This window comes from Cavia porcellus, unplaced genomic scaffold, assembly GCF_034190915.1.
Source record: "Cavia porcellus strain 051 isolate PalLab524CR breed Dunkin Hartley unplaced genomic scaffold, mCavPor4.1 scaffold_5, whole genome shotgun sequence".
NCBI lineage: Eukaryota > Metazoa > Chordata > Mammalia > Rodentia > Caviidae > Cavia > Cavia porcellus.
In genome coordinates, this window is record NW_026947488.1 from 6,512,677 (window position 1) to 6,582,933 (window position 70,257).

The 70,257-nt window shown below is 54.3% G+C and overlaps 1 protein-coding gene across 1 annotated transcript; it reads left to right on the top strand.

The window, feature by feature from the left end:
- The first annotated feature begins 18,269 nt into the window (after positions 1–18,269).
- Ctcfl (CCCTC-binding factor like) lies at positions 18,270–39,291 on the top strand. Its single transcript, XM_013145637.3, has 10 exons — positions 18,270–18,797; positions 19,181–19,409; positions 24,036–24,206; positions 24,918–25,051; positions 27,561–27,681; positions 28,315–28,464; positions 29,406–29,566; positions 31,594–31,776; positions 35,545–35,668; positions 38,274–39,291. Exons 1-10 carry the CDS (start codon positions 18,270–18,272, stop codon positions 38,399–38,401), a joined length of 1,929 nt encoding a protein of 642 aa, XP_013001091.1. The 3' UTR covers positions 38,402–39,291.
- Positions 39,292–70,257: the final 30,966 nt, after the last annotated feature.

Sequence of the window (70,257 nt, forward strand, 5' to 3'; positions counted from 1 at the left end):
AATCTCTAAGTTCTTTGTTTCTTCTTTTTGTTATGCAATAATGACACCTATTTATGGCCTGGGTTTTTTTCTTGCAGGTGAAAATCCTAGGTGTCCTGTGTGGGCTTTACCACCTCCGCTGGGAAAGAGAAAGACAGAGAGAGAACAAAACTAAATAATTGCTTGCAAAAGTCGACCACATATCAGGCGCTTCTGTGAATATTTAATGGTAAAATTCTTTGGGAAAAAACTTCTTGGACTTTCTTTGTTGTACTTTTAACAATTGAGTGTGATGCTCACCAGACAGCTTCTCGCAAGTTGTCAAATTGCTTAAATGACAGATGAATACGCCAGGTACATACTGAAAAAAGAGGGCTCTTGCTGCTGCTTTGATGGGCACCATTCGGGCTTCTCAAAATAAAGGTTCTGAGTGCTTTAATTTCACAGCGACTTGTCATCGTTCAGGAGAATTAAAATGCTCTCAACTACTTTGGAGAAGAAGAGAGAAAAAGTTTTGTGCTCCTCTACAAACAGACGAACACTCCACAAGTGACATTTGAAAGGCTCTGCCAGTGGGTGATCACCGCTCAAAATACACTCAGAGAAGCTGTGCTCCCCATTGTTCTTTATGTATCTCATTCCAGGTATTGTCATGTCAGAAAAAAGTTTCATGTGACATGTTGTTCCTAAGAAAATAAAAAGTCGAAGTCAGAGGCGAAGCCTAACTTTGCAGGGCAATGGAGGCCTGCCCGGCTTAGCTCAAAATAAAGGTGGAGGGTGAAGATGGAGACCCAGTCCTCCAGCTGCTGACACTCCAATTCCAGCAAAGAGCTTTGACGTGTGGGGTTCCCCTACTCCCTCGTCCTGCAGTCTCGGCCTCGTGGTAGAAGCCACAGCCCTGAGCTGACCGTGAAGTGCATGCAAGAGCCAGAAACACAGCATTTTAGCTCCCCTGTTTAAACCCCTTGTGCCACGCTTTCACTGGGTTACAGTCTGCCCTTGGGGAGTACGAGGATCCCCCAGAACTTCAGAGGCAGCTTCCCTTCTGTGAGCCCGTTTGATCACATCCTTGAGCCGGCCTGGTCCCCCATCGGGACCCTCTGCCTGGAGAACCCTCCTAGCTTTTGCATGGTTGAGCCTTTCTGTTATTCAGGCCTTTGTAGTTCCCAGCACCCTCCAACACGGTCCCTTCCGTGGTCCCCACCTGGCATTCATTGCTTACGTTGCCGCTTGTGTGTGTGTTAAATCTCAGCATCCGTGTCCAGGACATGAAGCCCATGCCAGGCAAAGACCTTGTCTGTCTCAGTCACAACTAGCGCCCAGGTCCTGGGACACCCCTGGGACCACGGCGAGCCTCACTGACACTGACTGGTTGAGTGATTTCTGTGTCTCTAACCAACATCTTTGCTAGGTTGTTTGGTCTTGTGACCAAACCCTGAGAGAGCTGACTTGGTTAGGGAAGGAGCTCTGATCTCTGTGCGATCAACAAGGTGCTTTCTGGGTTAGACATCAGGGAGTCATCCCTGGGAGCCGCCCCCTGCCGGGTTCCCTCTCAGGGTACTCTGGGATGTGAAGAGTTGCATCACGACAGGGCCCCGTAGGAAACAGCGTGGCCCTGGCTGCGTAGAGGGGCCGGCTGCAGAGCCTTGCCCAGCGCTCAGCCTCCAGGATCCACCAGGCTCCTTCCTTTGCACGGAGAACTTACCTCCTTTTCCGCAACCCCAGAACCCATTTTTGCAATAATCCTTCTCTTAGAAAATAAAAATTAGGAGACCAACTGGCCGGGTAGGACCCCGGCACAAACCAGTTACTATTGAGTCAGCCAAGCACTCGGTACAGGGAGATGAGGAGGAGGCTTTCGGGGCCTAAATGCAAAGTGTCTCCTAGGGTGCAGCCGGGCTGACTCTGTGATCTCCTCCTGCCTGCCTCCAGGCTATCTTCGGACACCCATGGGAGCACTTGGGGCTGTCACAGACGCAGGAGATTGGGACTGATGTTCCGTGGACATCAGTCAGGGTGCTCTGCATTTTGCAGAGGCCGGGCCTGGCCACACGAAGTCCCATCCCAAGTGCCCTGGTGTAAGCCTGTACCTCAGAGGTTTTGTGGGGGCACTGAGGGCGGGCCCTGCCTGCCCACGTGGGCACCCTGCACATACCTGGCATTCGGAAGAGGCCCAGCAACCTCTATCCGGCCTGAAAAGTCGCTCTAATGCCCCTCTTTCAAATGCAGCACCAGGGTGAGTCACCCGAGCAAAATATCGGCGATTCATTTATGTTTTTGAAATTAAACAATAACTCCCCTCATGCTCTGCTCGTTTACATAACCAAGCCAGCAAAAACTCCAGTCAGGAGGGAGCGAGCCTGGGAGGCTGAAGAGCAGCTTTTACCACAGATAATCAGTCGCCATTCAGCAAGTGCCAGCTGGGCTCCCCAAACAGGAGCTGCTTTAATGAGACCCTTCTCTGGTCATTATTAATGAATTTATTCATTTATTCATTAAACCTTTCAGGGTAATTTGCCATCTGAAAAGACAGATGATGGTAGAAATGTAAGCTTGTTGCAGAAAGTCTACAATTTAAGCCTGAATGAGCCACTTTAGAAAATATTGAAAAGTTTTTCAATATTGAAAGTGCGGAAATTAACGAGCAGAAAAAGCAACAATTGTGGTAAATTACAATATGCTAATATATAAGAAAGGCAATTACGTATTCATCACTTGCAGTGCAATGGTTATTATAATAGTATGGTATTATAAAATTGATACAGTTATTATAAAATAATAGGGAATTTATCTTACCTTTTTTTGGCACTGAGATAATAACATTTCACTCTGAAAACAAATTATCCTTTCTATGGTCATCACAAAACATTAGCTAAGCCTGGACAGTACTCTGAAAACTTCTTTTGTTTGACTGGGCATCTCTGTAGGTGGGGACCAGCCCAGGGGTCCCCAGGCACTTCCCAAGGCTGGGCCTCGTTGCTCACAGTGAGTGCAGGGGTCTGGGGGTTCTCACCACTGGAAGCACAGAAGCCCACACTGTGCCTCAGAAGCTCAACCTGATTCCAAAGGCAACCTTCCCTTGGTTTGATGGTGACACCTGAGAATTGGAGAGAACTTTCCAGAAGGACATCGGGTCTCTCTCCTCGTCCTGCAGAAGTCAGTGTGGCTGACACAGTCACGTGATTGGCACAGGCCGGATGGCAGCTATGGAGGGGAGCCCCTCCCGGAAGATGCAGCCTCAGTCACCTTGGTCACACTGCCCCAGCGCTGAGCTACGGTGCCAGTGCCAGGGGGCACTTTGTTCCCGTGACACTTGGAAGCCGGGCTGTGCTTGAGTAATGCGTTATTTTGACGAGAAGCCCTGATGCAGACGTTGCCAGTGGAGAGGGAAGAAGCCAACCCTCTCCCGTTTGGGATGCAAGACAAATAAAACCCATGTCACCCAACTCCAAGTGGTCCCTAAAAACCCCCTCCTTTGGATGGGACACCACCTTCTGGCCCTCAAGGGGAGAGACCTGAGGAAGGAGAGGCCGGAGTCCTCGGCAAGAGTCCTGGCTGTGCGGATGACCTGGGGCAGAGTGCTTGCCTCAGTTTCCTTGTCTGAGACAGCAAGCTAAGAATCCACCTAATTCAGAGAGCGTCCAAGGCAGCCCGGGTCCTGGGTAACATCACCCGTCTCCTCTGCTTGTTCTCATCCCGACAGGAGACCCAGCAACATCCCAGATGTCACCTTGGCGATGCACCTGAAGTCCCCTGCACACATTAGCCAGTCCTGACTGCTCTCAAGCCTTCCAGTCAGCGGGCACCGTCACCCCACGTCCCAGCGCCCACCCCAGACTGTCTGATCATGTTTCCAAGTGAAAATAGACTTATAATTTGTCTGGCTTCTTAATTTCTCAGAAGACAGAGTGACAGACTCCTCTGCTCCCCTCCGTCTTAGCTGTTATTATTGCTCTCTCTATTTCTCCAGCTCACCCACCCCTCTCGCCCGCTCAGCCTCCCAGCCGCATTCAGGTGTCACTTAAGCACTAGCCCACCGTCTGCTGGCAGCCCACTATTATTACTTGGTTTCCTACCCCGATCTTGTGATTCATCCTTAACCTTTCCTGACGGTAACAGAACTCCCGCCTCTGCTTTCCTCTCCCCAGGCCTCCTCAGCTCTTAACTTTCCCGTGTTCCATGGCTTCGCAACTCTCTGCACAACCACGGGAGAGATAAACAGGGACCAAGGGGAGAAATAAGGTGATAAACTTCCAGACCCAGCTCCTGGACCCGGACCACGACAAAAGTCAAGGGACCTCTCATGTGACTGTGTCTCTGATGACACCAAGGAAGGCTGATAGTCACAGTCCAGACACCGTGCAGGGGTGTCTGGGTATTTTCAGAGCTGGACAGGGCAGTTTTAAGAAGAGCTAGACACACCTTGTTTGAAGGACACCTGACTCAAAGAAGCTCAGTACAAGAAACATTCAAAGTACTACAACAAAATAGGCTCTCCTCGCGAAAGTACTGTCAGGGTGGCGTCTTCCGGGGGGACACTGGGAAGAGGGAGACTGGGAGAGAATCTTGCACTCAGCGGGTATTAAGAGCAGGAAAAGGTCCCACGCATCCCCTCAGATTCCTCAGTGTTTAGATAAGGAAACTGAGGGCCCGGGAGGTCAGGACCCGCACAAAACCCAACCCTTTTCCAGCATCCACGTCTCCTTATGACGTGACCCGCAGGCTGAGAGCTTACATCAGGTGAAGGGTTCTGCATGTGCACGCGCGTGTTCAGGGGAGCTGACATCTGGACTAAGTGGCCACGCTCGAGGCTGGTTTCTCCTACAGCAATCAGGCACGAAATGCCGAACCCAGGGCTGGAACAGATCTTCTGTTTCTAAAAATATTGACTTAAAGATATTTGGTCTCTTGGTTTTATGACCCTAACCTGCCAGCATGATTACTCTCTCCTGTTTCCTTTATGTCTTTACCTTAGCCTCGGGGTCTCCTCCCTCCATCCCTTTCTCTCTCTCCCTGGTAAAAATTTGGTTGAGCTGCAATGCACAGACCCTAAACTCACGCTCTAAATGTGTAGGATTCGACAGTGTTTAGTGCCTTTGCACAAATGTGCAGCCATCACCTCCGTTCTTCTAGAACATTCCATCCCCACCCCCAATCACATATACATCTATGTCACACTCCAGGTTCAACTTCCCTCTAGCCCCTTGGCAACTATCAATTTTCTATCTTTATCGATGTGCCTATTACGGGCATTCTGTGTCCATGAAATCATACGATTGGTGGTCTTCTGGTATTTTGTGACTGGCATTTGGGGTAATGTTTTCAAGGTTCATCTTTGTTGATGCACATGTAAACATCACCCTTTTCGTGGCTGCATAACATTCCATTGTGTGGATATTCTACATCTTGCCTATTCATCAATTTGAGGGCTGTTTCCATTTCTGGCCATTGTGAACAACTTTTCTGGCCTCTTTCTGGTAATTCTATCTAAATCCTACCTACTTGACCGCTCCTGTCCACTCGTCCTTCTCCTAATCTTGTCTGTCTGGCCCTAAGTTTTGCATGTGGTAACTACAGACCAAAACTTCTGAGCAATACATCTTCCTTAGCAGACGCAGGGCATCCTGCTAAAACCTGACATGATCTCCAAATGGTGGTGTGCTGTGTGAACGTCCCTCTGACCTTCCCGCCTTCCTCTGGGCCTCCTCCCTGTACCCTTTCTTCAAGATCCTTTGGAACCCTAATGTGACAACCCATCAGTTCCCATCTTCACATCTGGGAAAAGTTACCAACAAGTTTCTTTAGGAAACATTGCTGGCTTTGGCCCTCCAAGCTTCCCCAAATTAATGTTTACCGCTCTGGGGAGGGAGGAGAGTTGAGCATTCCTCAAAAACAGTGAAACCGAGTATCAAAGAAATTAACATAGCTTATCAGAGACAAACCCAGCATCAAGACCAGGCCTGTTGGTATCTAGTCCGCGTGCTTTTTAGTCAAGCACCTGGACAGGAAAATGAGTTGAAATTTCCTTTTAAATCATTTCTTTGCCAGTGATAAAGAAAACACAATTACAATTAGGTATTTCCAACTAAATAGTGTGAAGCATATATAAAAACTGTGTCATGCTATGAAATATATATATATATATATACATATATATATATACATATATATATATATATATCAGCAAGCAGACTGTTCTCAGTCTTGTTTTTGTCAGTGAAACAGAACAGAGTTGAGTAGACTAAGTAACTCTTATCAACTCCGAATGACTCAAATGTATAGTAATTCTGATAGAGGCCAGGTTAAAGATTACTTTATAAGAGTCTTAAGAAACGCTTTGCTAAGCAATTTAACCCCATCAGCAGGATTTCTAGAGACCATTGACACCTCCCGACAACACCAGCTGATCTTAAACACCACAAACAGGGCAGGGATTACAGATACGGATCTCTGGTGAGTATCGTCTCTGGCCATAAAACAAGTAATCAATACACAGCTTGCAAAATAGCGTTCTGAATCATTCAACTCTGTTTACTTACTATCTTCCCAAAGAATTTTATTAAATCATAGTCTCCCAGTTTACTTCTTTGCTGGCTTTCAAAGTGAACAAAAATATCTTTTTTTTAAATTGAGAAATAATTTGAAGTTTTACTGAGCTAGGCCTTTGCAGACATCGGTCCAAATTATTATGGGACAGACCTCCCTATTCATGATACAGAGATTTCCAGACCACTGTGTTTCGCTGGGAAAGGACTTAACATTTAAATCAGACCGTAAGGCAGACAAACTAGAGCGGAGCACTTAAGTCTAGATGCATAGCATGAGGTGTGGCACTGCCCTTAAGATGCTCTCGGGGTAAATACCAAGAAGCCGTAACAAAATGCCTCTGCAATTTGGGGTGAGGTTACCATTCAGAGGCGACAGCCAGAGCCTGCACCCTCTGAGGCAATCCTTCTGCACAGCAAGCTGCGGCCCGGGGTGATAAGTTCTTTCATCCAACACATGACATAAGGCCAGCAAACACACAGGCTCCGAAGGAGGGAGGAGAGGCCACAGAGAAACAGCGCCCTGCAGAGAAGCCCCCCACCCCGGGGCCAAGCGATGTCCTGCCACACAGGGCGGGCACTTGGTCTGCGGCACTGCGCCCCACAGAAGGAGGGGAATGGCTGTCCCTGGAGACAGAGGCTGAGGCTCGCCCCCCATGGATTTGCCCCAGATATTGGGTTCATAGCAGCCACTCAGCGGTTGTCACCAAATGAACCAAAGAAGGGGGATTAGGACTGGAGGAGGGACGGTCAGGGCGGACGGCAGGCAGGCAGGAGGCGGTGTGGGCCTGTGTGGTGGGGAAACGCTGTGGGAGACCTCAGGTCCCCACTGTGGTCCGGGCAGCCTTAGAAAGGCCTAGCTTGTCCACGGTCACAGTGGAGCTGGGCCTTTCTAAGGCTGGCCTCTCTGTCTATCTACCACAGCTGTCCCTAAGCTATCTGGGCTCTCTAACCATGGCTGCAAGGCACACAGCATCCCAGAGGCCGATTTGGAATCTGTTTCCCTGGAAAGGAGGTCTTTTGTTGACAACTAAGAAACGGGCCACCTGGTTGATGCCCCCGGTGCCAGCTGAGTCTGGCCAGTGCTCCATGGAGTCCTGAAAGAGTCAGCTTTTTGGACCTTCAAACTGAAAACCCAGGACCTGAGCCCAAGGAAGGGCACCACGTTGACCTCTAGGCCTTTCGCAACTTTGGTTGCCTGTGACATCAGCCCACGACCAGAAGCAACAATTAGCAGAGCAAAGTGCCACGCCAACAATCACAGGAAAAATATGAAAGCCATTTAAAAAAAGTGTGGCCTGGTATGAGTTTGACATTTTTGCAGATACCAACCATACAGAAAGACTTCCACCTGCGGATCACAGTTCCTGGGAGAAACGCCCTGTGATAGCTGTAGATACTATTATCTAGAATAGGCGTCGATAGCTATCCCAGCTCCAGAGTTTGTCCTGACAGCCAGGCTCAGAAGCGTTCCATCAAAGGAAGATGAGCTTGCTGGGGCTGCCGGGAATGCAGGTGTCCTTGAGGAGTGTTCCTTCTGTCTAGCTTAACTTTCACGGCTGGCCCCGTTTGAACCCCATTCCGGAGCAGCCCGACTCGGCCTGCGCTGTCCCTGCATTAGCTAAAGCAGCAGCAAGCTAATTGGTTTACGAGCTGCTGGAACCTCGCATTCATCACCAATCCAGGCGAGTCACATCATGCCTGCTGCAACACAGGCTCCTTGGTGTCAAAGCTAAGCTCCTGCAGTCCTGGGTCCCCATTTACTTGACAACTGCTGGTAATTAGAAAATCGCCTCTAAATTTGTCTTTAGAAAACAGCGAAAGTCCAGTCTAATTGCTGAAGGGCACCTCCGTCTATAACTTCCTGACGGATGGCTGGAAAGAGGCCAGGGAACATTCCTAGGAAGAAAGCAGGCCAGCAGTGCTAAAGTCAGCTGTGGGTCAGAGGTGCACAGGTGCACATTAACCCGGAGGGCACGGAGCTCTCCACCTCTGTGTCTGCACCGCGCAGGTTCTGGAGCTCTCGATGTCAGAGGAGACTGGACTCTTCAGTCCATGCAGCAGATGAATGCATCGAGGCACTGGTCAACCTTCTGGGCAGTCGGCAGGGACCAGGACAGACTGAGCTCTGCCTGCTGAGTCTGAACCTCACAGGACATTATCATGTGAACAGGATGTTGGACCAGAAACCCCGGAGCACGGAGCACGGTGGAGATCATGCTGGGGAAGGGATCGTGCTGGAAGGCAATTCCACCAGAGAAGGTGCAGCCTGAAGGGAAGCAGGACGTAACCTCTCCACCAGAACTGGGCCTGCGTTTGGCATCTGTGATGTGACGTCCAAGGCAGCTGGATTGTGGGGACAGAGAAGGAAGGGTGGAAGGAGAAAGCCACAGAAGTACCAGCTGGAATCCGGGCATGGTGGCGCATTCCTGTAATCCCAGCATTTGGGAGGCTGAGGCAGGAGGATCGTTGCAAGTTCAAGACCAGCCTGGGCTACAAAGTGAGCCCAAGGCCAGCCTGAACTGCATAGTGAGACCCCGTCTCAAAAAGACAAAAGAAGAAAAGGAGGAGGAGGAGCTGGGTCACACAGACATTGTGGCATCAAAATTTTGGCCTCCTTATAGACAATTTTAAAGGTCAGCAAACCCAAGACTGCTTTCCTTTCATGTTAGTCCAGACCCCAGGTTCACCATCTCCACTAGGAAGACGCCAGGCAGAGCACCCTGTAAGAGTTCCAGCTGCAGTGACATTCATGTCACTGTCAGTCAGAGCAGCGTGGTCACTGGCGACCTTCCTGGCGGGAGGACACCAAGGCGGCCCCTTAGACATCGGGAGTGGACAGTGCGTGCCTCGCTCTGTGGAATCCTGGACTCGATCGCGGACGGAGCTCAGGCCAGCCCTGGCCGTCATGCCACGCAGCTTGGTCACACAGCCTGCCCCCACAGAAGCATCAGCACGTTCAGTCCGAAGTGCCACCCCGTGCTCCCCGGAGGGTACAGCACGCCTGAAGAAAAGAGAAAATAATGCATTCTCTGAAATGTGGGTGCCCAAACTTTTGGCTTTGCCTGGGCCACCCTGAGCGAAGAGGAACTGTCTTGGGCTCCATATAAAAACAACATACAGTTAATGTGTATAAGTAACAAAATTCCTTTTTTAATATACTTTATTATAACATTAAAAAAAAAAAAAAACACCAGTGGCTGCTGGCCTGCAGGTGCTGGCTGGACGCGCCCTCTATAAAACATAAACCGTGCCGTGCCGCCCTGGTGTGCCCCTCCACACCTTTCAACAGCTTCCCACCGAGCCCAAACACCCATCAATGCCTCATTGTGGTCTCTACCCGGTGCCCAGGACCAGCCCCGGGTCTCCAAGCTCACGAGGGCTCAGAACAGGAAAGGGGTGGAGCAGAGGTGGGGCCCAGCCGCATGCAGGAGGAGGAGACCTGAGGGGGCTTTGGAGTTGCGCGCGTGCGCGGAAGGAGGCACGTGAGAAAACACTAGTGAATAATTGTGTGTGCATCTGCGTGCTCCTGCGTGTGTAAGGGCCAGGCAGCTAGTCAAGTGGACTCAAGGTGGAAATAAAAAAGCTCCTGTGGTGGGAGATGGGAAGCAGACTCTGAGCACAATTAGTTACACAGAATCCAGATTCCAGCGCAGCTGCCCGGGAGGTTGCAGCAACCGCTGTGTTTCAACACAGAAGCTTTTCCCCCTGTTGGGAAAGGTCACCGTGGGCTCTGGCAGGAGTCCCGGGAGCCCCCTCCCTCCGTGACCTCACGTGTCCCCATGGTGACAGCTGGGGGTGTGCTCAGGCTGCCCAGGCCCCGGGCAGGGAGCTCAGAGTGTCCTCCACTGCCCCCAGGGCCTCCCTCCAAGCCGGGCAACACTGTCAGGCGGTAGGGGAGACCCCAGCACGCCCACCCGGTGAGGCACGGGCTGGTGAGCAGGCCCCGCCCACCGCCTGGGGTGAAGTCTTTGAGACAAAGCCACTGAGGTCCCCAAGAAGAGCTTTGCACATGCAGGGCCTCGGCCATCCCCTCCTGTCCCGCCTGTCCCCTCTTCCCTGTGTCACTCTCTGATTCCTTCATGTCTTTCTGAAGTGGAGCAAAGCAATCTGGCCAAACCCTCAGCTCTGCTTCTGGAGGATCCACACCAACAGAGGGGCCACAGCCCTGGCCGGTCCCCACAGCAGTGCCCGAGCTGCTCAGATTCATGCCCCCCAACCCAGGGAGTGGGGGGGGCTGAGTCTGACAGCTGCCCCACAGCCCTGTTGCCGTGGGCATGGTTCATAAGGGATGTTCAGAATCCTCCAGAATGGGGCCCACTGCGGAGTCCAAAGTGCAGAGAAAATCAGTCTCCACAGATGTACACTGGCCTCGAGATGGGCAGCCAAAGGGCTGGCTCTCGGGGCTGCGCCTGAGCTCGTGGATGGAACGTGGCACCCGGGGTCGAAGTCCTGGTTACACGGCCCGCTCCCCAGGCTCCAAACCTTGCCGAGCTATCCTGGCCCCTGTCTCTCCGGGAGGTAAACTGAGGAAATCTGTATACCAGCATCCCCTTGCTAAGCCTCAGAGCATGACACAGATGTTAATTATTAGCGTTCCCAGAGCTCTTGTCTGAGAAAAGTAATGACTTAAAAAGTTTGAGAAGCATCAAGTATTACTGTCCGATTTCTACCCTCAGTGTTTTCTTGTTTTATAACCACAGAAAGAAGAAAACAAAAGAACAAAGACAAAGGAGCCCGTGAAGAAATATTTAGAGCAGATTATCAGCTGGCTTAGGCCAAAGTCAGCCCCTGCATCTATCCCGATTGCTTGCAGAGAACTGGACATTTCTTTAACTCCCCTGATTACAACTCGGGGGATCCATGTACGCATTCAGACCTGGCCTCTCCATCAGAATCAGGTGAGCATGTTTTGTCATGGTTGCACCTGGCTGGACTGCAGAGTCACTCGAGTCACTGACCCCCGGGGACAAGACGCCTGTGCCTCTCCAGCCATCAAAGCCAGTGCCTTGTGCGGTCACTACGGCAAGTCACTTTACAACCTCTGCTCTGGACCCAGGAGTCTGGATTTAGTCATGAACTGGGCTTGCTCAGCTATCACTGCCATGGTGCCCTGAGCAGAACTGGGGCTGGGCAGGAAAGTGACTCCAGGGCGAGGGTCCCCCGTGTTTCCCACTTGCTTGTCCCTCAAACTCCACACCAGGGCCTGCTGACTTTGGGCAGCAAGTGGACTGGGAAGCAGGAGCTCTTTGGGATTGAAATGGATGCCACTTCCAGCAGCACTGGCACAGTTCCTGGACCTCAGAGGCCTGCAGTACCAGAGTGAGTGAGCTCAGTCCTCCCCTGCAGGTGCTGGAGAAACATCCGATGCTCTCTCCAAGGGATCACACCGATGGGGCTGGGGAGCAGGGAGAAGGTGGCTCTCAAGGGGTAGCACAAGGCATTCTTGTGGCGGGCTGCTCTGTACCCTGTGCTGTTTACGTGAATCTATACACGTAAGATACGCATCTATGCATGCACACACACACACACACACAGAGGAGTAAGTTAAAATGCAGACAATCCACACAAACCTTAGAGCTTGCACTAACATGGACTCCCTGGTTTTAATGTTCTGTAGTCATAAGATGTACCCAAAGGGAACGCGGACCGCCCTGCACATTTTGCTCGCCATCCTGTGAATCTATCATTATCTTCAAAACAAAGAGCTTCATAATAAAAACAAAGAAAACCCTAACCCTTCTGTGTCTGCATCCTTTGAAAACAAACACATAAGCCACAAAAAGCAAAGCAAACCAAAGGTGAACTCTCCATTTGCAACTCGGGCAGTGTAGCTACACTGAAGGGGTCTCCTTCACCCCTCTCAGGATGTCACGGAGACTCCCTAAACCAGGACAGCTCGGCTGCCAAGAAAATGGCAGAAGCAGCCGCACAGTCTCCCCAGAGGCGGGCCCGGTTCACAGCCTGGCTCTGGCCTGAGCGCCACCCTCTAGGCAGCTGGTTCCGGAGCTCCGCCAGTCTCCTCCCGCTCGTCCTGGGCTTCCTGGCTACTGTCACCTGCCCTCTTTTCTTTTCCCTTTTCTTTCTTTCTTTCTTTCTTTCTTTCTTTCTTTCTTTCTTTCTTTTTCTTTCTTTATTCCTAGCCCCTTCATTTTACAATATTTGGGCACACACAAGACAGCCTCGAGAAGGCCATTGAAGACAAGTGCATTTGCTCCCCAAGAGGCCACTGTCCCTTGGGCCACTTCTCCTGGCCAATGTCCCCCGACACAGAAGGCTCAGTGCTCTCTCCCTGCCTCCTCCCAGCCCCCTAAATGGACCCTGATCCACACTAAGCCTCTCTTCCCTTTCCGGAGTCACGGCTTTGAATTGACATTCATTTGGGAATATGCATCTAGCAATAAAAAGCCAGGGACACTTTCAGTAAGAGAGGTCGACCAGAACTGTATGCCCAGCTTCAGGTTGGAGATCCTACTTTATATTGCTTTATTGTACTATCTGGCCTCATATTTTTATGAGAAGTTAAAGTTTAAATTCTGAAATGCATATTATGGTGAAGCTAAATAAACTAAGCTTCGAGAGAAACCAGGCCCACTTTGAACACCCAGCTCTTAAACCCAGGGAAAATCATCACATAAAATGATTGCACGTTGAAGCGCTAGGTTGGCACCCTCAGCAGCCGTTTGTTGATCACCCCACATGTGCAGGGCCTTGATCTGGTAGATCAATGGGGAAGGAGCGTCCAAAGAGCCTGGCCGTCAGGCACACAAGTCTGAGTCACATTCACTGCCAGTGGACCTGGAACATTCTATCTTTTTGCAAGAGATGCCAACAACTTTTAAATTCTGAGAGAAATTGCGCAGACAAGGAAAACTGGAATCTGATTTTAAGTAGGGTGGATTAGGAAGATCTCAGAGAAGCAAGAGGGGAGCAAAGACTCACAAGGCTTGCAAGAATGAGGCTCACTGCTCTGGGACAAAACTGTGCCATGCAGAGGGAAGATCAAGGTCCCTGAGGCCACAGCTGGCGTGCACATCTGGGGAGCACAAAGGGGCCAGGTGCTGGTGCAGGCAGGAAAGGTGGCCGGCTGTAGAGTCCCAGGGGAAAGGAGGTGGGCCCAGTGCCATGGACCTGAGAGCACATGTGAGGGCTCTGTCTGGGCTGTGTGGCCTGTGAGTGGACGTGTGACGTGGAGGTGGCCCAGACGGGCAGAAGCAGGAGAGGAGCTGGGATGCTGGAGAGAGTTTTGAGGTAGATCTATTTGCTGATGGAATGGATACTTCCGAGACAGAAAGGAGCTCTAAGGAGTTTTCTAGGAGTCTCTAGAATGATCTCCATTAACTAAGATGGGCAGACAGGATGAGGCAGGATTCCGGGGGATCAAGAATTCTGCTTTGGACAAGTTGCATTTCCATATTAGATCTCAGGGGTCCTTAGGACCTGGAGTCAAGACAGCTGTCCTGAAGGGGGCCATCACACACACAAAAGTATCAAGCTGGGGTGAGATCCCGAAAGGGGTGTCAGGGTGCAGAGAGATGAAAGGTCATGACTATTCCCTGGGAACATCGCCTCTTGTTGAGAGCCTAGTGGGGGAGCAGGGAGCCACTGCACCCCCGAGAATGAGGAGAACCAGGGCGCCAGGCACCACCTGCAAGCTGTGAGTGTGTTTCCTCCTCGACAGAGCAAAGCCCCAAAGGCAGAACTTGAGGCCACGCGGATTTCCTCTCTTCCGGCTCTGAGGCTCAGAAGTGTCCCTCGCGCCAGCAGAGATGGTCCCTCCTGCAGGGTGGAGCAGAATCGCTTTCTTCACCCTTTCTGGCTCCTCTTCTCCTTGATTTTGGTCTCTTACTCCATCTTCAAAGGCAGAAACTCACGATCTTCTCACCTCCGGCTCTCTGCTCCCTTGGTCACATCTCCTTCTGATTCGGACCCTCCCGTGTCCCTCTGACAGGTGTTCTGATGACATCGGGCTCCCTGGAGAGTTCAGGATAATCTCCCAGCTCGGGACTCTTCTCCTGCCCGCAACACCACTTCTGGCTGCTCTGGAAAATAGAGAAATGAGGAAAAGCCTCCTTGGCCCTTGCGCAGCTCACCGTCCAAATCACTAAGCACAGCTCTAAGCCACCCTTCCGGACTTTTCCTGAAACTTCTTTCCAGACTCCATTGTTTATTTGTTCACAAATGCTTGTTTCTTATGTAATCAGGACAAGTAAAGGTCACGCTGACAAAGTTCTGGGGAGGCCCAGGGTGCCCGGTGACGCCCTTCATTAACTTTCTTGTGATCTGTGTCTTCCCCACCTAAATTTCCCAGTTTTCAGAACCCTCTTCGTCTCCTTTGTCCCACACCCCTCAACCCGCTGGCCAAGGCCAAGAACAAGGCAGTGTTGCTGGCTGAACCTCAGAGCAGTCTCTCCTCGTTCACCGAAAAGTTCAAAGAGTAATGATCCGCAGGAAAGCGGTGTTTGCTCAGCAGGCTGAGGACAGGCGTGTTCTAAACCGGGCCACCAGCACCGCCCACGACGGAAATCAGAGGAAGGAGCCGGCCTTGCACGGCCACCACAAACCCCCCAGGGTGACAAGCACCAAACCTCACACGGGCGTCTCTACAAAATCAGAGGCACTCTTCAGTCACAGGAGGGAAGCAGGAAATGGGAGTGGCTGAGGGCCTGTGAACCCCTACACCCAGCGTCCCACACACAGCTGCAAAGGCCCTGCCCAGCCGTGGACAGCAGGGCCTCTGGAGAACGTCACAGCACCAACAAAGGTCCCTGATCGTGGACAGCCTTCTTACCCCACATGGCACACGTGCCAGCGAGAAAGATCCATATGCATGTCATCTGTGATTTATTTCCACATTTTATCATGATACAGTACAATTATACATTAAAATACAAACACATACAAATATGTGGGTATTAAACAAAATGCATGTCACAAGGGTATCCAGCATTTAAGACGAGGATGTTCTGAATTCTAGCTCTCTCCACCTGAACAACTTCCCCAGCCTGCCCATCTCCCCCTGTAGAACTTTCTGGAAGATCTGAGAAGGTTACTAATCTCAGGTGCTTTCCACGCCGGGCCCAGAGTCCCCTTGCTGCTCATATTTATGATAATTCCAGCCTTTGCTCATTATTTCATTATTGGTTTCCTTTTTCATTTGGGAGATGATCTCAAGGACTTAAGTGCTTACCGAGTGCCCTGTAAAGATTTTACACTCCAGGTAGGCAGCCGGGGGAGAATTAAGTGCTAAGCCTCTTGACATTTACTCTGGAAGCAGGGAGCGGGAGAGGAATATTTTTTAAAGACATCTCACCAGCCTGTTGCATTTACCACTGCCCTATATAACATTTTGTTCCAAAAGGGTTTTGCATTTATCACTTCCATTCTGCCACTGAAGTCACTGGGGAGGTCCTGCAGAGGGGCCTGGACGGGGACATGGCATGGGAGGAGACACAGAAGCAACGGCACACCGGGCGGAGCGAGGAGAGCCCGGCCTCAGCACGAGAGTTCAGACCTTGGCACAGAGGGCACAGGCCTGCGGGTTCATGGCCCTCTTCATCTGTCCCTGGTTGTTGGAACATACCCTTTGCTAAAGAAAGGTCAAGAGGCCATTTCTTAATGGAGGTCACTTGTTGCTAGGGCATTCTAGAAGCTTCTTCCCCAAAACTCTGCTCTTTCCTTTTGAATTGTTTTTCACCCAGCATTCACGTAGGTCTAACAAAAGTTCCATTGCATGTTTGAAATGGTGCCAGTCTAGAATGTTATAAGCCATACTTTCAAAAACCTCAGTGAACTGGGAATAATATTATTCACTGGATGGATCCAAACTTTATATATATATATATATATATATATATATATATATATTTAAAATCTAGTTATCTAGTTGGAGATTTTTTTCTGGAAACCACCAAAATGATTAATTTCTCTTTACTGAAGTATACAAAAAATGCACTATTTTTCAGCCTGGGCTTTGAGCAAGCTGACCACGCCCTCCACTGGATGAACGCCCCCCCCCCAGTTCCCCTCCTATTCCCTGAGGCCCCTCCTTCTCCCTCCTGCACATGACCACCCGCTGCCTAACAGAGGTTTCTGGCCAGGGACATAGCTCAGTGCCACAGCGCCTGCAAGTGCGAGGCCATGAGTTTGATTCTCGGTGCAATCAATCAACCAATCAATCAATCAATAGGAGGTTTCTGGAAAGAGTTTCCCAGAGTTCAAAGTGTCAGAGAGACTTGCAGGAGGTTCGGCCCTGCCCTGGCCCTGCCTCAGGCCTCCTGGGTCCTGCTCCCCTCCTCAGGGACTCCAGCACCCCGGCCCCCATCACCCCCACACCAATCTATGTGCTCCCCTAAGGACCCCTCCCCCAGCTCCCATGCACTTCCGTTTCCCACCTGCACCCTGTAAGTCCCCATGGGCTCACCATCCCACACCTCACCCCTGCACCCGCATTCACACACCGCCGGCCAGCTCTGCTCAGAGCTCTGGCCTCCCGCAGTGGTCCTCCCTGCCCCATCCCAGCGCGCCGCCTGCCTCGAAGATCCCCTAGCCGCCCCCCACGCCCACCTCTGGTCCTTCAGGAGCGCTGTCTCCCCGAGGCCCCTACTGGATCCCTGCACTCCCCCCACTCCCCCGGCCCCCCCCCCAAGTTACTCCCCAGGGATTCAGCGCCTCCTACAGGCCCCTCCCCTCCCTGCTTATATGGACCCCGAGACTCAGCGCCCCCTGCAGGGCTCCTCTGCTCCCCTGCCTGTCAGTCACGGCCCCAGGATTCTGAGCGCCCCCTGCAGGGCCCCTCTACTCCCCTCCCTGTCGCCTGCCCCAAGATTCTCAGCGCCCCCTGCAGGGCCTCTCCTCTTCTGAGCTCAACATCCCCCCAGGACTCTGTTTCCCCTCCAAAACCCCTCTAGGACTTCCCTTCCACCTCCCCCTACTCTTCCTCACTCCCACTTCCACTGTCCTCCCCCTCCCTCTCCCCGTCCCCAACTCCCACTCTTGTGCCCCACCCCCACTCTCGTCCCTCCCCCCGCCCCCACTTTCCCGCCTCATCTCCCAGCCCCGCCCTTTTTCTCGCCCTGCGCCTGCGCACTGTGCTCACCCTTGCAGAGGCAGCAGCAGCCGCAGCGACTGCAGCACGAGGTGCGGAGGCGGAGGCCACAGGGGACGCGGGGGTGGGAGTCAGGTGGGAGTCAGGCCTCGCCTCCCACAGTGAAGGAGCCCTGGGAGGTGGACTCTGTGTTTCCCCACCTGCTCAGGGTATTCCTGCGCGTAGGCAGAGAGGGGAGCAGCCGAGGTACGGGGAGGCAGCAACAGTGCAAAAGCGCGCGGGGGGCCTCAGCAGGTCCGCGTGAGGCCTCCGCAGGGCGGCATCTGGGTGTGCTGCCGGCCCCCAGGCCCGAGTGCACCTGCTCTCACAGTGCTAGGTCTGGACTCGTGTACTGTAGAACCCTTCCAGGCCGTGGGCTCCAAAAGTAACCAGGTTCAGCTCTGCTAGCGTGCAGCGTGCACAGGGCCTACCCAGCGCTGCGTGGGCCAAACCTGTGCCTTCTAGAATCTTGGGGAGTGGGTTGCTGCAGCCTCAGTCTGCAGAGCTCGGACCGGGGGCCTCAGAGTCTGACCTTTTAGGGCCCGGAAACTTTCGAGGCCAGAAACTTGTCCAAACATGGGTGGCCCCTGAAGCCCAGCAGCCCCCTGCCCCACAGAGCCCTGCAAGGCTGCATGGTTCTCTCTCCAGGCTACATCACCATGGCGGCCCCCGAGCTCTCTGACCCCTCTGAGCAGTTCACCAGCATCAAAGAGCTGAGTGTGACCCTGGAGAAAGAGCTGGAGGAGGTAGACAGAGTCCCGAGAGTACAGGCCCTGCAGAGCGCCGGGGAGCCTGAGCCCACAGGCAACCATGAGCTGCTGCAGGCCCTGCTGTTGGAAGGGAGGCTGGAGCTGGTAGCGACCCCGGCGGAGGATGACAAGCACATTCTGTCCCTGCGAGCCGTGCCCTCGCCCTCCGGAGACCCGGGGCTGCTGAGCACAGGCTGGCTGGACACAGAGCACGTGCAGGAGCTGCAGGTGGCCGAGGGTGTGCTCCCGCTGTTGTGGCTGGGCGAGGAGCCCCAGCAGAGCTTGCAGCCGTGCGTGGCCCTAGGTCTCCAGGAGGAGCTGTCTCCGCTGCAGGAGCTGGAGGTGATGAAGGTCCGCGTGCTGGAGGAGAGCCAGGCGGTGGTCAGGGGAGACCCTGAGCCAGCGCCAAACCTTTCTGAAAACTCAGGATTGACAAAGGTGCTGCTGTTACACACGCGCGCATACACACGCAGGCACGAAATAAAAGTTTTAAAATTCTGCCTTTGTGCAATATATTTGGAAAAGCAGTTTTGCAGTTTAAAATTAAACACTGGAAAAAGAAAACTTCCCAGGAAAACCCTGAGATGTTATTTTTTAAAACAGTTTTAAAAGCTATGGGAACATGAATACTCTAAAGTGCATCATGTTTATTTAAAAAGTTTCATCATCAAAACCCTAAATAATTATGCCTTAAGCATTTTGATTGCAATGCAAGATCTTTAATTTTAGCTTTTATTTATGCATTGGAAGGTTCAAGGCAAAGAGCTTAATCGCATGGTAATTAACACTGTTGTGTCTGCTTGAATGTTTTTGCTTTTCAGATTGAGAAAGTTCCGGAGGAGGACCAGCCAGCGGCGGCTGAAGGAGGCGGAGCTCAGAGAGCCGGGGAGCAGTTTTTGCTCCTGGCGGTGAGGCCCGGAGATGAAGGAAGTGATGGAATTGTTCTGGCCGTTTGCACCTTAAACGAGGAAGAACAGGAAGAAAAACCTGCAGTAGGTCAAGCAAATAGGGAAACAACCAGCTCCACAAAAAGTCCAAGAAAAGCAAAGGGTAGGCCAGGCCACATGACCCGAGAGTTTGCAAAACGCAGGGGCTGCTGTTTCTCTCCGTGGGCAGGCGGTGCTAATTGAAATTTCTAGTTGCTTTCAGAAAGTCAGGAAATGGAAAAAAAATTAACTGCTTCTCTGTGTGGTGAATCGCATGCAGAGGGATTTTGCATTCTGCACACAATTTTTTTTTTTTTAATCTCATCGCAATGTACCACGAGGTGCTCTGCACATACATGAACAGCAAGCGGAGTCTGGTCTCGGTCGTCCGGGATTTCTTCCCAGGGTAGCATTTGGGAAGGGACAGTGATTGTAGCAGGGGGGATGAGTCCCACTGCACAGAGGAACAGGCCAGGCGACACACACCTGGAATGCCATGGCTTAGGAGGCCGAGGCAGGAGGATGGGTGAGTTCAGGTCAACCTAGATTACAGAGTGAGTTCAAGTCCAGTTTAAAAACTACACAGCGAGGCCCTATATCAAAACACAAACGAAAAAAGTTGTTTCTCACTTACTTAGAAATTGTACCTCCCTTATCTCAATTTTGGGCGCATTGTTTAAAAGTCCTGTCTGGCAACAGGTGCATGATGCCCTTACGGTGAAGGGTGGCCTGGGTCGGGAGGCGACTCCATTTAAGAGGGGCAGTGCCGTCCCACACCCTCTCTTTCACGTGTGTCCAGAGTCAAGAATTTTGATTTCTGGGCTTGAACGGGAGGTGAGCTGTGCCGCCATGCCTTAGAGATGCCACGCAGCAGTGCAGTTGCATTTTTGTAAGAACCTCAGTCAAATCAAATTAGGACTTTTTGTTTCTGTTTATTCTATTCTCTATCTCCATCCCAATCTTTATTCTTTCCTTCTACCAGTTTTAGGTTTAATTTTATTTTCCCTTTCTGTGTCACTAAAGTGTAAAATTAGATTATTAATCCTACATGTTACTTTTTTTTTTTTGGTACCAGGATCAAACTCATGACATTGTGCTTGCCAGGCTGGTGCTTATGCCGCTGAGCTAAATCTCCCGTCCAAATGTTACTTTTTAACTTAGGTGTTTACAGCTGAAAAGGCCCTCTGCATACTGCTTTAGGTCATTACATAACTGTTCTTGTTCCATGTTTTCTTTTCCATTCCTCTTTGATTATTTTGTAGTTTTCTTGTGATTTTTTTCATCTGAGAGTGTGTGCTCAACTTCCACGTGTTTTCCAAGTTTGCTTTGATACTGATTTCTAATTTCATTCTGTTATGATCGGAGAAGAGACTGCCTGTGATTTCTAGTATTTTTTATGTTTTGAGACTTGTTTTGTGGCCTAACACATGTTCTGTCCCAGAGAATGCACCTGTGAAGAATGGTCGTTGTGTGTTCTGTAGATATTTGTCATATCTGCTTGGCTTGTATGATGGTGACGTTTTCTGTTTCCTTCTTGATCTTGTGCTGGTCTTCTGAAATGTTTAAAGTGCAATATCAAAGTCTCCAGCCTATCACTGACTTACCTTTTTCCGTCTTCAATTGTGTCAGTTTTTGCTTTATGTATTTTGGAGCTCTGTTATTAAGGGCATACATGTTTATGATTGTTTTAGCTATGACAGATCAAACACACAATATGCTTTCTGTCCCTTGCATCAGTCTGTGTCTTGAAGACTGACTGCATTGTCTGATACTAGGACAGAATGCCTCAGTTCACAAACCTCGCTCATCCACGATTCCGGTCTCAAAAAAAATTGGACAAGAACTAGGGAGATTTGATTCAATCCTCATCCAGTTTGATTTGCAACCAGAATTGTAGAAATAGTGACGATCACGGCTGAGGTACCACTTTGAAACCTTTTTTAATTACTGTTTATATCTACTTAGGTTCCTCCCACTTGTGTCTGGGAATTTAAAATGGATCGTGGAGAAGGCAAAAGATGGATCATGGGTTTTTGTTTTTGTTTTTTTTTTTTTTTTGTCTTTTCTGAAAATCTCTGCCTTTTAATTGGAGAGCTTAATCTATTTCTGGTAAAGAAAGATTCCCTGCTTTTCTGTTTTATTAAGAGCCATGCCATTTTTATTCTTTAGTTTTTCCATTAGTTCTTTACTTCATGTTGAGTGACTTTTCTGTAGTGTGCTGTTCATTTTAATATGTGCTTTTGAGTTATATATTTGGTTGCCCTCGGAATCGTAACTAACATCTCGGTGTATAACACACTAATTTAGATTAGTGCAAATTTACTTTGAATAATGTATTTAAATTTTTTGGCTGCTGTGTAATTTCACTCCTTACTGCCTTTCTGGTGTTTCTGTCAGAGTAATCCTTATACACTGTGTCCCCTTCGGCATAAATGTATAAGTATTACTTTACGATGTAAAGTATATTTTTAAATTAAATAAGAAGCGACTTACAGATATATTCGTGCATGCTGGCTTTTACCTTTACTCCTGCAGTTACCTTTATCATTCTTTATTTTTTCACGTGGGTTCGGGTTACTAACCGGAGTCCCCTCGCTTTAACCTGTGTGAGTCTCTAGCGTTTTGCATGCCGAGGTCTGCCGATGGTAGATTTGCTCCCCACACTCCCCTCTGGCACTCTCGTGGCATCGCTTGGTGATGCTGGACAGGTGTCTTAGACTGTGCCTGTTTTCCTTTATTATTTTTTCTTTGCATTCTGTAACCACATAATCTTCGTTGATCTGTCTTCAAATTGACTGACTTTCCAACAGCCCTCCACTGAGCCCTGTTAGTGAATTTCAGTCACTGTACCTTTTCACTCCACAATTTCCACTTTTAAGTGGTAAAGCATCGTTTTCATGGCTCTCGACATACAGTTTACTTGGGCATTTGGTACTTGAAATTTAAAACTCCTGAACTTTTTGGGTACGATTTCTTTGAATTTTCTTCAGTGTAGGGGTCGCCATATTTTCTTGTTTCTGGGAATGCCTTTCAACGTGGACTGAAAACCGCACACTTGGAGCCCTGTACTAGGGCCACTCTGTAAATCAGATTTTTCTTCTCCCTTCGCTTGGTTGTTGCTGCTTGTTGGGTTTGGTGTTTGGGTGGTAACCTTCTGAACTAGCTGTGTAAAATCTGTTTCCTTTGCTTTGTGTGGCCACTGAAATCCCTCCTGGTGACTGGACAGAGATACTCGTCGGCACCCCAAACCGAAACAGCGTCCTTGGTGCCGGCTGAGGAGCTCTGTGTGCTTGCTGGGCCTGACCTCCCCAGTGCTGCCCAGGCAGTGGACAGCTCTGCCTTAGCCCTCCCTTCCTGCTTCCTGAGAGCCATGAAGTCAGCAGGACCTGAGCATTAACACTTCCTGTTCAGTTCTTAAGCCCTGTATTCCTTCTGTATTCCTGGGGCGTGCTGGAGCTCTCTGAAGCACGCACCCTGCTGCTCAGCCTTTCCTTCAAAGCCTTCTGTGATCTGTTTCCCTTGGTAGCCATTGCCTAGAAATGTTTTCCTTAAAAACTGCCCCCTTCATCCCAAGCAGCCTCATTTGCACTGGGTGAGAGCAAGGCCTTGCAGTGAATCAGCGCTCGGGTCACAAAACACAATTGCAATTTTTGTGCATGAGTTTCACTCCGTTCTCTCTGGTACTGGTACTGTGCCTTTGAACCGTTACTTTTAAGGATACCACTGAGCTGGAAATGGGGAATGGGGCCAAAATACATTAAAACTCCACAAAGCTCTCTGTTCCCTGAGAAGTAGCCAGATATTTTTAAGTGCTCCTCGGGTTCCTGCAAGCATTTGATGAGTCTCCAGTGTCCCCCTAAAACTGACGCTGGCAGTTTTTCCCGTTTTCTTCGTTGCTCTTATGGAGGGACGGATTTTTAGAGTTTCTCCCTGTACTATTTTAACTAACTTCACAGCTGTATGCTGCCTTTAATAATTCTGACATTTGAAGTTTGTGGTTGTGAGTCCTTTGTTGTTGTTGTTGTTGTTTTTTTTCCTGGCTTTTGCCTTAACATCTTGCTTATTCGCTCTGAGCTCATTTTGAATGGTATCCGTGCAGATGCTTTGAAGTCTGGAATGAAGCTGAGTTCTGTGAGGGTGGAGAATTTAATTTCTGTGGTCAGTGACCGGAGCCCCGTGGATTTCACTAGGACACGTGCACGGAGGCCACATTCCCTCCTCGCGGTCATTGCTGTAAGGTGCATGCTGTTCCCTCTGCACTTGCTGGCCTGGCACTGTCCCATGAGGAAATGTTCGCCCTTCACAGTGGCCCGGACAGTGACTCCCAGCCAGATGTGGCTTTCGGGGAGTGCAACCGTGGCTTCCAACAAAGAAACTGTATTTTTAATACTTTAGAAAAAATGTTCATTATTTCCAACCCAAATTTTTTAGTCTCACATGGCTGTCAATGACTTTTTTCCCCAAGAGGCGGAAATCGAACAGACAATATTGAGGGTGCTGAGCCCTGCTGCGGCGCGGAGCCCCATCCGGGCCTGGCCCTGGCTTTGGGGAGCACCGCTCTGGCTGGTGGTTTGCCTCTCAGGCCCGGAGGTGGAGGGTGCTTTCTCCCCGCAGAAAGGGGGAGCCGAGCACCCTGGCTCACTCCAGAGCACCATGAGGGTTCACACCTCCTGGTGCCCCAAGAGTTACTCTACATGCTGAAACAGGGTGAGTCTTTTACTCGTGCGGATTCTGCGTCCTCTTCCCGCAGGAGCGAAGCCGACCTTCCGCTGCAGCGTCTGCACGTTCACGGCTTCTAGAGTCTCCAGCTTTAACCGCCACATGAGGATCCACAGCAGCGAGAAGCCCCACATGTGCCACATCTGCCTGAAGACGTTCCGCACCGTCACGCTCCTCCGGAACCACATCAACACCCACACAGGTGAGGGCCCGCGGGGTGGCCCCGGGGTGCGGGGCAGGGCACCCCACGGGAGAAGACGAATCCACCTGCTTCTCATCTGCAGGGCGGCTTTTGTGACTTGGGTCGCCTGTGTTTCTCCGCGGTCAGGAAGGGTTGCACGGGGGATTCTGGAGATGAACAGCTCTTGAGGCTTTAATCAGCTTCTAGGACAGCACTTTGTTAGTACTGTGCTGTTTCATTTTTAGTTGCTGTTAATCTCTTAATTTTTGTCATTCTGATCAATCGCAATTGTCAGTTGTTGTTACTCTCTAATTTGTAAATTAAACCTTAGCACAGGCCACAGATACAGGGAAAAGCAAGCCTCTCACGTGCTCCTTGCTCTGATCCTCCAGCTGGAAGGGGGGTGGGTTGTTTTATACTTTTAATTTTTTCTTTTATTTCTAGAATTTCAATTAAAAGCATTGAATGTCCCCAACATTTCTCTCATAGATGTTCATAGTACTTACAGCATAATGAGCTTTGGAATTTTAAAGCATTTGGAGACTGAGTGTAAATTAAAAGATATAAAACCCTTGGAAATGGTTCAGTCTTGTCTTAGAAGTTTAAATCAGGCTGGGTGTGTAGGTGAATGGTATAGAACTTAACCAGAACTTAACCAGCACTTAACCAGTGAGGCCCTGGGATTTCTCTCCAGCACCACCAAAACTGTGTATTTGTATGGTGACTTTATAGGAACCAGGCCTTACAAGTGTGTGGACTGTGATATGGCATTTGTCACCAGTGGAGAACTCGTCCGGCACAGGCGTTACAAACACACTCACGAGAAGCCATTTAAATGCTCCATGTGCACGTACGCAAGTGTGGAAGTAAGTGAGCCGAACCCCGGGGGTCCTGGCAGTGGTGTAAGACGTTACTCTGGGAGTTACGCTGCCAGCAGGGCACACACAAGCAGGGTTTGCTTCCAAATTTCAAATAGAAAAGCAGTTTCCTCTTTTTCCTTCGATGACTAATTAGTGAAAATAATATTTAAAGGTGTGTGAGTTATAAATAAAATTACTTATGGTCAAGAGGTAATTCTAGGATTTGTTGAGATCTGTGCCTTAGGCACTTTCTGAGACAAAATGCTCACCACCCACAAGTGAAGGGAGCAAAGGTTTATTTATCTCACAGTTTGTAGAGGTTTCAGTCCATAATTGGTTGGCGCCAAGGCAGGGTGGGGTGGCATAGGGACCCTGCAGAGGAGAGACAGTCCACGGTGGGCAGAGGCAGCAAGAGCAGGCAAGCAAGGGAAGGACAAGCCGCCTCCTGCCCCTAAGACCGTGCTCAGGGCACCGGGAGGAGGGCAGTGCCCGTCCAGCCCTATTCCCATGGCACTGGAATCGGTCACACGCTCTAGGTCCAGCCACCTCTGAGCGAACCCCACCTCTGGCCACACGAGGCTTTGGATGGACGTGTAGACACTAGTCCCTGTAGTATTTTATGTCATACTCAGTGCAACAAAATCAAAAGGGATCTCGGACACAGATCACCCAGGAGTTTTGAGCCTGTCTCAGTGGCCTTGGTCAGACGCAAAGCGTCCCGGTAGCCATCTCTGGCTGCTGTTCTTCGTTCAGTGCTGGGGATCGAACAGTCACCCTGCTAGGCACTGTGCCTCAGCCCTCGCCCCCCTTTCTACCCTTAACTGCAGAGAGGTCGTTCTGTGCACACTTCGGTCCCGTGCCAGGGCCTTTCCTGCTCAGTTGCCCGCTGTGTGCCGTCCAGCAGGTTTAGCAGAGCCCTGCACGTGCCAAAGGCAGCACCTGGTGTTCACTGTCCGATGCTGGCTCGGTTGGAGGGGTTCTGCTCGGTGTCGGGAGGGCAGCCGGGTCCTGGGTGTAACCGCTGCCCTCCAGTGGGATTGAGTTAAAGGGCACAGCAACTGAGGTTTAAATATAGCAATGCCATGCCACAGCCACATTGATAAAGTAGAGAGTTTCACAGACAGAGTCACAGTGTGATTCTGAGGACACTTTCCCCCTATGATTGCTATATTGAAAAGTTTGTTTCAGGCTGGGGATTCAGCTCAGTGGCATAAGCGCCTGCCTTGCAAGTGCGTGGTCGTGAGTTCAATCCCCCGCGCAAAAAAAGTCTGTCTCTCCTCTGAGTTAAAGGTTGTTTTGCTAGTACCAGGACACAAGATGGCAGTGTTAGAACACAGAGGTGTCCCCGGACCCTGAGCCAGGAGCAGACCTCTTGCAGGCAGCCGGCCTGCTCTGAGGATCTGCTTGCCGGCTCGCCGAGGGCCTGTCGTGGCCGGGTGCTGTCCAGGTTGGTGTGCTGGCCCCAGGTCCCCTCCCATTGCCATCTCCCCACATTGGCACAACTTCCGGTTTGCACGTGCTGGTCTGCACTAACACAGGGCGTGCCAAACCTGCCTTCCTGGTGCCAGACCTCACCAGGAATCTGAGTGCGGGGAGCTCCTTGTCCCCAGTCCAGAGACACTCTGCAGGCTTCCATGACCAATCAGGCCACCTGTCCTACTCAGACCTTTTATGCTGTCTGAAAAGGCTTGTTGCTTTCATGCCTAAAACCTCAAAGACGTCCGCCTTTTCTCTAAAAATCCGCCCTCCATTCTGAGGGTCCGGTCCTGAGTGTCCTTTCAGTGCGTGCGTGCCTGCTGTGTGATCCCGGGGAAGCAGCGCAAGCGAGCGTGGCCTTCCCGAGATCACAGCAGAGCCACCTGCAGCTCCAGGGCAGCGGCCTGTGCTTCCTGCCTCCCACAGATGGGGCTCAGGGCGAGCAGATACGGCCTGTTTGCAGAAGGCGTTTGCTATTTAACTAATTGCCTACAATACACAATTGGTCAAATTAGAATGATTTTTTTCTGCTTAAAGCTTAACTTTTCTAAAACTTCTGACATGGTGTCCAAGCTCAGAGCAAGGACAGCCTGTGCCGCCCACTTGTCCTTGCAGCTCGAGGTCCTCGGGGCTTGTGATGGTGAAGTGCACTTCACGCTTCCCGGCTCGAGGCTTTCGCTCGATGTGAAAACTGTCCTCACACAGCATAGGTGGCCTTGGACATAAATATGAAACCGCACGGTGGCCTTGGCCAACGAGGTTGCAGTCTTTCCTCTCTGAAGCCAGGCTGAGTGTCAGAAACTCTTCAAACTGCACTCACGCTCCCCAGAAGAGTGTGTGCACGTCGAATGGATAAAAGATCACCCAGCCCAGGATATAAAGAGTAACTGTGTTTGCATGGTTTTCAGCCAGGGCTGCGTGCATGCGATGTTAAAGCCTGATTAACTTAAGTCTCTCCTGCAGAGCTGACTACCGAAGCCCCCACCCCCGTCCCGCTCTGAGGTTCCTGTGGGGTAACTGTGCCCTCTGTCCGTCCCAGGCCAGCAAGCTGAAGCGCCACGTCCGCTCGCACACGGGCGAGCGGCCCTTCCAGTGCCTGCTCTGCAGCTACGCCAGCAAGGACACCTACAAACTCAAGCGTCACATGCGCACCCACTCAGGTGAGTGCTATCGCCCAGAGGAGGCCAGGGAGGATGCTGGGCTTTTGGAAGGATCCTGAAGCTTTCATGAAGGTCGCTCTTCTTCGGTGGCAGAAGTGAAGTCCAGTGTCAAGTGCCCCTGTGCCTTTTCACACGCAGCCTTGGCTCTGTACTTTTTCTTTATGGGCACTCAGGAAGGTGTAACTACCATGCCGTGCCCGCTGTGGCAGGTGGGGCCGTCACTGTAAAGTTTTAGCTCCCCAGGGGTCTCGACATTGAGAAGTCCACTTCTTAATTCACCCCTCAGCTTTAAAGCTGAGCACGTGGCCTGGTGCCGATTCCGTAACAGGTGTGCAGCAGTTGTGTAAAGAGAACTCCTATGCATACGCACATCTCCAAGCCTCCCGGATCCCAGGGCTAAGAGGGGTGCACGGCCAGAACCAGGGAACACCAGGAGTGGGGAAGCTGCATGTCTGGGTCACTGCACCCAGCCACGCAGGGCGTCTGCTGTCCGGCCAGACTCGGGTGCTCCTTTCGAATTGGGGCCCTAAGCCTGTGAGAACGGGGTGGGCTAGGGCAAAGCCCCCAGCTCCAGGCATCAGGGCTTGAGCAGGGAGCCAAGCTCCAGAGGGTCATTCTGTCCTTCGTGTGCAGGGGAGAAGCCATATGAGTGCCAGGTCTGCCACGCCCGCTTCACCCAGCGCGGGACCATGAAGATACACATCCTCCAGAAGCACAGCGAGAACGTGCCCAAGTACGAGTGTCCCCACTGTGCCGCCGTCATCGCGAGGAAGAGCGACCTGCGTGAGTGTCAGTCTCCGCCTGGCTTCTTTCCATGTTGGTCCTGCTGGGCACAGTGGCGAGGCTGCTCTCAGGTCCCTGTCGGTTGGGAGACGAGTTTTCTTGCAGCGGTCCTGGGGCGCCATCTGGTGGCCGTCATGTATAAGTGCAGCCTCCCAGCCGTTCTGACCTGGTCTGAGGTCTCTAACCCTACCGCTTTCAGGAGGTTACCTTAGCGCACCTGGGGCCTGTTCTTACAGGTATGTGTGGGAGGCGGGGAGTGGTTAGAAACCTAGTGACTTGCCTGAGAGGTGCGCAATTGGGTGCTAGGAGGCCGCTGGGTCTTGTGCTCCCCCTTTATTGATGTCCCCTGCTCCCAGGCACTGGCATCCTGGCTAGCATATCTTGCACCCTGCTGGGGGCTGAGAGGCCAAGTGGGCACTGAGACCTGGTCCCACTGAAGAAGGGGACAGGAGAGGACTCACTCCTGTGTGGAGAGGAGAGGAGGGCACCAGGGACCTCACGGATTTGTTTCTGGACCCCTAGGTCCCTCTTTCTGGTAGTCTTTTTTTGTTTTGTTTTTTAATTCTTTCCGGAAATGTGTGATGAGGTACTTAAACTACACTAACAGAGGTAAAAACTCCCCAGTTGGCCCTAGAAGGTCCAGAGATGTGACGAATCATTTCCCAATTATGTCTGAAAGGGTAAAGGCGTTTGAAAACAGTTTCTCTCTGTCCGTGTTGTCACGGTTACCAGCAGACCACAGAACACTGCCCAAAGGGACGTGTGGAGGCACACAGGTCACAAGCCAGCCGCCTTGAGAGGCTGTGAGACCCGTGAGGCCCCCGCAGAGGAACGCAGTGCGTCACACGCGCCTCCACGCCTCCGTCGTGGCCCCGATGGGTTGCCTGCCCCTTTCCTCTTACTGGGGAGGACCGTGATCTTGAGACTCTGCTCCTTCTCAGGTGTGCACGTGCGCAACCTGCACACCTACCGCGCCACGGAGATGCAGTGCCGCTACTGCCCGGCCACCTTCCACGAGCGCTACACCCTCGTGCAGCACCAGAAGACCCACAAGAACGAGAAGCGGTTCAAGTGCCCGCACTGCAGCTACGCCTGCAAGCAGGTGCGTGCCCTGGCCGCTCCGGGGGCTGAGAGCTGGGGCTCGGGAGGGGAGAGGAAGGGCAGGGTGGGCACAGGTGTTACGGTGTGTGCTTAGATGTCCCCCCAAAGCCTCCTGTGCTCATGGGTGAGGCTTTGGAGGGGGCGACTGGATCATGTACATCCTGTGTACACCCCGGAACCCCCTCCCCAGGGCCCACAGGCTATCAGGAGGAAAAGTCCCCCACCCCGCCATCCTCTCCACACAAAGCAGGGGACAGAGCAGCCCTGCCCACACCCTTCAGGGGCATCTGGCAGGTGCTTTCATGACAGGGAGCAATGAACCCTGCCCCATGGGAAACGTGTTACTAGTGACAGACTGGTGTCTCTCAAGGGAAAAATCAGACTTTGGGAAAATTTGTGCCTGCCACTCTGAGCCTTAGAGCTCTGTGACCCTTAATGACATTTCTGATGAGACTGGGGTTTTTAATATGGTAAGATGAAGTGTGTCCACATCTGCAGAATCTCCATAGCCCAGGGTACATGCTGTCCACACCACCAGTCCACAATGCTACAGAATCGTGCCTGAGCAAAAATCCACCCAAAGTACAAGACAGACGAATGCATTTCCACGTAATAGAATGAAAAAGTCGAATGACCTAGTTTCAGATTCCATAGTGCAACTAAATTTTAAGAAATTACACCTGTGGTTCGGTGTCATATAAAGAACAGTGACCATAACTATCTGGGGAGAAGACTGTTGAAGTCTGTGTGATTTTAAAGGGCATGTCTGTCCGTGATCTTCCTCGGACACTTCAGTATCCCCCAGCAGAAGGAGGGCAGAAGCAGAGACAGGATTCCATCCAGAATCTCGTGATTTGTTGTTTGTTTTGAAACAGATCATACATCTTTCAGAAGTCTGTTAACATGTCATTTGGCTTATTTTTCGATGTATTGATACATTTTTTAACTTTAAAAATAGTTTTAGCTTTCTCAGTTGGAATCGCTTAACACATTCAGTACAAACACAGGTCGCCACGTAGGCAGGCGCTCTCCGGAGGTGAGGGCGGGGTCCCCGGGGCCCTGAAACGCTCTGTGCCGGGTGATTCCTTCGTCCCGGGTCCCCAGAGGTGGGCACCGCAGCGTGCTGTGTCTCACAGAGGAGGCTGCGGACAGCAATGTGGGTGAGGAGTCTCTGGGTAGATTCAGAGCATCAGAATGAAGCCCCGGCCGGACGGGTGGAACCACCAGAGCTTCCCAGAACGGAGAAAGACCCGGAGAGGAGAGGGCTCTCCCGAGGGGACAGAGGGCAGGCAGCGCCCGGCCCTCCCAGTGGGGACAGCGGAGGGGAGTGGACGTGTGTCAGAGGGCGAGGGCGTGTTCCGGAGCCGGAGGGGAAGTTGGAGGAGACCATCAATCAGGTTGCTGGTGGTCATGCAGAAGTGACGGTGCGTTTCCTTAGCCCGGTCACAGCATTTGAAATAAAACACCGAAGTGTGTGCTTGGGTGATTTTATACCTCTGGTTGCCCTGATTTTCCAAGTTATTTAAGTCTGACTTTTAAAATCTTTGGTGGTTTCTTTGCTAAGAAAAATGATCTTCACCGTTATTTCCCGGACACGCTCGTAAGCTCGGGTATTCGAGGCGAGAAGGCTCGCGGGAAAACACTGACTCCCTGTCCGGTGAAGTTAAATTCCGCACCGTAGATCTTTAAGTGGGCAGCATCTGGCAGCCCTTCGAGAGCGCAGGGAATTGCAAGTGATTGTAACTAAGACGCTGGTGACATCCTGTCGCCCCCAGTACGTTCCCCCCAGGAACGAGGGAGCCAGCAGCCAATTAATTACAAGAGCTGCGTAACCGCCTGCAGCGCCAGGTGCCAGCCTGCCCCGCCACTCGGGGGAGATTTACGGTGCCCTTTGGGGGTACGTCTGCAGTGCTTTGGCTTCCTAGCGCACGCGTCTTCGGTTAGGGAAAAAGTACCGTGCAATGAATAACGTGTCACCCTAAGACGCGTCCTTTGCCAGCCGAGCCGTTCCCCTCTCTGTCCCCGCAGGAGCGGCACCTCGTGGTCCACGTCCGCACCCACACCGGAGAGAAGCCCTTCACCTGCTCCACCTGCCACAAGCACTTCCGCCAGAAGCCGCTTCTGGACGCGCATTTCAAGAAATACCACGATGCGGATTTCACCCCCTCTGTCTATGAGTGCCCCACGTGTGGCAGGGGCTTCTCTCGCTGGGTAAGTTGCTGACGCCCCTCTGCCACCTCGGATGGGCTCAGAGGATGAGAGAGCCCGGCAGGGTCTTGGGAACAGCCTGCTGGTTTCTGGAGGGAGCAAATTCAGAGACTCAGGAGTGCGTGGACTCCCTGCCCCTGAAAGGGGACATCCTGCACCCCAAACCTGGTCAGGAGTTCTGGGGAGTCCATGGACTCCCAAAGGACTTTGGCCCCTCGGGGTAGGATTTCCAGCTTGCTCCTATGGACTGGAGGTAGGCGTCTTTTGAGAGCGAATGTGATTTTCAAGTGTTTCTTAGATGTTTTGAGAAGTGCTGTTGGGACGATACCAGAAAATACATCTCTCTGGGTTAATTTTTAGGCACTGTGTTCATTATCTGCTTCTGAGAGCTCCACTTTCCCCTTAGCGAGACACAGTCCTGACCTCCACAATGTAAGGAGGCTTCTTTGGACTCACTCGGGGAGTCCAGTCCGTGATTGGCCAGCTGCTCAGTGGACCTGGCCTGGGGGAGGGGTCAGGGCAGAGGACAGCAGCTCCCCCCTGGCAGCCAGGAAACAGAGAGAGACTGGAGGAGCCGGGAGGGAGATGCACCCTGTGGGGTCCCACCCCAGTGACCCCCAGTTACCTTGTCCGATCAAGCCCCCTCCAGGCCAAGTTTCAGCCACAGCAAGCCTCCACGGATGAGTACAATGCACCGTGACCTACACGTCATCCTCCCAAAGCCCAGCCTCGGCACCCAGGATCCTTTGTGGTGGGGAGGGCGGTCATCCTAGGCCATAATGAGGCAATAACAAATTGCCTCAAAATTCAGCAGCTTGGGGCCAGGGGTTTAGCTCAGTGGTGTAAGCACCTGCCTGGCAAGTGCAAGGTTGTGAGTGTTTGATTCCCAGGACCAAAAATTTAAAAAATCTTAAAATTCCGCAGCTTCGGACCACAGCCATTTGTCCTCCTGCAGTTTCCCCAGGTCTGGGCTGGGGTCAGACTTGCCTGGATGGTTAAGTGACGTCCCAAGGTTTCAGGCAGGCATCAAGCTGCCATCGGCCCTCGGCACAGGGCTGCCCACCTGTCCCCGAGGCCCAGAGCAGGGGACAGGAGGAAGCCATCATGTGTCTGCCAGCAAGTCTTAAAAGTGGCACAACATTAACCTCCACTGCTTTTAATGAACCCCAAAGCCTGCGCATGCTCAAGACGGAGAGTGATGTCCTTTGGAGGGTGGCGTGTTATGGACATTTTAAAACCACGCTGGACACTGGATGCCCCAGCCCAATTTTACGAACTTTTTAACTATCTGGAACCAACTGTTTTTATGGGGGGAAATTTCATCTTTTTTCTTAAAAGAAAACGTCAGGGCAGTTGTGCTTTTCTGGGGAGTGTAGTGGGAGAGCTCTGGAATATTAATTCTCTTTGCATAAGATTTCAAACAAAAGTGGCGACAGTGGTACGGAGGCACCATGTCGAGCTAGTGTCCCCTACCAGTGGGATTAAACTGTCCTTTGGTGCAAGACGCAGGAGAGCAAAGACTGTGTCAGCATCGCACTGGCCCTCAGAATGCTCTTGAAACCTCTTCCTCGGTTCAGGACAGCATGGTATGGGAGACACTTCACTCCCCGTCTGCTGGGCGTCGGAAGCCCCGAGCTTGTGTGCCCCAAAATGGAAGAATGAATTCTAAGGAGCAGAAGAGCAGGAAAGGTTTACTGAGAGAGGGAGCTTGTGAGATAGGAGGGGACCCCAGGGTGGGGTGCCACCCAGTCACCTTTGTAAGAACGTTTCGTGGAACAGAATCACAGGGTGGGTAAAAATCAGGAGGGAGGGCCAACCGCCGGTCAAACTAGAATCAACCAGCAGGATTACAAGTGTCGCCAGCTAGTCCTGACCCGGTGGGAAGCGGGTCGAGCAGCAGGGGTGTACGGAAAGAACAGCGGCTTTGGGGAAGGGCTGGGTCATCCGGGTGACAATGTCCACCTGATGTCACGGACTGGATGGTACCAATTCCAACGCAGGCTCAAATGCCCCTCGGAGGAGCACAGCTGACCCTGGTGAGTTGATTCTCGAGGCCTTGTCTCTTCACGGGAGCCTCCAGCCGCATCTCTGGCGCTGACCCCCTGAGGGCCTGGCCCTGTCTGACCGCCTGTTGATTTCGGTCTGTGATAAGCACATCTGGACCCACATCTGGAATGTGCGAAGACTCTCACAGCTCAAGAACAGTAAGACAGCTCTCCAGTTAAAAACTAAAAATATCTGCATCCAAGAAGCCAGAGAAACCGATCAGTACCTGAGAGGGTGACCCGCCCTCCGTGGCCACCGGGGAAGCGCACGTCTGAGCCATGGAGAGCAGCAGTGCTCGGAGGGTGAAGGTGGGCACAGACCCTCGGGTGCTGTGGAGTAGGTTAACATCTGTGCAGTGGCAGCCTTCGGAAAGGTTAACCTGGGACTCACGGGGGACACCGCAGTGTCACACCTAACATAGGTCCCCCAGACTGAACACCCACCAGCACAGCATAGCATTAGTTTAGTGCACAGCTCGGTGGCACACAACCTGTCCTCTCGGCAGAATATTACCCAGCCGTGAAAAGGGCCCAGAAAGCCACATGTCATGCGATCCATTTAGTGACATGTCCAGGACAGGCAAGTTCACGTGACAGAAATTAGCAGGGGCTGCCGGGGTGGAGCTTGGCTACTGGAGGTACAGAGATCCGTGCAGAGAGTGAAGTGTTCCAGGATCCTTTGTGCCTGCCCAGTTCTGTGAGTGGACTGAAATCCAGACATTGTGAATGGATGGATTACAAAGGATGTGAATTCTATCTGCGCACAGCTGTGGAAAGATAAAAGAAAGCTCAGGCTATCTGCTTGAAGCCAACCTGGTTTTTAGAAAGCAGACTATCCAGGTGTCTGTCCACTGACACAGGCGGGCTGCAATGCAGGCACCTGACACAGTGGCCATGCAGACCAGAGGGTGGCAGACGCTTCCTAAAGGGCCCGAGAGTCAACACTGTCAGCGGCTTAGAACGCACAGCTCCAGCCACGCCTGCCTCCTGCCCTGGTCCACCGGAGCAGCTCTGGACCAACCCACAGGCCACACAGGAGACAGGAAAGCCGGTGGGCCCCTCTGGCCATTGTTGGCCAATTCCATAGCTGCGATGGGAGTTTAAGTGACCAGTGAGTCCCTGACCCCCCGCCAGCACAGCTCTTCACCCCTAAACCAGCACAGCGCTACAGAGCACTGGGCTAAGTCAGGGTGGGGTTCAGTGGGGTGCTGGGTGTGATAGACACCACAGCTTTTGTATGTGAACTTTACAAACGGTAAAAATATTCTAGCAGGTTTTAAGTTGTCATCAGTTTTCATTAATAAGAAAGTGTCACTCCCACGCCTGACCAGGAGACCTGTGGTGTCCTAATCCTGAGTGTCATGGTCACCTGTGCATGGGGTCGGAAGCTCAGGAGGAGGGCTCGAGAGACACTCTAATCCGTGTGCGTCAGAGCAGTCGTGGTGACCAATACCCCAAGGTTCTGGTTTCACATCAGTTTTCACGCTAGAGAAGGGAGCATTCTAGAAAAATCCATGTCACATTCTCAGTGGTTTCTGTTATTCAAGATAAAACAAGCTGGCTTCGGGCTCAGCCTCACTGTGAGGGGACGGTCACCTGGAACACGCTCCCTTTCTGTGCAAGGCCCTGGCAGACGGTTGTCCCCCGCTGCTCTCTTGACGCCCATCTGTCACCCCGAGTCCCAGACAGCGTCACTCACCGTGTGTCGTGTGTCCTCTCCCCACAGAGCAGCATGCACAGACATGCGGAGAAGTGTGGCTCGGCACGTGGGACCTCAGCTGCCTCAGGAAGAGGAAAGCGCACGAGAAAGGGGAAGCAGAGAGCCCCCCGAGGAGCCGGACAGGATGAGGGTACCCCGTCTTAAACCGATTTGTTTGACAGGGATTTTCTTGCTGTAAATTTTCCAGGGCACCGAGGTCAGTGTGGGTGACACAGCCACAAACCCTGTGTGTGCCCAGCGGTGTGAGGGACCTGCGAGCCACACCTGGGAGACCACATGGCCGGCAGCTCCTGGCTGCTTCCGGCCGCTTGATGCCCAGAGGGCAGCGTAGCTCCTGGGGGATCTCAGCGGGGGAGGAAGAGGAAGTCAGGGTGCAGCCCCTGGGTCCCCGTGAGCCACGCTCACCTGGCTGGGGGACAGAGGCACCTGCATGGCTCCCCTGCTCCGGCCTCTGCCGAGTCAGGTCAGGCTATTGCCTGCACACGGACGCACAGTGCCTGCTTAGAACGGCAGGGTCTGCTCCTCCCAGCTGCTCCACCGAGGGTCAGTGGGGCCATTGCTGGCCCCCTGGCTGTGGCCTTGTCACTCTGATCTCTGCCTCCATCCCGCGTGGCTTCTCCTCCCATCTGTGTCTGTGACTCCTTCCAGGATGACACTGATCTTTGGATGTAGGGCCACTCTGGGAAACCTACCATGGTCTCACCCAAGACCTGCCCCTGGTCTGTCTGCAGAGACCCTTTATCCCAGCAAGGGCACGGTCACAGGTCCAGGCGCCGGGGTGTGGTTGTACCCCTCCAGCCCACCACAGGCATCAGTCTTTATGCTCTGGCCTCGGCCAGTGTAAGTCCTCAGGGGAGCAAGCTGAGATGGGTCAAGACTGGCCAGGTGTGTGTCCCCAGGAGTGGCTCTCCCGTGCGGCCCAGGGCCAGCACCCGTGGCTTTTCCTTTGGGGGAATGCCCGGGAACCAGACCAGCTTACAGCAGAAACATCCCTATCTGCAGTTATTCCCAGGATGGCTGTCACCCTTTCCTTCCCCCGGACAGGCCAGCGTAGCTGGAGGTGGGTGCCCTGAACACTAGAATGGCAAATAGACAAGGAGCTGGGCCTCCGTGCTGACCACGCTGGCCGGGATACACTGGACAATCACCCATCGTTTGTCCGAGACTGGACACAAGCCAGGGATGTCTTGGCACCCACCGTCACATGCACGATGGGTTCTGAGCCACACAGGACCCACCTGGCAGGGGAACCTTGGAAGGGCCACGGGGTCTCCAGTCAGGGCCCCTCCTCAGCTCCGTGGGCACTTCCCAGGATGGACCCCACTTGCAGTCTCCAGGGCACCCTCTCTTCATGTCCCCTGAGGGCTCCTGTGCACCCTCCTCTGTGCCGACCACAGCCCCATACAGTGGCCCCCAACCATGTTAAAAGGACAGAAACAAAGGGTAGGGGGACAGAGGTCCCCAGCACCCCAGTCCTGCAGGATGGCATGGCTTTGGCCTTTGATGTCCAGCAAGCATTCCCCAGCAGACTTACAGCTCTTGCCTCCCTCCAGAGGCACTGGGGACCTAGGGACCTCTTCCCCAGCAGGTGGGAGCCCACTGTCGTCCCCCATCCTTGCCAGGATCCCCAGTCCAGCCTCACTGTCACTTGTCTAGAGAACCACAGGGCCCTTGAACGGCCAGTGGCAGGGGCACCCTGGAGAGCTGCCAGCCCCGGAGCCCCTCCCTGCTAATGGCGTCTTCCCCTGGTTCATGTGCCCAGTGTGTCCCCTCCACCTGCACTTTCCCGTCGGCTCAGTCACACTCAGAGTCTAAACAAAGATAAGCACTGCACTGGCCGTTGCTCCGGCCTTGATTCACCCTGGACCACCTCGACCCGTGTCCTCCTGCCGACCCACCTCCTCCCTGCCCACCTGCCTGCGGTCCCTGAGCTCCCCGTCCCTGTGTCCGCTGCCCTCTCCCTGCCGCAGGTGTCCGCCATCCTCCCCTGGCCAAGGCAGCGGCCCCTTCCCTTCCTACACTTCAGCCCGCCTCCCACCGCAGCTCCCTCTTCCTGCAGTCAGCCCGACCCTGTCTCAGAAAGACAAAAGGAACAGAAGGGAAGGGTCAGCCCCTTTGTTTGTGAGCTTCAGAAGGCGGCAGAAGCCGCCCGGCTGCTCTGCGCTCCCCGGGTGACGGGATTCCCGAGGGTGACGGTGCAGCGTCCCCAGGAAGCAGTTTGAAAATGTGTAGTGGGTCGGCTGCTGCTGGCCGGGGAGCCGGTGGCGGCCAGGTCAGTGTGTGCCAGCAGAAGGGACGGTGTCGGGAGCGCCCAGCTCTTTCCATCTCAGCGTCGCGCTCTGTGGGCGCTGAAACCAGGCAGGAGGAGCAGCAGGGCCACGACACGGACTTGCGTCCCCCTCAGGCAGTGCTTGGTGACTCTGAGCCCCTGTCACATGCGGGCGGCTGAGGGGCAGATTTGGTTGTCACAGCGCAAGAGGAGGCTGCTTCTGGCCTCTGGTGGCCAGGGGAGCTGCCCTCGTCCTGCGGTGCCCATGATGCACCCCGGCAGGGACCCCAGCCCCGCGGTCCCCCGCACAGAGCTGACACCCGCTGGCCTACAGCGCATCACTGACTGACTGCTCGCTGATCCCTTGAAATTTAAACAGCTGTTTCCAAAATATAGTCAAAGTTCCTCAGTTCTGTTTTCATGACTTTCTTCTAAATTTGCTCCCGTTTGTCTTCTTCCCCGAAAGCCCCCTTGGAGGAGACACAGATTGTGGGCGAGGCGGCCCCCGATGACGGCGGGGAAGCGGCAGGCGGAAGCGTGGCCCTGGAGGAAGACCTGACGTGCGAGATGATCTTCGATATGATGGTGCAGTGACGGGTTCGCTCTCACAGCCGGGCCCTTGAAACAGGTCACCCCCGAGCAGCTTTGAAACCGTTCCTGACAGTGAGACATGGTTTTCCCAGAGTGTTCCGTAGTGTGTAGCTTGTTTGCCCATTTGGGCCAAGAGGTTTCTAATATGGTTTTTATACATTAAGAAATTAATTTTATACCCTTTTTCCTACAAATGAATTTTCCATTCAGTATAAAGCTCCCATAATGCTTTTAATTAGTTCTAAATTCAAATGATTTTAGTGTCATTTTAAAAGCAGAGTAAAAAGTGAAAAATTAGACTACAAAGTAATGAGTTTTCTGTTTTTATGGAGAGGTGAGAGCAAGGCTCAACCTGAACCGTGCCTTCGGCAGGAGGGGACATTGCCCCCTCCATTCCGTGGCTACCATCCAATTTGTAACCGTCTCGTTTTGCTAAAACTGCCCCTTTTTATGTTTTTAAGATGAGTACAAAGTGGAAAGAAACATGAGAATCCGGGCGTGTAAGTGGGCCCCTGGAGGAGCCTGCACTCTTTGCGACCCCCAGAAATCCCCGGAGGTTTCTCTTCTCACCCCGCCCATCTGTCTGCCCCCGGGGAGCGCAGGCTCAGCCCAGATCCTTGGCACCGAGGTCGGCAGGACCCAGCTCCCCGCACAGCCGGGCTCCTGTGTTGGCTGGCACCCTTCTGCCCTTCCCTCAGAGTTCAAACTCATTCAGAATCATTGCGATTCTTCGGGTGTGGGTCTGTTACTGCAGATACCCCAGGTCAGGGACCCTGTGCAGTGTGAAGGCGCAGAAGTGATTACCCGGCACGCACGGGGGGCCCTGTGTGTTCCCTTTGTGCCCACATTAATTTACTTTGAATCGTAAGACTTACCTGCTGCACCTGGTGTGTGATAACTGACATACTGTCTGAATTTTTGCAATAGTTTCTTTTTCTTTTTTGACTGTTGTTTATAGATGTTTTACATAACTCAATAAAATGAAATTGCTACTTTTGTGCTGTGTGAAGGACAGTCTTTACAAGTGTCTTCTTGGGGCTGTGGATTTAGGTCAGTGGCATAAACGCCTTCCTGGCAAGTGCAAGGTCCTGAGTTCAATTCCCGGTACCAAAAAAAAAAAAAAAAGATGAAAAAGGCTTGAGAGGTGGGTGGGTGGGTGATGGTCCTTCTGTCCTGGAGCGTGCTGACTGTGGGCTGAGCCAGGACAGACCGCTCCTCCCTGAAGCTCCGAGGGTCAGGCAGTGTGTTTTAGTAGCCAGCAGAGTGAGGAAGATGTGATCTCGCCTATACCACTGAGCCATCCGCTTAGAAATGGCTAAAAACTTAAAGCCAGATACTATGAGAAACACGTTTGTAAAATGTAAGTTCCACAGATATCCAGGCACCAATAAATATTCCTTCTAGAACGGGACATGGCAGCACAATCCTGTAATCCCAGCACTCTGGGAGGCTGAGGCAGGAAGATCCCAAGCTTGAGCCCAGCCTGAGCAATATAGCAACTTGGTGAGATTCTGTCTCAAATAAAAAAAAAGTTGGGCAAGGTACGGAACCATCACAGGTGAATGGGTAAAGAAAATATTGTATATTTACACAACGGAGTATTAGCCATAAAAAGAACAAAATTTTTTTCATTTACACAAAAAAATAGGCTGGAACTGGAGATAATCATGTTGAGCAAAATCAGCCCGAATCCAAGTGTCACGTGTCTGTCCTCACCACGTGCTGACTGATGGGAAAGCGGAAGAGGGAGGGCGGGGTCTCATCAAAACCCGTCACATACATGGAAACCAAAGAAAATGTGTCGGGGCGGTGGGGAGGGGCATGAAAGGCAGGAAATGATCACACGTGCGCGTGAACCTGCCACAGAGCCATACATAAAATTCAGGAAAATCTTTGAAAAGTATTGGGCTCAATCCTCAGTGTTGGGGTAAAAACCTTAGGAACAGATTTTGACAGGAAGTTGTGTATTTTACATTCGGAACAGAATGAGAGTAAATGGGACAAGGGGTCGATGTGGGCTCTGTCCTGGGCCCAGGGTCCCCGCAGACGCCTGGACCAGAGGTGACCCGGTTGGAGCACAGCCGTCACCTCCGTCCGGCGCTGAGGGAGCCCTGCCCGCAGTGCCCAGCAGAGGGCAGCTGTTTCTTTCTTTGCAAACCTGGAGCCAGGTTCTGTCTTCAGTAAGAAAGCAGAGCCGCAGGCACCTAGACAGACCGCTGGTCTAACCGAATCAGGGTTTCTTCCACCCGCAGCTGCCAGGTGGAGACAGAGGGGGTTCTGATGAATTGAAAAGTGGGGGCACCGGCTGGCTCCGAGTCTCGGGATCTTGGTGAGTGACGCCTTCGGGACACTCCACATAGTTTCTGGATCCCACAGGAAGGATTCCCAAGTGCACACCTCCCGAGCGATGTAATGGCTCTGTTTTGTGGAGCTGGTGTTTAAATTACATTGCTTGACACCCGTTTTGCTATAAAAAGGATATTTTTAAACAAACCCGAGACCTGGTTGATGCATGGCACGGTGGCCTCCATTCCTAAGCTCATTCCTGGCAGGGCTGCAGGCTGTGGCATCTCCCTGGCGAAGTAGAAGCTGCTGTAATTGGACCCCTGCCTTTGGAATGGCCAGAACATCTTACTGCCCAGATACAGAGCCCAGTACAAAGGTGCAGTTCTGATCGCCACCGATACCCTTCTGAAGAGACCCTGTGAGTCCAGTCTTGGCTATAGTGAGTGTCTGGGTGAGGGCAGAGTTTGTTTGGCTTTGGGACCCTCCTGGGGAGAGGTGGAGCAGATTCCTGGGGTGTCTGGGTGCCACATGGAGGTGTGGCCTTGGGGTTGACCTCTGGTCCTCACCCCCTCTCTGCATGGTTCCCCAGCCCGGCTTTCCAGCCAGCGTGAACGAAGCATCTTTGCTTTGCCCCCCCCTTTCCACCACAGTGCTCAGGCCTGAGGGCCACCCACCATGGACTCAACCCCTTGAAACTGCGAATCAATCGAACCTTTCCTCCTTTAAGATGTGAGTGTCAGGTATTGGGTACCAGCAACCAGAAAGCTGACAAATGTGTATTTGTATTTCTACTTAAACATGTACTGAAGTTTATTTCTGATTGAGTGGAGCGGAGAAAGACAGATTCCAAGCGTACCCGGTTGCATGCTGTGACCTTTAGGGGCTCCTTCCCAGTGCACCGTGAGCCTGATTCCCACAAATCAACTTTTTAAGTAACACACAGTTTCCAGTTTCAACAAAATGTATCTGTGCAGTGCAGACAGAGCAGTGTCCAGGCAAAATGGGGGTAAAGAAGAGGAACTGAGCCCCAGGGGGAGGGAGCAGCCCCACAAAGGATCAGCCAGAGCTAGTCCTGGGGAGCCGGGTTTGCTGCCCCTGAAGTCATTTCCTGCTCATGGAGGCTGAGGTTTGTATTTGAGTCCAAAGATCACTGATTAAAAGACTCATCCCCACGACTGTAATTACACTCTAAGGCTTCAGCTTTAAAAGCAGTAAAATAGGGCCAGAATGTAACTCAGTGGCAGAAGTGTGAGGCCTTGAGTTCACTGCTGCCCCCCAAAATTATGCAGTAAGTACCCTACTGGATAGTGAATGAAATGATGGAAATTGATCGGTATCGGGCACTGCTCTCCACAGAAAAGGCCGCTGGGCTTTCTCCGCGCTCCCCACAAGCCCTTCACTCGGCGCTGACCACACACTTGGTGGAAGGCGCCTCCTGGTCACAGCCTGGGAACCGCTCTCCCTTCCGGACCAGGACATCGCACCCACACCGAGGAGACAATCGTTAACATTGAAGGCATCCGTTATGGAGCAACCCAGGGACTTTTCTCCTAGGTAGAAATGACCATTTGGTTAGTTAAATAATTTGTCTTAAGCAGAATAACATGGGGATCCTGTCGCAGGCACGTATAGCCTCGCTCTGGGCCTAGGAGGGTTTGAACACAGCACTGTGGGGGTGCAAAAACCAACTTGGAACCCAAGGCAGAGCAGGCCACTGTTGGTGCACATTGAGCAGCCCCAGCCTGCAGCCCACAGGGCCAGCCCACTGCTCTGGAGCTGGAGCCCGTGTTGGAGAGCCCTGGTGGGCTTATCACTGGGGAGCCCGAGGCAGTGGTTGGGCCCTAATCCCTGAATGGCCATCCCAGGTGCAAGTTTGTGGTTTTTTTCTCAATGGAATTCAGGTTTTCAGGACTTTTTGGGCTACAGCCTTGGAGGTGGTGTCTCTTGGGATGTGATCACGCTGGCCAGTGGGCACTCGGAGCTCTGGCTCATTTCCTTCCGGGTCACCCGGGTACCTGGGCTCAGGCCACACAGAGTGAGCCGTCTGCTTCCAAGTGGCCGTGAGCACCTGGCCCCAGTCTTCTTTGACTTTGTACGCCTTGATTTGGGAGCCTGATCCCTGATGCTGAGCTAGAGCAGGACACCGTACACATGAACCCATGTCACATGTGATTATGGCGTGTCACATTCCCTGTGGCACACTAGGACCACATGGTTTAGTTTGTAAAGAAACTCAGAAGCACAGAAGGGCCGGGGGCTGCTGGGCTGAGGCCTGGTGTTTCGCAGGATGGGATGGGAGGCGGGGGTGGGATCGTCAGGGACATGGAGAGGTGACTGGTGAGGGGACAGCAGCTGCAGACAGAGTGCCCAGCTTTGAGTGCAGCGGGTGGGTGGCATTTCATGAGGTCCCCAGGCCTTGGGCCTCCTCCTAGGGGCAGCCTGTGCAGAGCCCTTGAGCCTGTCACTGGGATGTGCACTGGTCACTACACTGGCCTCTGGTCACTCTCTGTACGTGGCAGCCCATGGGCATGGTCCTTGTTAATAATTCGAGGCTGGTTCCAGCTGGCCACAGAGGGATCTAAAGCCCAAAGCCTTCATCCCAAGGTGTGAGCCCAGCTCCTGCATGGCCATTCAAGGCCCAGCAGTGACTCACAAAGCTCTGGACATCAGGATTATCTGGTACTTATGAAAATTGGCTCTTGGTACTGGAGAGTAGGAATCAGAATGACCTGGAGAATCCACTCTGGGGTCACTGCCCTCCAGCCCTGCCTGCTTTCACGGATGCTGGGAAAACTGGAGCCCCTCCTCCAGCCAGGCCCCAGCATTTATTGGGTGAGCCACACCAGCCCCTCCAGGCCAGCCAGCTTGCCCCAGGCCTCTGGGTGTGATGTCAGACCTGGGCTGTGGAATCTGCCAGCCTGTTCCACAACGTGACCACAGCAATGCCCGTTTCATTCATGACAGGAGCTGATGAGCCAGCTGTGACACAGCAGGGCCCTGACAGCTCAGAAGCACGTGGCATGCCCCGGGGAGTGGAGACGAGTCTTGTGACCCCCAAGTGATCCCTCATAGAGGTGACGCGTCCCGGGTCTGACCCTGAAGCCAGATTTTCCTCCATCAGGGCAGCAGCGTCCCTTGGAGGGAAGCCGGCCTGTGTCCAGCTAGGAACAGCCAGGGCTTCCTCCCAGCTATTCCCACCATTCACTGGGACAGGTAGGATCCTGGCTGGATGGGGAGCCCCAAAAGATTGTTTTCAAAAACTCCTAAAAGAATCAGACATTCGTCATGAAGGCAGGGGCCTTTAAATGTTTGAGACATGGAGATTCTGTTTATAAATACAGCTTTATTCCGAAGTGAATTCATACCAGAACTATTCTGAGGGCTATTTTCCAATGATGCAGCTTTTCTGATGTTTTTTAACTTTAAAAAACTTTGAAATTCTTTCAGAGGAATCAGTTCATGCAACTGTCTCCCCTTTTATGTGTCTTGAATTCTGAAGATGAAAAGCTATGCACCCCACTGTAATCTGGACTCAGACCACATCTGTCCCTCTGTCTGTCCACACGCCCCAGAGGGTGGCTTTGTAGCTGGTACCACCCCGACCTGCACCTCCAGCGCTGAACAACCAGTCCTTTGTTCGCTGGCCTGCAGTTTCATCTTCTCCGGATTGTCATGCAGAAAGAACCATGCAGGACGCCTCTGAGCGGGGCTTCATTTAAGGGGAGGACCTCGGCAGTCAGCCCTGCTCTTTGAGGGGTCCCGTGCTCCTTTCTTTGCACAGCTGAGTATTCTGCTGGCATACGGATAGCCTGCACCGTAGCTTTCCAACACTGGAACAAACGCCCTAGACAATTTAAAAGGAGGAAAGGTTAGCCTGGGCTCACAGTTTCAGAATTTCAGGGCACGGCCTGCTGGTCCTGTTGGGCTGGGCCTGTAATGGCATCAAGGCAACTGAGCAAAACAGAGAGCCAGAGGGGTGCATTCACCTCGTGGAAGGGGGAAGGGGCGGGGCCAAGGCGCCCTTCAAGGCCACGCCCCCATGACCTCACTTCCTCCCACGAGGCTCCGCCTCCCACACAGCGCTTCACCTCTGAATAGCGCCAAGATTAACAACGAACGTTCCAGGTCCAAGCCGTGCCACCAGCTCAAGGCCACCGGCGTTATTTTCTGGAAAGTTTATGAATAACCATTAGAAACGTTTGCATACAGATTTTGTGCAAACATAGTTTCATTCTGCTGAGCACAGCCTAGGGGCAGGACTGCTGCGTCCTAAGGCAGAGGTGGGTTTAACTTAAGGAACCGCCAGGCCGCCTTCAGGGTACATGCGCCACCCTGCGGTCCCCACTAACCCTGCGCGCTCGCTGTCACTGGGTAGTCAGGCCTCACCTCTGGTTTCTAATTTCAGCCATCCTGTAGGAGTGGTGACATCCATCTCCCTGCCTTTTGCGTCTGCATTTCACTAATAATCAGTAAGCTTGAAAATCTCCTCAAGGGCTGGCTGGCCGTCTGCGGGGCTTTTCTGTCTGTTCACATCTATCAGAGTCTCACTCTCGGGGCACAAGGGTGAGGCTCCCGTAGGACGGTCACGCGGGGCTGATCCTCGTGCGAACCTCACAGCGCATGCGCACACACGGCCACGCTGCCCTCCAGCCAACAATGTGCTCATTCACGCCCCAGTTGTGTTAGCTCCCAAGCACCGTGGCAAAGCCCCCAGATCATCAAAAGGCGGAAAGGGTTATATTTAGCTGCCTTGGTTAAAACACGTACATACAGTGTAACTTCTGAGGTTCAAAAGTTTTAAAACATCCCAAGACTGAAAAGCGTCCAACGTAACGTTTCCACGGTCCCGCGTAGGTATCCCCAGCCCGGCTGCTCTTATCTGCTCCGGTTAGAGGTGGGTGACCCGATAAGCACAGAGGGCAGTAAAGTGCTTTTACTTTCATTTCTCATGTCATGCATTTAACTGCGAGTTTATGTAGCTGGATTCTAACTTGGGCCGTGTTTAACCACGTATGTGCAGAATTTCTGTTAGCTTAGCTGTCAGCGCTTGTGGGTCCTAGGCCACTGCTGCCCAGCGCTGGCTCCTGTGCTCTCAGAGACCTGTCCTGCCTGGCTCAGGCCACCAGGGAATGAAGTGGCCCGTGCCACAGCAAGTTCCCCGGGAGATCCTCAGTCTCTGCCCACGCCCAGCGCAGTCCGTGCATGGGGTCCGTGGGATCCGGATTGCCCCCCACCTCCTGTGGTGGAGCCCACGGCACCCCAGCCGTGGCCGGGCTCTCTCCTAGTGACGGGAGCTGCAGATAGATTCAGCGTCTGGTGGACCAAAGTGGGGAGAGGGGTATGGATGTCCTATGGATGGAAGCGATGAGGATCCACCCGACAGCCTCGGAAGGATTTGGCCAACTGGGAAACCCCATGCCCACCTGCCTCTGAAGCCTTTTAATTTTGATGCTGATTTCGGATGCTTGATTTCGGATTTCAGCACAAACATGTCCTTGTGTTAACAAGAGAAATGAAATATAAACTTTGCATAAGGACAAAGTTAATCACCTCCCAAGCCCCCCTGCATCTGCCTTCGCCCCATTGTTGGGGGCCTCTGGGGTACTTCTCCCCACCCCCCAGCCCCGACTCAGGCTCTCAGGTTTGCTCTGTCCAAGGATGATCTGGAAGACAAGTGGTTTTGCACAAACCCCTGGGCTTCCCCACCGGTCAGCAAGAGCCCTGCGCACCCGAGGGCCTGCTGCAGATCCACTGGCAGCTGGAGGCCTCTTCTTTCCTTGTGCCTTCCAGAAAAGACTCCTGAGATTTCTAAATTTGGTCAGAGCGTGCAGGCTGTGCAGGGTGCCTGCAAGCTAAAAATACCAGCCAGGGCTGGGGTGGAGGCTGCACACAGATCAGGGGTGGGGAGGCAGGGAGAGCACCTCTGGGGTCCCAGGCAGGGTGTCCTTATTCTCCTGCAGAGGGCTTAGGCCTCTCCACACCAGCGTCCATGCAGCCAGGTCACACAGCTGAGTGAGCCCTGCCTGCCCCCCGTGACCAGGGTGTGGGTCATAGAAACAGCTTCAACCCCCTTACCGTCCCCTGTGGTCATGCACCCGGTGGCTCAGTGCTACTGCTGGCCGGGTTCGCCACTTGGAGATGTGATGGCTGGTTTTCAGCTCACTTCCACAAATCCTATGCACTCATTCTGAAGTTAAATTTCACAACCATGTAGCCAGTGGAAGCCCATTATCCCTTGTCACCAATAGTGATAGCTAAGGGAGTGTGGTGTGGTCGGGATCCAGCACCCGTCCCCGGAGAGGCTCGCTGTCTGGAAGGCTTCGTTGCTGGTGGGATTTTGAGAAGTAATTAGATCATGAAGGCTCTGACCGCTTTAGCGGATTAATCCACTTGTGGGATCACACGGCATTATGGGGAGGTGCTGGAAACAGGAAGTGGGGCCTAGCTGAAGGGAGGGGACCGTGCTGTGATGTGACCTTGGACCCTGTATCTGACCCCCGGCCCCTTCCTTTTGGGCTGCCATGAGGCGGGCAGCTCTCCTCCACCGCACCCCTCTACTCGCTTTTGCTGCCGCGCCGTAGCTTAAAGCAGCGGAGCCTGCTGCTTCCGCCTACAATCTCCCTCGTGTGTAGCTGAAAACAGACGCTCAGGACCCAGCTGCAGACCAGCATCATCCGGTGCACGTAGGGTGCAGAGTCCCCCTGGTGAGGTGATCTGCTTTCTGCATTAGCTGCACGCACCATCCCTTCCTGCATTTATTCGACAGGTGTTTGCTGAGTACGCACTAGGTGCCCCCTACTGGGGACACAGAGGTGGAACCCCATCTCTGCCCTCACCACCAGGACTGGTCCCAGAGAAGGGTGTGTGCTTAGACAATCCACGGTGGCTGGTGGATGTCATAATTGGGAGCCTACCTGTCCCACAAAGGCCCATGTGCTGAAGGCTCAGTTCTTATCCCATGACACTATTAGAAGGTGGTGGGCCCTTTAAAAGGTGGGGTCCAGTGGGAGCGATCCAGGCCATGGGAGAGTGGGGAGGGTTGAAGGGACAGGCTCCCACAGGCCTCCTCTCTTCCTCTCTCTTTTGCATCCTGGCCATGAAGTGGGGGAACCCAACTCTGCCACACGCCTACCACGGTGCTGCCTCACCACAGGGCCAGAGGCCAACCGGCCATGGACTGACACCTCCAAACCCCGGAGTCAAATGTGATTTTCCTTGCTGTAAATTGACTATCTCAGCCCTTTGTTATCATGGGGGAAACTGACCGTGGAGAACAGGGAACTTCACCAGCCCAGGCTCCAATCTACTCAAGGAGAACAGGGGTGGCCAGGCGAAAGAGGGTGGGAAGGGGGCCGAGATCAGGTGTCTGGAGGACGGGGAAGCGGGCCTCGAGTCTTCCCTGGACACACCAGCTGTGTGCATCTGAAAGCAGAGGTCTCCTTGTGCTTCCACATCTGTTAAAGGTGAGGACGGGTGCCAGCCACACCGAGAACCCTGGGGACTGGTGGGTCACATGCCACAGCGTGCCACCGTGCCTGCCACAGTGACTGCTACAAATATGCCGCCCGTAACAGTGACCGCTTGGGTTCCCAGTCCTGGCAAGTGGTGGTATTTCCCACTTATTGTTGCAGTGTGTACGATTTATTTTTTCATGGATTTCATTTTTTAAAGAGAGTTTGAGCCAGGCAGAGTGGTGCATGCCTGTAATCCCAGCACTTGGGAGGCTGAGGCAGTACAATCAGAACTTTAAGCCCAGCTTGAGCAATTTGTTTAGAAAGACCTAGTGTCAAAGTTTAAAAAAATTTATTTCTTAAGGACTGGATACGTAGCTCAGTGTGAAGGCCCTGGGTTCATTCTCCATAACACACACACACATACACACACACACACACACACACACACACACACACACACCAGAAGCAGCGTGCTGGAAGTAAGTTCCAATCAGTATCCACAGTATCCACATGATCCCCTCCACTCCACCTTCCTGGGCACCCTGGAATTTTATAAGCACACAAAAAATTAACCTGTGATTTCCGCCTGTGCTCCTTATCTACCCACCGCTTTATTTAGCAGGAGTGGGAAATGTAAAAGCCTATTCTCTCAAACTAAGAGCAATTCACGTACTTGGTGGGGGGTTCCAGTTCCTTACCAGATGCCAGCGGTGCCTCACACTGAGCCACACGCCTAAGTGACACGGCTCACGGCAAGGCCTTCCTCACGCTGTCGGGCAAAACATTCGTCTTTCACAACAGGAGTTTTTCTTAGCAAAACAATGGGAGACCATCTGCCCCGAGCAATCAACCTGCACAGGGAAAAGCTAGACCTATGTTCACCACTCTCCAGCTACAATTTGTTCAGCTCTCGTGGAAATCCTGGTGTGAAGTGGAGAAGTGGATGTACTCAAGGAAATTAAAGAATGTAGAAATGTTGTTTAATTGGGTGGCAGAAAGAAAAACATGGACTTCGAGTAAGATGTGTGAGTCAGCTTTCTGTTACTGTGACAAAATACCCAAGGTCATCAGCTTATGCAGAGGAAAGGTTTGTTTTAGCTCACGGTTTCTGAGCTTTTACCACGGGTCGGTCCTGCTGCTTCTGGGCTGGCGGTGAGGCAGCAGCACTGTGGCAGGGAGCACACGATGGAGAAAGCTGGTCTCATGGTGGTGGGAATCAGAGTCCAGAAGGCACTGGGGTCCCTGTGTCCCTTTTAGAGACCCCGCCCCACACCAAGATCCTATCCGCCCCCCCACGAGGCCTCTAGTAAAGGCTCTACCACTTCTCCAGGGTACCAGGGGAGGGCACAGGGCTTGGGGGGACATTAAAGACCCCAGCTGTGGCCACAGCTAAGCATCTGTTTGTGCGTCTCTAAGCAGAGACCGGCAGCAGCCAGCTCCCCTTCTTCAGCCTCGGTCAGCTGCTGCTACTTTTAAACTGGCCAATTTTAGACCAAAATCCAGATTTTCTCTTTGCCATGACACGGCAGGTCTCCCCTCCAGGGGATGCCAACATCAGCTGCCCAGAGCCCGAGGCTGCCCCTCCAGGACAGCTAGCGGCTCCAGCATCCCAGGCAACACCACTCCCAGTCCGTTCACAGTCTGCCTCTCCAGGTGCACCCGGCCTGGCCCTGGGGTGAAACGTGCTAAAAGCACCCAGCACCAGAAAGATGCACCCTAAAGACCAGCTGGGATTGTATCTGCCCACTAAGCCCCATAGTGATTCTCACTTTGCCTGTGCTGAGAATTAGCAGTGGTGTTTCTAAAGATTATCTATTATGTCCACCCTTTTGACTTGACCGATTCTGTTCTGTTATGTCACATTTGGTTTTACTCTCTTCCAAAAAAGTAATAAGAACCGTGGGAGCAATGAAACCCAAAATGTGTAATAGTCATTGTACAAAAGAGAGGAAAAGAAAGTGCTTTAAACTATATAACTGCATGTATATTTAAGTGTATAAGATAGAAAATGATATCACAGAGTTTTATTGGATCATTGAACAGAACTGTTTGCAGTATCATTGATGGAATGTCCACTTTACAAGCTTTAATTTTGTGACTTGAACAATTATTTCTAAGATGACAATATGTAATCCATTAACTAGTGATTTCCTACTGTTCATTTTTTTTCTGCAAATCTGTATAACTTGTACCCTTTCTCTGCTTTTTTTTTTCTTTTCTCCTTAAATAAAATTAAAAAAAAAAAAAAAAGATCTTAGTGTCCAAGTGGCACGTGGATGGATTGTCCCTCCGGGCGGTGGGGGGAGGCTGCTGCAGCTCCCCTGGGGTTCCAGCCAGCACCAAGCATGTGGGGAGAGAGGAGAGGAGAGACAGAGGATGACACAGAAGGAATGTGAGGCCGTAAAACCTCTCACGAACTGTGGCAATGTCTGTGCACAACTCCTTCCCGCAGCACAGCTGTGGGGTGACCTGGATACACCCCGTGCGCGGCTTCTGACGCCAGACCATCCTGTGCAGTGCTCGGCACGGGCTCCTGGCAGATCAGTGGCCCAGGAGCATTTTCCACCTGCCACAGACTCCCCAAGGCTGGAGATCCCAGTACGCTCCTGGCTGCTTCTTGAAAATTATTCACGGAATTTATTTTGAACTGACACATAAATGATAACTTACGAGTGGGGCACCGAGTGATACTGTTATGGGGATTACAATGAGCCCCGCGTGGGAGCAAACGTGCTGCTGCAACCCCACACTTATAGGCCCTCCGTGTGCCGCGCCATCCCACGCGCCCGGCCAGGAGAGGAAGAGCCCTTGGTGCAGCTCACAGGCCATGGTGGAAGGAGCTCGTGCAGAGGCCAGGGCAATGCCTGGTGGGGCAGTACCAGCTGGAAAACGAGGCAGGGCTGTGGGCAATGGACAGCAGAAGGTGGGACATAACTGCTGCTTTAAAAGCAGGATCAAAAGTAAATAATTTTAATTTACTTTTATACATATGCATATACATATACATATGCATATGCATATACATATACACATACACATACACATACATATAAATAAAGCATGGTTGGGAAATTTGGTAGTTCAGCAAAAGAACCCTCAACCAGCCAGAGAGTGGAATGGGAGGAACAGACCAAGCCCAGCACAGCTGAGCTCTTGGGGGGTTCACACCCCCTTCCTGAAATGAGCTTTTCACAGTCCACAGTGGAGCCAAACGGAGTTCATCGGAAGGGGCGGTGTCTGCAGGAAGGGGGGCCTTTGGCACAAAAAAGACAATTTCTGCCCCGTGAGGAGTAGCTGGTCCTGCAAATGGCAGCCTCCTCATTTGACCAGGACCAGCTAGGCTGCTGCAGAGGCCCACATGGTGGACGTGGCATCCCTGTCCCTGCCAGCGGGCTCCTTAACTCGGCCCAGACCACATGGTGGGAGTCAAGTCATCCAGCTCAGTCACCTGGGACTTCAGGCCAGACAGCTGCCAGGCGGCTGTGGCCCAGATGGTGGCCCCAGGGAGTGGTGGGGCTGCATTTGCATGTGACCCGCCTGTGCTATAAATGAGGGCCGCTCATTTGCAATGGGTAGAGACCTTCCCATTGGCTGGGCCTGCAGGGCTCTAACTCCCTTCTGCTGAGCTATTCTGGGGTCCCCTCATGGACCCTCAGTGTGTCTCCCCCACAGCTTTCCAACGGCAGTGAAGAGCCTGAAGTGGACTGTTTACAGGACACTGATAGTGAAAGGCCTGCGGAGTCAGGGCTGGGCTGGGCTGGGCGCCTTTATCCCCCCTCTGCCCTGAACCCCCTGGGACAGCCAACTGCAGGCATCCAAGAAGTTCCAGGAATGTCCCTGCTGGCGACTGTCTGGGAGACTCAGGGTGGCCCTCGGCTAGCTATAAATAGGACAGCAGTGCAGGTGGGAGCCAGCGGGTGGCTGGGAGGAAGCAGGGCCCCCTCCGGAGCCCCAGGCTGGGTATTTCTCTCTCAGAACCAAAGGGCCCCATTTCCCTAACATTTGCCTGGCAGTTGCTGAAGTCCTCATTCAAAATGCATGCAAATCCAGGCTCTGGGCCTGAGAGTGACCCTGAGGGGCGCTGTCCCAGACAGCCCTGAGCCCGGAAGTCCCAGGCACAGAGGAAGCTGCTGACCAGGCCCTCCCTGGCAGGAGTCCTCACTCCCCAGATGCATATTAAGCACCCACCATGTACAGACAATGCAGGGGCCCAGATTACCAGGGCGACCCATAGGGCCTGGGCCTCGTGGGGCTGGATTATCACAAGGGCCCAGGCTGTGTGCTCCGAGGAGGAGAAGCAGCGATGTGAGGAGCCAGGGTGAAATCTGAGGTGGGAACATGCGGCCACATGCTTAGCCGCTCAGGTCGGGAGGCCTCAGAGCAAAAGCCACCCAGATGCCCATCACAGGGTCCAAAGAAACACAGAGGGGTGCATCAGGTGAGGGGCTGCTCTGGATGATTGGGAATAGATAAGGAACCCTCAGCGCAGTGCCCCACCCAGGCCACCCAGCCAGCCCATGAGGGTGTTGTCCTGGTGGTGGCCAATGACCTGGGGCATGACGTACTTCCAGGGTCAGATTCTCTTCTCTCACTCTGGTGCCCTGGTTACCCAGTGTGTTTACATCATGAAATCTCATGTAGCTGGGCACAGTGGTGCATGCCTATAATCCCAGCTACTGGGGAGGCTGAGGCAGGAGGGGTGCAAATTCAACCTGGCCTGAGCAACTTAGTGAGAACTTGTTCCCCTCACTAATTAACTAATAAATTTAAAATAGTTTCCTGCTGGCAGGTGGCACAGCACCTGCCTGGCAAGTGCGAGGCCCTGTTTGATTCCCAGTACCACAAAAAACTAAAAATAAAGTGGTATAGTGCTGTGTTTTCCTGTATGCATGCCTTAGATTTCAACAGAATATACATACAGTAGTAAGTCAGGGTACAGGAGGAGGGGAGAGGACAGGAAGCGAGGTGCAGGACATCCAGTTAGACTTAGATTTCTGATGAACAAGTGATTTTTTAGAGTATTACTGCACCTATCAGTCATGGGCCCACGGGCTCTCTCCCTCCTTCCTGTCCCCTCTCCTCCGGGCGGGAGGTCTGCATGTGGCACGTCCAGGTGAGATTCTGTTCCTTCATGGGGTGGCAGGTGGGCCTGAGGGGCTGAGGACCCCGGGTTACACCAGGGACCCAGAGCCTGGCCCTTCAGGAGACCAGGAGCTGGGTGCCAGGCAGGGGGGGGGGACAGCAACTCCCCTCCCTCCAGCACGGCCTGGAGTCCAAGCCAAACCCCCGGCGTGGGGTTACCAGGTCTGCCAGGGTCGGATCCTCACAAATAACGGCCTGATGTACTCCGAGTGGTCAGGAAATGTCACCTCCCTCCTGGCGATCAGCAGGAGCATCTCCTGAAGGCCGGCTGGGTGCCAGCATCTCACTTACCACAGAGCAGGGGCTTTGCGGGATGCTGGGGGAACGAATGACCGACCCATTCTTCTCTCACCGCGACCCTCTGAGGAGACGGTTCTGGTCCTGTCTGCCCTCTTTAACCTCAGTCTCCCCGGTGCCCATGGTGAATTCTCCCTGTTCACGTCGAAAGGGCCAGCACCCCGGCGACACACAGGTCCCACTTAATAGTGACCCCTGGGTCACACCAGCTTTTCAGACCTCACTGTCCCTGAGAAGACCCGGGGCATCCCATAAGCTCAGATTCCCATCCTGCAGGCCAAGTGGACGGGGGACACCGCTCCTGCCGAGCACGCACACCTCTGCCCCGCGCTGCCCACCGCTGACCGGCTCCGCACCGTCCTGAGCTGCCGTCACCACGAGGTCACCCTGTCCCCGTCATTTCCTTTCCGGCAGGCTTGAAAGTTTCCATAATAAAAACCTGGAGGCTGGAGATGTAGCTCAGCAGCATAAGTGCTTGCCTAGCAGGTACAGGGTCATGAGTTCAATTCCCAGTACAAAAAAATACAATAAAACAATAAGATAAAGAATTTTAAAAAAAAGAAAAAAAACCTGGAGTGCGAGTGGAGGGAAGGGGCGAGGACTGATTTGAAAACTTAGATCATCGCCCAGGCTCTGACGGCCACCTGTGCTTGGAAACAGCAGGCCCTGGAAGCCGGGCTGGGCGCAGGGAAGGGGCGGTGCGGAGCCGGTCAGGGCTGTGAGCAGCGCAGGCTCCACGCTGCCTTCATTTCTACTTTGGGCATTTTTCACAGTACGGATTTCTTCACTCTGCACTCAAACAGTATGGGTGTGCCTGGGGGAAAGACCTCACTCACCCTCCCGGCCTCTGCCCCTGCTTGAAGAGCTCTAGAGAGGCCCAAGAGCCTGACGGGACAATCCCAGGCTCTGAAGCACACAGCTCTGCCCCCAACTGGCTGCCGGGCCTCAGTTTTCCTCTGTGAAATGGGACCAGTCACACTTACACCACTATCTGCCCAGGATACTGGGGAATTAAGGTGGCTAATTCCCCAGTATTGGTGCATTGCTAAGATCCAGGGGAGCCTGCAAAGGGAAGAGGAGGAGGAGTTAGGGTCAGCTGAGACAAGCTGCTCAGGGGGAAGTCAGAAAGGAGCCCTGGCCAAGCACGCCGCCGAGCAGAAGCCTGGGGATGGGTCACTGGGCAGCAGGAACCCCCCCGGCCTCCACGTGGGGAGCAGGTGAAGAGCACCAAGCCCGGGCTGGAAAGAGTCCCTGTGTCTGTCTGGAAGCAGTGAAACCCATCCTCACTGTGGCCAGGTGGCCAGCAGCAACGGCAGTCACCTCGGCCATGCACATGCCCTGGGCAAGTCAGGTGGGATCTGCAGGTGCAATCCAGCTGCGGCTGACACCAGGTGCACTCTGGAGATGAGAGCCGGCACTGCTGAGGCTCATGGGCCATGGCAGCCTGGACCCACGAATTCAGTGGAAAATATAGAGCAGGAATCTGGCCACTGACCTAGGGAGACAAGAAGCCAGTGACGGTGGACCTCAGGAAACCCAGGCTTCTGATGTGCTGAGTTTCTGGAGCCAGCAGGACACTGTGTGAGCTCAGGGCCCCCCGGATGGAGGCAGGCACTCTCGGGAGTGGAGAGCGGGCTCTTCAAGGGCAGCCGGTTGTGCCTAAACCGGGTGGAGCTCCTCTGGCGTCCTCAAGGACATCCTGGGCGTTGATCCTTCTAACAGCATGTCACCCCAGGATGGCTCTGACAAGGATGCTCCCAAGGGGCCCAGAGCGGTGGGCCACACAGTGCGGGGGAGCCCCAAAGCTGGGGACCCACACACCACATGAGCCCGAGCTCCGGTGTGCCCTGATACCCCTCTCCCATCAGGACCACTGCTGTCCCTTTGCAGAGAGCTGGGCAGGCTTGGAGAGGTGGTGGCTTTGCTCAAGGTCACGGGGTTAGAAGAACTCTGTGCAGCCCCTACCCTGCAGGACAGCTCAGCCACACGCCCAGTGCCCCTTTTGGAATTTTTATTTTGAGACATTTCTCGCTAAGTCCCTAAATCCCGCAGGCGGGGCTCTGGCTTGTGGTCTCCCTAGTTACTGGCTTGGCTTTCTCCCCACTGGCCCCCCCCCGCCCCGCCCCCAGGACTCACTTTCAGCCAAATTCCCCTCAGATACACGCATCGGTCTTCTGCCCATTGCCTGGCCCCCTCTTCTCTGAGAACAGGAAGCCATCTGTACAGGGCACCCAGACTCAGCGCCCAGCACCAACATGGGGGAGCCCCAGGCCAGGCAGCTCACCTGGACCCCGCCTTTCCGGAGGGTGTGGGGACCGCAGGACCCACAGAAAGTCAGGCCACGTGTGCTTCAGGGCTGGCGAAGAGGTCTGATTTCCCGCAGGAAATTGGCAAATCAGATGGCAGGATGGCAGCCACAGCATGCAGCGATGGAGGCAGAGCTCAGGGTAGTGAACCCCAGAAGACGGGGAAGGCGCCACCGGGCCACTGGCAGCCCCTCGCAGCGCTGCAGCCTCGCACGCAGCTGAGATGGGAGCGTGAGTCTGGGCTGCACGGTCCGGAGCCATTGCAGGGCCTGTGGCTCCCGTGTCCGTTTCCTGGGTCTGGGGGGGAATTACCATGGACTGGATTGCTTGAAACTTACCCTGCCTCAGTTCCAGCGCTAGAAATCCAGAATCAAGGTCCTGGCAAAGCCATGCCCCCTCCACGGGCCCCTGGGCAGGAGTCCTCCCGCCCTCCCAGCTTCTGGTGGCTCTGGGCACTCTCGGCACCCTGGGCCTGGGTGGCTCTGGGCACACACCAGGCTCTACCTGTCTTCTCCTGGCTGCCCCTCCCCCTCCCCTTCCTCCTCTTCCTCTTCCTCGCCCCTCCCCCTCCCCCTTTCTCCTCCTCCTCCGAGTCGCCCTGTTTTCTTCTCGCCTAAGGATGCTGTCATGGAACTTAATCCAGGACGATTCCATCTCGAGGTCCTCAGCTTAATTACACTTGCAAAGGCATTTTCCCCATATAGAGTCACACCTACATGACCAATGGCCCCCCCTCGAGCTCAGAGGGATTCTTTTTTTTAACTGGGGATCAAACTCATGACCTCTACTTGCCAGGCAGGCACTATGCCCCTGCGCTATATCCCCAGTTGTAGAGTCCCAGAGCTTTTTTAAAATTATTATTATTAACTTTTTTGTACCAGGAATTGAACTCAGGACCTTGCACTTGCCGGGCAGGTGCTGTGCGGCTGAACTGTATCCCCAGCCCTCAGGGGGCTTCTTTTGGTGGGGGGACCTCCATGGCTCTGAGGTGGGATCTAGGTACATAGTGGCTAAGATCCTCTGCACACACTCCCCTGAGAAACAGGCAGGATTGGGGGCCACTTACAATTGCTTAAAAGCAAAGGCACCGCCACATGTCCATCCTGTCGTACAAGGTGGCAGTGAGTTCCCTTCACCCCCACTCTGTGTTCCCTTCGCCCCCACTCTGCGTACCCACGTGAAAACCTCAGACAGACCCAGGCTGCTCTCACCCAACATCAATCTCATCGCAAGCCAGAAAGGATGGAGAAATCGCCAGAGATCCAAGGAGCCCACGGGGACGGGGGACCAGAGGGGCTGTGCAGCCCGGATGGGATCCTGGAACTGGAAGATGACACTGGGGGAACCGATGGGCTCCAAATAAAGCCTGGAACTTGGTTTCTAATAATGGACCAGTGGCCTGTGTTGACTTCTCTGTGCAGACAAATGTACCCTTGCCACATTTATGGGAAATGCGGACTGAGCGGGGAGTGGGGGGCCCTGCCATCCTTCCAGCACCCCCCCCCCCAGGTCCAAGCCGCCCTTTGAAGTCCGCAGGACCCCCAGGGAGCTCACACACACAAAAGTACAGCAAGCAAAACGGGAATTTCCCTCCTCCTCTTTTCCAAACCCTACTCCCTGGTGGCCGAACCATGCTGCGGGCTTTTCTCTTGCCTGCGGGAGTTCTTTAAAAGGCGAGTTCGGTGCCAGAAGACCCAGCCTGGGGCGAAGTCCCAAATCGGGATATCTCCAGAAAGACCCAAACTTGGTTACATTTCAAGTAATATAAAACCCAGGGGAGGTGCTGAGCTCCACGGGCGCTGGCCCTGGGCCTCCTCATACTCCCCACTGAACGAGAACCACCTTCACCTCCTTTTCAGAGGACACTGAGGCTCTGAGGTCCTCAGTGACAGCCAGCAGCAGTGGGGAAGGGATTTGGCTCAAAGTCACCGCTCCCACCAGGGTCCAGGTCTTCCAGCCTGGAGGATGCGCTCCCCTCTCCTGGCACCTGTCCCCAGGCTCTGGAGAAACTCCCAGGGGCCTCTGAGCCCCTCGTCACCAAGAGGGGCGGTCAAGGGCACCCCTGAAGCACAGAGAGGGCCCGGGGAGCAGCTTTGGGGCCCCAGATGCCTAATCCCAAGGTGAAGAGACTCAAGCTGGGTCTGGGCGGCCACAGCACCATGAGCACTCGCTGCAGAGCAGCGGAACCAGAGCCACCTGGTTGCAGGCTGGGCCTAGGGGTGACAAGTGTCTAGGGCTCCAGATGTGGATCACAGGAGCCCCTGGCCCAGGGCCACACCGGTCAGAGAAACCTGCTTCTCCCCAAGAAGAGGACTTGGGCCCATCTGAGCCCAGGGAATGAGACTGGGCAAGGGCAGAGCCACCTTGCACAGGAACTCAGGAGTCCACGCAACAGGGCTCAGGGAGGGCAGAGGAGGACGGAGAGGGCATGGAGCAGCACACAGTGCAGGACCACTACCCTGTGGCCTGTTAGGTCCTGACTGAGGTCTGGCTCTGCAGCCTACCTAGGCAGAGGAATACCAGCTTCCTGGGGCCTTTGCACTTACAGCCATTGCTGGCTCCTGGCCTCGACTTCCCCATCTCTAAAATAGGACTCCTGGCCCCTCTCTCCTGTCATGTTGCAAAGATGACATGGAGGACCCGCGTATGGCGTGGCAGAGCAATGAGCGTCGAGAACACACTCTAATCCCAGCCCATGACCTGCTCCTGTGGTCACTGCACAGAGCCGCCCTCTGCAGACAGTGGAAATTCCCAGATGTTCATAGGAAACCAGGCGACCTCCGCCCGTGGTGGGGACACCCTCAGGGCAGAGACCGCTACCTGCAGGACTGGAGCCAAATGAAACTGCAGGGTCCCTGCTTAGAAGTGTAAATAACTTAGGCAGGCCTGGAATCCATCACCCTGGGAGGCTGAGGCAGGACTGCAAGCTGAAGTCTACCCTAGGCAAACGAGTGACTCAACATTTAAAACTCACTCCATAATTAAAAAGGGTAGCAGAGGTAGCTCAGTGCAAAGGCCCTGTGTTCAATCCCTACTACAAAAAAGGAATACACAGGGTAATTTCCAAGCGGAGAGACAGCAGGTGAAGCCCTTCAGCACTTGGGCCTCCACAACACTTTGGGAGTTACACACTCGCAGAGCCAGCGTGCTCGGGGTCTCTGCTCCCAGAACCAGTCTGAAGCCACCGTCCAGAAGCCTTAGCCCCAGCAGCACTCCCGCAAGGACCCCCTCCGCTGCCCTGTCCAAATGCAGGTCGATGATCAGGTTATCAAGGAGGGGGGTGAGAGGGAAGGAAAGCAGGGGAGAGCCAGACTGTCACCAGGCAGCTCCCGAGATAAGCCGGTCAGTGCCAGGTGACCAGCAAGCAGCCAGACATTCAGTACAAGGCCACAAATAGCTTCTCTCCGCTTCCCACGCTCTCAGGGGGAACGAGTCCCCGAGCCGGGGCCGTCCACTCCAGGCCGCGGGCAGCTGCTCCATGCACGCTACCCCTGCTCAGCATCAGGTGGACGCCAGAGCATGGGAAGAAGCACCCAGCACAGCCCTGGCCCACCTCAGGCCGACGGTGGCCAGGAGCACAGGCCCGAGTGCGGCGGGGGACGTACATCTCGTACATCTCGGAAGGTCGTGTCCAAGTCACTCCAGGGGAGCAAGGCATTTACTACCACTGACCCTGCACCTGAGCCAGCCCAGGGGACTCCGAGAAGCCAGGCCCACTCACGGGATGATTGCAGCACCCTGAGTCCCTGTCACAGACCCCTCCCTTCCCCACACGAAAGCATTTGAACCCAGCTCCATCCCACTGTCCTGAGTGAGGATGTTGGGCCCAGCAAATCCACTTCCCCTGCCGGCTGTGGCCAGCAGGACCTCGTAGCATGGCCTGGGACACTGGGGCCCAGGAGAGGCTGCTGGGGTGAGGGCACAGCATCAGAGCAGGAGCAGCCTTTGACTGTCCTCCAAGTCAAACAAACTTGGATTTCCCGCAAGGAACAGCTGCCCCTCCCGCCCCCCCACAGTGGAGCTGTGTTCCCAGGGCACCGTGCAGGGCCTGAGCCCGGAAGTGTCCACCTTGCTTTAATGCTGTGGAGTCTCTAAATTTGTCTTAGCTTTTGTGGCTTTTTCACTCTGCATGGGACCCACAAATCACACGGGCAGGCAGCCCTGTCCCCAACCCTGTGGGCAAGGGGATTTGGGAACCTGAGAACTCTGCCCAGGTGAAAGGTTCCAATGCCACTCAGGGCTCCTAGAAGGCCCAAGTCAGAGGCTGGGTTCCCTGAGGCAGATCCAGGCAGGGCTGGGGCTGAGGAACCTGACAACAGCTGCTGCCCCCAGGACCGGATTCTGCGCAAGCAGGTACCACATGGACATGGTCCCCAGAACTGCAAAGCTGGCCAGACACTCTCCTGGGGCTCCCAAGTCCCTTCTCCTCCAGAGATGTGCACTTTGCAGTCTTAATCCCATCAGCACCCATCCCCCATCCCTCCCCCATGGCCATCCCCCATCCCTCCCCCACGGCCATCCCCCATCCCTCCCCCACAGCCATCCCCCATCCCTCCCCCACAGCCATCCCCCATCCCTCCCCCACGACCATACATCAGGCTTCAGAGATGTCTTGATTTAGTCTAGGATCCTGTGGGACCGGGGAGGGGTTAATGTCACACTTTCTTATCCCACAGCAACTGTTGCTTCCGCTACTCCACCTCCAGAATGCAGCCCTATCTTCTGGAAACAGCCCTCCAGGTTTCCTTCGAGGCCCACTGTTAGGCCAACTCATGATGGAGAGAGCCCTGAGCAACAGACCGTCTCCCGGGCTTCGAAGGTCAAAGCCACAGTCACGTGGGAGCAACTCGGGATTTGCAGACATTCCCGGGCTGGCTGAAGGCTGAAGGAAGACTTTGAAGAGGCCCTGTGCTCCCCACCACTCCTCTTTCTAAAGTGGCACGGCTGGGATTCTCGCTAAAGAAAGCAGAAACTCCAAGAGCCCCATGGCTCGCTGGAGGCAGAATTCTAACAAGACCTCAGGCTCCTGCTCTTTGGTGTTGAGTCCCTGTTCATCCCCTCCCTGGAGCAGGAAGAACCGGGTTGTGCAGATTAACTGATATGGAAATCATGGAGAGGACCTGGCCCCGGGTGGGCCTGGCCTAAGCAGGTGAGCTCCTCAAAGGCCTCCCCTAACATCAGAGGGTGAATGGGCCTAAGATGGGTCCATGCTCAGGACCTGTGAGTGGCCTCAAAAGCTGAGCTCTGTCTCCAGCCTATAGCTGGGAAAACAAAGGAAAGGCTGTGAGTGCCTTTCACAACTCTAGGGAGCGTGAGAAGAGATTTCCTCACCAGTGGAGACTCCCAGTGAGGGGGCAGCCCGCCAACCCTCAGGGGACAGCCCGGCCAGACACTGTGCAGAAAACCTAGCTAAACGGTGGGAGCCTCCCACTCTGTCATGGGTGCTGCCAGGTGACGCACAGGAGGCACAGACTGAAGTTGGTGAGGACCTGGTATACAGCACAGGAAACCATCATGCTTCTCCTCCCCGAGGAACCAGAGAGCGGTGGCAACCGCTCGGGAGCACAGGGGAGCACAGCCAGCCCTGATCCTTCAGGGACAGGAGGGCCAGGCGAGGCACAGGGCTGCCTGACCTTTCACCCTTTGCTAATCTGTTTGCAAAATGGTGCCCCCAGAGCACTTACCTGGGGGTGGAACAGTCCCCACCGAGCAGGTGGAAGGCAGCTGGGTGACTTGTTGCTATGATGGTGGTCACTGCTCCGTCCGGTACCCCACACCCCAGAGTCAGAGGCCTTGGCCCTCCACTCGCTGGCTGTGACCTCGACACCCTTCACCTCTGTGGTCCTGTCTCCTCCCCTCTGTGAAGTGGAACAAACAAGGGACCCGCTGCTGAGCCCCTGAGCTGCTACACCAGACCCGGAGGGGTGCCGCCGGTGGCACTGCCCCCTTCCAGGAGCACAGCAGGCAGCTGCAGGTCACTGGGAGCCTCAGCCCTGCACAGGATCACAGGAGAGCTGGGGACGGATTTACCAGCAGAGACCCACGCTGAAGCCCGTGGGGCGTCTGGGACACACAGAGTCCAGAATCCCATCAGCCCTTACGGTTGGCAACAGCACCCTGCCCTGCACGGAACTCAGCCTCCTCTCCAGCCTCCCAGGGTAACTCTGATTCTGCAAGGGGACCCTGAGAGAGTCCCAGGCCCAGGTCACACTCAGAAGGAAAGCGGCAGAGCTGATGAGAACCTGGGTCTGCCAGACTCCGTGTGTATGCTCAAGTCCCCTCCTCCAGCAGCAACCCTGCACTCTACTGAGGAAAGTCAAAAGAAACAGAGGAGCGAAGTGTGTCAGTGAAGGGTGCGCAGCACACAGAGCGGGTGTGTAGAGGGGGCACAAGGGCAGCCGGCAGGCACTTCAGGAAAGATGATACTCCAGCAAACATAAGGGGTGCGGGCGTGAGGCATGCAGCAACCTAGGCAAAGGAGTCCAGGCAGGGCGAGCAGCCAGTGGGAAGGCCCAGGGTACGAACACGCCTGAAGTGACTGAGGGCACCAAGGAGCCACCTGGCGCAGCCCCTCCGGCTGCCCCTGCCCCAAAAATCATCAGCTTTAGCCCTGGAATTGTCTGTTTTACATACTTAGTTTAATCTTCAATCAAATGCCTGCGAGAGATTTCGATTGGCTCAGTTCATCTGTTGGCAACAATGATTGGCTGCTCTTGAGTCAGGTGCCCACTCACGGTCCAATAGCTGTGCTCATAGGAGGCGGGATTAAGTGGCATCAAACATGGCTACCACAGGTAAACTTTAAGCGAGGGCTGTGCGCGTGGCCCTGGTGCGTGCTGCGTCCGGAGCCTCGCACCCCTGGCTTGTTTTTTGCACCCAAAACCAGCCGAGTCAGCACCGGTGCACCACAGAGCACCGACCCGAGCCCAAGTACAGAGAGGGCTGCCCATCATGGAAGCCTTCCTGGAGGGGGAGACAGGCTGCTAACTGAACAATGAATCAAAGTCAGCCAGGGAGGCGTGAGGGACCACAGCGGGCCAGCACTGAAGTCCATCCCAAGGCCGCTTAGGTTGAGAGCAGCTCGGTACATGTGAGAGAACCTGGCAAAGCCTGCGTGTGGGCAGTCAGCCGGGAGGGCCCCCTGGGAGTCAGTGCAGGCGAGGACCCCGCTGAAGACCAGTCACAGTGCTTAGTCTCACTGCTTCCCTAAGGGACAAACGCAGGCTTGGGATTATTATGGCCCCTTTAGATTCCCATCGTCTCATTAGGGGTGGGTCGTCCTCTCCCACCTGCTACAGCGAAGACCAAAATGACCTAAGACTTCTAAGGCTTAGGCAAGACTGAAACCCCAGATTATCCCCCAAGGGTGATGATGTCACCCGGGTCCCCTTGCCACCATTGGATCAGTGTTACCCAAGCAACCATACTTGTGATCTTATTGGTTGATCATAATTTGCATCCACATTGTACCCGCCTCCTGAGTTTACTCTAAAAACTTGCTCTGAGAGGTGGACTCCTGGTGACCCCTGGTGACCCCCTGACTTTGCAGGAGCTGGTCCCGTTCCCGTGCCTCTGTTCCCATTCTTCATTCCCTTTCTCCAGGACGTTTGCCTGCTCTTAACCTTCTTTGTTCCTTAGAATGCGTTCTTCGACCTCTGGGGACACAAACTCTGGGTATTTGCTACCTAGCATTTCTGCTGTATCCCTCTGTCCAGTCCCAGCCGTACAGGCCAGCAGAGAAGGAGGCTGGGCGGACCCCTGAACACGGGCTGTCTCTCGGGACAGAGGTGAGACCCAGGCCCCGCACAGCCGTGGGCTCCCCCGGGGGAGGAAACCTGGGGTCTCAGCAGCCATGCACTACTGTCCGCCAGAGAGGCCCTGATGCTCAGGAAGTACGGCCATCTCTTTCCTGGGCCCTGTGCATGACCCCCAACTCCAGGAAGGGGAGCCAAGCCCCAGTGCACACAGGACCTGCTGGGGAGCTCTCACCTCTGCTCCTATCTGAATGTGGGTCCCGCTCTGCAGGATCCCCCAGTGACCCCCGGGCTCTGTCCCCATGTGGCCCATCCAAGTCATTTCACTGCCTAACGGCTGTGCTGGGTCAAACAAGTTCTACCCTAAAACCTCACGTTACCCCCAAGTCTCAGAGGGTGACTGAACTTGGAAGTGGTGACTTTAAGGGCACCGCTGGATCGGGGTGGCATCCTGAGACCGCTGAGGCGGAGTCAGAGGTCGGCTGGTGACGAGGAAGCCAAGCTGCCACAGGCGGCTTCTCCCTCAGTCCCCAGCCGGTCCCCAGAGCCAACCTGCCCTGGTTTTGTTTTGTTTTGTTTAAATTTTTTTTGTCTTTTTCTTTTTTATGGGTACCGAGGATCGAACTCCTGACTGCCTGCTTGCAAGGCAGGCGCTTATGCCGCTGAGCTAAATCCCCAGCCCCTGGTTTTGGATTTCAGCTTCTCTTTTGTCCATCTGTGGGGATTTGTGAGGCAGCCCTCGCCAACCTCACTATGTGCAAACCTGGGTCCTCTCCTCCAGCGCTCCTCAGTGCCTGCTCCGGGTCCCCCACCGGGCTGGACACCTGTCACTGGGCTCTGCGGTTTTCTCCAGCCCCACTCCCTGCCTGCCATCTGGGGCCATCCCTGCCGTCACCCAAAAGGGGACTCCTGGAGCTGGACGCTGTGCTCAGGCCCCCGACAAGCAAAGTCCCGGCTGACACACTAGCAAGCTCACCAAAGCCATGTCACAGGTGGGGCCCGGCAACTGACTCCAGCACCCGGAACCCAGCCCCAGACCTCTCCCTCCCCTGCAGGGCCCATCACCCGGGAGACAGACAAGGTGACAGACAAGGGAGGCCTTGCTGACAGCCAGACTTAGGCTCAGGGTCAGGGCATGCCAAGTCCTCAGCTGCGGGAACCAGAGCTGCAGCCTGACGTCACACAGGAGGAAAGCAGGGCCCCCCAGCAGCGGCCGGCTGTGGATACCCACTTAGCAGATGGGGACTCCGCCCCACAACCACATTTACATTGTCCTCTCTCTGTCCCTGGCCCAGGGAAGCTTGCATTTGGGCTCCCTTGAGCTACTTGATGGTGCCTGGCATCCTCGGTGAACTCTGTGCTGGTTTCAGCAGGAAACAGACCCAGAGGTGACAAGGAACATGCTCAAGATCACACAGTGACCTGGGAACTGAGCCAGCTGGAAAAGGAGAGCGGGGCTGGACCCTGCAGCGTGTCAGTCTGCAGGGCCAAGGCCAACGGAGGTAGCAAATTCGAGCCAGGCTGATGCACACCTGCAATCCCAGCATTCGGGAGGCTGAGGCAGGAGGATTGCCATGAGTTCAAGTACAGCCTGGGCTACATAGTGAGGGGGGAAAATCAAGCCAGATGAGCTTTGGTCCCTTGTGACTAAGCAGAGGTGTGTGTGATCTGTTTCTACCACAGAGCCAGAGGGAGAAGAAATATCCACCAGGAGGCTCCTGGTCCTGAAGGGTTTCCCGCAACTACAGGTGCTCCCCCAGGGTTTCTTGCAGAGCTGGAGCAGGGTGGGCCGGGCCACCCTCACGGGGTCCTGGTGCTCCAGTTACTGAGTGCGCTCTGCAGAGGGCCCTGTGACAGAGGCTTCCATCCGTCCCCTCCTTAGGTCCCACCGAAGCCCTGAGTTATAAGAGGGCAGCTGAGGCCCAGGGAGCCCGTGGGTACCCAATGTGTGCTCTGCTCTTTTTTTTGGTACGGGGGATCAACTCAGAACCTTGTGCTTGTCAGGCAGGCTCTTATGCTGCTGAGCTAAATCCCCGCCCGATACACTGCTTTTTAAAAGGGACCTCGATGTTTTCCCCATCCCCCTCTCCCAGCAGCGCCGTCCTCTGCAAAGTGACCTTGGGGCCCGTCCTGGCGGAAGGTAGAGCTGGTTTCCAGATTCCTGGGTCTGGGTTGGCCCCAAGGTTGGCTTTGGCTAACAGCATTTGGGAAGTGAAGGTGTGCAGACCCAGGACCTCTAGCCGCCCCAAGCTCCACTCTCTCCCCCTCCTCCCCTGCCCTCTCCGCCTGCCTCTCCCTGCCCGTCCCCTCCTCCACTTCTCTGCCTCTCTATCTCTGTCTCTGTCTCTCTCAGATGCTATCTCCATCAGGGGAGTAACTCTGTGGAGAATGAGGTATGTGTCACCCCATTGTCCCTGTCACTATAGATGGTCAGGAGCGCAGCCCACAGCCTGCCCAGCTGCTGGCCACAGATGCATGCAGGACGCTGCCCAGGCCAGGGGCCGAGCTGTGGGCTTGCACGATCGATCGTGTTTCGAGAGGACCCGTTACTCAGCAACAGGCAGCAGTCGGGCTGGTCAGTTCAACCCGCCCTGCGTGCTGGACCCCGGGTCCGAGCCCCAGCTTGTGCTTCAACCCCAGAGGGAGATGGGGCCGTGCAGCCCACAGCGGCTAGGGCTCCTCCTGGCTGTCCCCACTTCCTGTGCGTCTCCCAGGGACATGCTGAGCCTGCTGTCCTGCTCCAGTCCTGCCGCCTGGGCTGGCTCTCAGTCACCTTCTCTCCCGGGGTCCCACCAGGGCACCGAGCTCTGCCGCAGCCTCCAGTTCACCCCGAGGCTTCTCTTGGGCTGGCGTTCCCCCAGCTCGCTCAGGACGCTGGCAGCGCCGGAGACTTCTAAGTGGACACATCAGCTGTCCCGATATAAAACAGCTGTGAGGTTTAAAAATATCCGCCACGGGCTGCCAAAGATGCCAGGTCCCTGGCTCAGGGTAAAAAACTTGGAGGCGGGGCTATCACCTTCAGGAAGGGGGGCCACTGTCACCTTCCCGGAGCCTCTGGGCCAGGCCTGAGGAGCTCTGGACTGAGCCCGGGTCCCTAGGAAGCTAGTGGGGTGGTAATTGTGCTGGACCACGGGGAGGGTCGGGAAGCCCCCAGCCCTCCCCAGCCCTCTCCTCACTTCTTGGTCACCTCTGTAACTAAGAGTGGGCAGGTCCTGCCCACCCAGGGCACAAAGAGCTGATCAGAGCCGCAGGCCAGTTCGCAGGGGCGGGAAGGGTGGGGACAGGGAAGGGCTCTTTGCTGCTCCCGAGACACCGTTACACATGTGCAGGCTCCTGAGCTCCCGCCCCACCCTGGCCCCTGACAGGCTGAGGGCAGAGGATGGAGTCCCAGAGCAGGGACCTGCCGCCCAAGCCCCACTGCACACAGCCCACTGCTATGGCTCCCCTATAGCTCCCCTGGGCCTGGCATGCTGCCCTCTGCCCCTGCCCACCCCATAGTGGCCCTGAAGGGGAGTACTGGGCTCACAGCTGCATCTCAGCACCTAAGAGGGTGGCTGATACATAGTAGGTGCTCAAGAAATGTTTGTTGAGTGACCAAAGGAGCCCATGGGGATGGCCCCCATTTCACAGATATGAAACTGAAGACCCAAGGCTAGGATTTGAAACCAGTTTCCTTGGCAAATGAAACCCCATTCTTCTGTCCCTTCTAGCCAGTCAACATCTTTGTAGGCTCAAGACTGTCACACATAAGCTCCGTGGCCTTTGGGAATTTACACGACCTCTCTGAGCCTTGGTATCCACATTTATAAAACAGAAGCAGGACCTAGGTGCAGCCAGGTGGACCGCACCTCTGTGCCATGTCCTCTGTGCTCGTCCTGCAGGAAGCCTTGCCAGATTCACCTCCGGGACGATGAACTGGCAGGGGACGCTTCCCACCAGCTGTGTCCATCCCAGAGAGAGGTAAATGGCACCAGGCAGAGGCCTCGGGGTTTGAGCAGGAACCTGAGAGGCCATGCTCGCTGTACCCATGCCACAGGGCCACAGCCCAGCCAGCCTGGGCAGCAGTGTGGGGGACCCTGGCCACCCTCGAGCTCCCGGAGACCCTGCGACCGGCCGACCCCATCCCCAGCCCTGGGAGCCCCTGAAGCCCGAGCAGAAGCCCTAAGGCTCCGGCAGACCCACTGGGAGCCGAGGGAGATGGCCGCCCGTGGAGCCCGGGCTCATGGGACACCCAGGTCCACGTGGGTCTTCGTCCATCCTGGCCTCGGCCTGTAGGCCCAGACCCTCTGCCCAAGATGTCCACATCACAGATGGTATCCCCCCAGCGCCGCCCAGCCTGGCTGTCTGCATGAGGACAGAGCAGTGGGGTCACTCTGTTATTAGGGGGCTGCCTGTCCGGGGTTTGGCTCCTGACCACGTCCGAGACAGGTGGTGACTTTTACTGATGTCTGCCAGCTGGTCCCAGAGGCCCTGTGCAGCCAGGCTGACCACCCTGGTGTCCTGGCCCACTGGCCCTGCCACACACACCCAGCTGCCCAGAAAAGCAGGGCTGGTGTCACGGAGTGTGGCTCGTGCAGTCCCCGAGGGACCCCTGCTCGGCCACTGCCACTTGAAAGTCTTAATCCTCTTGAAACCAAGCTTCTGTAGTTTTAGGGTTCACACTGGGCCCCTAATTCTGGGAGAGGGTCCAGGGCCTAAGAGGTGGGTGAAAGGACTTCAGAAGGGAGCACAGAGCCATAGACACCCCCAAGCCTCCTTACCCCCACCCGGGGCCCCCCAAGTGTACACACGTGCAGCTGCCGGACCGCAGCCACACCACAGCGGGCAGCCCCACCCCTTCGAGCTCGCAGACACACACGGACACACACAGGCACACTCAGACACACACAGGGACACACTCGGACACACAGACACACTCAGACACACACAGGGACACACTCGGACACACAGACACACTCAGACACACACTCAAACAGGGACACACACATGCACACTCAGACACACACGGACACACACACAGAGGTGTGCACATACATGTGCATAGGTAGCAGCTGGTCAATTCATCCCTTGTTTCCTGCCCTGGCAGTGCTGCAGGGACTGATGGACCATGACAGCACCCAGGACCATGAGAAGTCCCCTGTGGTCCCAGCTCCCAGAAAAGCCGTCTCCTCCCTCCCTTAGGATCCAGTTTGATCCCCAAACAATGCCAAGAGAGCCAGTGCCTGCCAGCTGCTCTGTGCCCGCAGCCACCTTGAGATGTCCTTTGGGCTGCGCCCATTTTAAGGATGGTAAGGCTGAGGCTGCAGGAAGCACAGTTGCTTGCTAGAACCCAGACAGCTGCCCCAAAGGAATGCCTGAGACACCCACGCCTGGTGTCCTGGCCCGCTGGCCTTTCTGTCCCTCCTCATGCCTCCCTGAAGGTCTGTCCCCAGGGCACCGCCGCAGCTGGGTCCTCCCTTGCTACCTCCCTGCAGACACAGGTAGGGCTCGGCCCTCACTGGGGCCCTCAGTCTACCCTTTAGCTCCTGGCCTCCACCCAAAACCCCTTGGCCAAACCTGCCCTCTTTTCCTGCAGTACTGGGGACTGAACCTAGCACTTTTGCACTGAGCTGTGTCCCCAGGCCCACATAATTTAAATTAGTTTTAATGGTTCTTGTGGTACTAGAGGAATCCAGGGCCTTCACACTGAGCTACATCCCCACATTTTCCTTTTTTGTTTTTGAGACAGTCTTATTAAATTGCTGAATTGCCCGGGCTGGGCTTGAACTTGCAGTCCTCCTGCCTCAGCCTCCCAGAGCACTGGGACTACAGGTTGCTCTTTGAACCCACAGAACAGAGGCCTGGAGGGCTGACCACAGGGGGCCTGGAGAGCAGAGCCCTGGGCTCCCTGGGGCGCAGCTGCAGTGGGGGTCGCAGGAACCTTGCTCCACTTCTCTTTCCCTCTGGGTTCCCAGGGGAGCACCCCAAAGCTCCCAAGGGAGCCGTGGGCCGTGCCCCTCAGGGTGGGCACCCTGGCGGCCCCAGTAGCAGCCGAGGGTCCGTGGCATGTGTGGGGCACGGGCAGCCCAGCTGCAGCCTCCGCCAGGCCGGGCCCATGCAGGACGCACTGCCCACACCTTATTTGGTCAGAGCCAGCGCTGTCCTGGGCCAGCGGGCTGCAGGGATCCCGGGCGGTGCTGAGCCGGCCTGAGCTCGGCCCGCTGGCCCGGTGGCGGAGGGAGCCGGAGATCCCAGGTCAGGCCAGGCCATGTGGCTTCCCTCGGCCGCCAGCCCACCGGAGAGGGATTCCCCGGCTCTTGCCTATATAAGGCCGAGGCAGGCACGGGCGCCCAAGGCCCAGGCCCGTGCGGCCAGCGTCTCCAGAGGGTGCTGCGGGGACCTGGCAGGGGTTGTTTGATGGCTCTGACAGCCCCGAGTCAGGCCAGGCATGTGACGCTCGGCTGCCTGCCTTGGGCTGCACGAGCCTGGGCAGCCGGCCCCAGAGGAGGAGGGCACGGAGAGAGGGCGCGGGGACCCCTCCAGGCCTCAGTCTCCTGTGCCCGGGAGCAGAGGGTCCCAGGCTGCAGAGGGGAAGCTGGGGTCCGCTGCGGGCCAGGGGTGGGGAGCAGGCTCTGCCTGCG

Bases quoted from the DNA above. Each gene is read 5' to 3' on its own strand.
- Ctcfl (XM_013145637.3), top strand. From the start codon at position 18,270: ATGGCGGCCCCCGAGCTCTCTGACCCCTCTGAGCAGTTCACCAGCATC. The intron at 18,798-19,180 runs GTGCTGCTGTTA...TTTGCTTTTCAG, and splicing joins AAAACTCAGGATTGACAAAG to ATTGAGAAAGTTCCGGAGGA. The intron at 27,682-28,314 runs GTGAGTGCTATC...CTTCGTGTGCAG, and splicing joins TCACATGCGCACCCACTCAG to GGGAGAAGCCATATGAGTGC.